The 63,456-nt window shown below is 56.3% G+C and overlaps 1 long non-coding RNA gene across 1 annotated transcript; it reads left to right on the top strand.

Moving 5' to 3' along the window:
- The first annotated feature begins 19,092 nt into the window (after window positions 1-19,092).
- LOC118024439 lies at window positions 19,093-52,907 on the top strand. Its single transcript, XR_004683103.1, has 3 exons — window positions 19,093-19,115; window positions 19,460-19,499; window positions 52,493-52,907. It is a non-coding gene; the product is annotated as an uncharacterized LOC118024439 (long non-coding RNA).
- The last annotated feature ends 10,549 nt before the right edge of the window (window positions 52,908-63,456 follow it).

Below are 63,456 nucleotides of genomic sequence, written 5' to 3' on the forward strand. Positions count from 1 at the left end.
TGTAGGGAGGGCCCCCCCGATAAGAAGCTGAGCTTCAGCAGAGCAGCGGGACCCCCCCAGGACCGACTCTGGGCAGTGGGTGGGGAGGAGTGAGGGGCATTCAGGCCGGACAAAGGGGGTTCACACCCTGACTGTCACCCCTGCACATCCTTATCTGGTAACTACACAAGGTGGCGGGTAGATTGGGCAAGGCCTTGGTGGGTTAGGTGGGGGCTCTGCACACATTAGCGAGGCACGGCAAGGAGGGGTTCCCATGGAGTTCTGCCCCCGCAGAGGGCTCCACGTCTCCCAGAAGGTGATGGCAGGAAGGGGCTCAGAGTCCAGGCACCCATCCCCCACTTCATACTCAGTTTCCTCATCTGTGAAATGGGGGTGATGCTTGGACCCGCCTCTTAGGGGCTCCCGGAGGGTGACTCAAGAACCGACTCGGCAAAGCGCTTGGATCGGCACTGAGTTCAGGGGGCTGCTCTGGGCCCCGATGTGTGGGTGGCAAACTGGTGAGGGAGGCTAGAGGGTTTGCTCGGGGCCTTGCAGCCCGATGTGGCAGGGCCTTGATTCAAGCCCCCCTTTTCTGGTTCTTGCTCTGGAGCCCCATCCAGAGCGCCGACCCAGCGGGTACCCTGCTCTCAGGCCCAGGGTTGGCTTTCGGAAGGCACCCCACCCCCGCCCCCAGGGCACCGGCAGGGGCATGATGGGCGATGGGCCTGCTGCACCTGCTTGCTCATTTCCCAGCCTCTGACACTCACCATTCAGCCAGCGGGTTGAGGTCGGGGCAACCCCACTGGCCCCCTCTCCGCTCCAGCAGCTACGTGTGCAGCTGGTGGCCTTCCTCCCGCTAATGAACCCCTTAGAGCTGGCAGCTATCAGCCAAAGCCCCTGTGAGTCGGCCCCAGGCCCCAGGGCCCTTTGGAAGGTTTGCTCTCCCCTCCCAGAGCCTGTGGCCACTCAGGCCACCTGCCCCGTTGACCTTTGGCCCCAGCTCGGGGCCACTGCACCTGCCCAGACTGATGTGTGTGGAGCTGGCAGAGTGAGTTCTTTATAAATGCCCTGTTGCCAGAGTGCACAGATTGTCCAGGCTTGGGATCACGTGTCCAGGGGCCACTCTGGACCTGTGTGGTCAGAGCAGCCCCTGGGCCCTGGGGGGGGGGAGCTGCACCTGGGCCCTAGCCTCTCCTCGGCTCCTGGGAGCACAGCATCGCCAGTCCAGCACAGGGAAACGTCTAGCATGTCCCTGCTCTACCTGCTTTCAGCCCCCTGCCCCCATGGCAGCTGAGCGTTCCCCTCCAGGTTGCAAAGCAGCCTCTCTCCCCCACCAGCTCCTAAAAGTTCTGCTCTTCCCCTTCCTCCATGAATCACCTCCCAGATGAGACTTAATTTGCAAACCGTCTGCTTCTCAGAACAGGAGAAGCTCTTTCTAGGTGACGGCCCCTCCCCTGCTGATACCTTTCCCATATGCCGCCGTGTTTTCGGGCAGGTGCCCTCGACCCAGGGGGCTGGGGACCCAAAACACCCTCCCTCCATACCGTAGCAGGTCCTGCCCAGCCGACTCCACTCAGGAAGGGTGCTGTGCCCACCCCGTCCCGCACTGTCCTCAACCCAGAGAGAGCACAGCCCCTGGGGTAGAGTCTGAAGATGCCAGGCTGTGTCTTCAGCTCACTCTGGGTATCAGGTTGGTGTCTCAGGGGAGAGGGAAGTGCAACCACAGAAAAACGGCATTTGGCGCACACGGCCGCCCTGCTCTCTCCACTCCCGTACACGCTTCAGGAAAGAGAATTTTGACATTTCTGGTTCTGAGCTAGTCTTGGAGGTAGAACTGCAAAGCCAGCTGTGGCCGCAGAAAGAGCTGCCCTCCCTCGAGCGCAGAGCCGGGAACGTGGGTCTTTGGGGCCACATCTGCTGGGACGGCGCGGCCGCTCCCCTGCCTCCCAGGGAGGCTGAGATGGTCTGATCAAGTTCAAGGTAATCCAGGCGGGAGTCCGGTATCGTCTCCCACAGCTCCGGAGCGCCACCCCTCGAAGGGTCTGCCCGGCTCTTGCTCCATACACCTGAGAAGCACCTGGAGCCCCGCCCTCCCCCGCCCCAGAGCCCGTGAGCCAGGGCTGGCCTCGCACACTCGTAACGGCAGCGCTGACGGCGGTCCGTGGCTACCCACCTGGCTTTTTTTCTGTGAGGCAGAGTCTTCCCTCTGCTCTCACCTCAGTACAGGAGGGATGAGTGGGCTGTGAGGTTCAGGGTCCGATTTCGGGGTCTCCCTCACGGAGGGAGTGCACTGCAGGCCGCTCCCCGGGCTTCGCCTTTGCCTGCAGGTGCAGCGCTCCCCGCACCAGGTCGGCTCTGACAGCCAGACCAGCCCGGCGCCAAGCCACCAAGCAAACGGAGGTTCTTCTGCATAATCTCCAAATGATATGGGTTCTCCTGAAAACGTAAAGAAGCCATCTTGGACTTAACGTTAAGGAACTGGAATCTATTTTCAGTAAGACGAGAAAACAGAGAGAAAAGAGAGGATTCAGAACTCTTCAATGTGAGAAGCTGAGAAGTGTGCCCTCCTCGCTTTTCTTTGCCCAAAACAATGGCCAGGGACAGTGAGGAGAACTCGGGTCTCTTTCCCTGACCCCAGGGGTTCTCTGGCTCTTCAGCCAACCCCTCGGCTGATGATAAACCAGCGGGCTCTGCTGGGGGTGCATGCAGCTCAGCCCTGGCTGCACTGCCTGATTCCACTGCCCCAGCTAGCTGGAGCCCTTGCTAGCTGGAGCGCCTTTCTGGGCCCTGGTTTGCAGGCTGGGGTGGCCACACTGGGGACCTTTAGGATTTCACTTGCCACGGGTGAGCTGAACATGACACCCTGCATGGGTTTCTCTGGAACTGGGCGCGCCTCCTGAGGCTCGGGGCTCCAGGGAGAAGCTGTGTGCAGCTCCCAAGGGCTGAGGGCTCACAGTGGACCATCAGCATCTCCGGAGGCCCCAGGACAGTCACTTCCCAGCGTCGTGGGGTGTTGCTGTGTTTTGGTTTCCTGATGACCCCCTCTCACAGTGGAAGGAGGCAAATCACCCCTCAGGCTGGAGGTGTGGCACTGGGCAGGTGGAGGGACGGAGCCATTGGTTCCCACATTTCTTCCCACCCCCCCCCCAGAACTTCTTTCTCTTTCTTAGGAGAAGAGGGGAGATGACACGGTGTCTTCCACCTAAAGACTTTCTCCTTCCCACAGCGATGGTTCTGCGATTTACATTAAGGGCTATAACGGGTCGGAGTAAATGGAGCAGGTTTGCAATTAGTTTTCAAAGTACTTATCTCATTAAAGTAAATGAATTATTGATTTAGTGACACTCATGCTTTTAGTGAGTGGCATGGTGCCACCCTCACTCTGGGCCTTGGCTCTGGGAGCCGGTGGCCGGCACAAGCAAACTTGCTTTGTGTAGGGATTTTTTTTTAATTTTAATATTTCCTTCTCATTATTTAGCTTTGTAATTAAAGTGGATTCACATGAGAAATGAAGGGTCGGTTTATGGGAATAGAAGCTCCAGAGACAAGAGTGCCTGCCTCCCTGCAGGGAAGGGCAGAGCTAATACGTCTCTGACCTCAACAGCTAATGAAGGTGGAGGAAGGTGGGGGGCACTCCTTGGAGGGGCGGGGTGGGTTAAAATGGACCCCCATTGCTGGTCCATCAGCAAACCCCCTTCCTCTGGACCATGGAAGTTCATGCGGGGGAAGGTAGCTTCCTAAAGAGACTGACCAAGAGTTTTTGGGGTGGCAGAGCCCCAGCCCCCCCAGGTTGGAAGAGCCCAGGGCAACAGCTGGAGGGCAGCTGAGCTCATCCTTGGCTCCAGCAGCAGAGGGTGCAGGAGCCCTGGCCCCAAACGGGATGAACGTGTCGAGCGTGGTTGGACCCAGGTGCCAACTCCAGCACAGAGGGTCTTCCCATCCCGGGCTCTCTGGGGAGGAGTGGGACGGGGCAGGGAGAAATGCAGGGACACTGTGGCGCCCCCAGGATGGAAACTCCCAGACCCAGAGGCCAAGCCAAGTGCTGGCTGCTGAGCTGCTGTGGCCCCCGCCCGTCCCGGTGCTGACTCGGCATCTTCCCGAGTCGTCCCCAGGAGATGCAACCGCCAGGGGAAGACAGAGCACCCCATTAAAGCTGCTGGCTTTTGCCGGCCTTGGCTCCTGGCTGCCTGTTGTTTTCATCCTCGGTTCAAATTAACATAGCCTTGCCCCTGAGTACAACTGCTGGCGACAGCGCTCTGGAGTGCAGGATGGGGGGACAGGGACTGTGCCCCTGAGAGGTCACATCCTCAAACAGCTATAGCAGGACGGATGCTGGCATGCCCGAGTGTCACTTGCCCTGGCATCTGTGTCCCGCCCCTGGCTGGGCGGGGCCTCCTCTGGGTGGGGACTGCTTTGGCAGAGTGCCCCGGGATCGAGTGACGCTCCTCACCTGCCACCACCAGCGGGCAGGGCTGTGAACCACGAGGAATCAGTCCTGGGTAGCCGCTGGCTTCCTCCAGACCGCAGGGCCCCTGCTCTCTGACATCAGGACACCTGAACCCCTTCTGGAATGTCACACCCTCCTGAACTTCAGCCTCACCCAGTGACTTCTAGGAGCCTCCCGGCCTGGGTGCTAAGGACCCACAGCCTCCTGGCCTGGGTGCTAGAGACCCGGAGCCTCCCGGCCTGGGTGCTAGGGACCCGCAGCCTCCTGGCCTGGGTGCTAGGGACCAAACAGTAAACTGGTCTTCCTTGCACAGCTGCATGCCCTAGCCCAACTATCTGGACCACTTCCTTTAGCCATTGATGACTCAGAAGTCCTGACACCAGCTGGGCAGAAGGCTCCTTCCCGAGCCTGGGCTGTGGGGAAAAAGGAAAGAGCTTGGGTTTGGGAATTCAGGTTGATCCACAAGTGGGCTCCTCGTGCAGGGTGTTCAACCTCTCTGAGCTTGGCTGACGATAAGCCCATCCCTCCCTCTCCCTGCCCCCCACCATCTGCGATAGCTGGGACAATTAAAGATGTATGCATTTGTAAACCTTCCGGGACAGGGCCTGGCACACAGTAGGTGCTCAGCAAACAGCCTGGAGCCTCCTGTGCTCGGCCACACTGCTGGGCTCCAGCAGCTGCCTCACCAGCTGGACACAAACTGCCCAGCCTATGGTCTGAAATCCCAGAGCAGCGAACCGGGGCCGTTGCTAACTGGTCCAAATGTGGCTTTTCAAATACGTATCTTTCCTTGTGATAAAAAAAAAATTTTTTTCAATTAATTAAAAATGTTGACATTGTGCCTGGACAACCCGCCAGAGAAAGTGGCTATAAATTAAACATTAAATCCTAAATGGCCCATAAAGAAATACTCGTTTCTGGTTCTGTATATTCTGGATATAAATAAAGAGAGGGCTTTTTTCATCTGGGAGGCAGACTTCTTTTTTTAACCTCAGCTGGATAATCTTTTAAGTGAATGTAATTAAAAGTTGAATTAATCTGTGTCTTCCCCCTGGCTTTGTCTGGGGTGGGGGAGGGGGAGGAGGGTAATTAGGGGAGGAGGAGGGGGCCCTGCTGGCTGTACCCCTTCTTTGGGAGAGGCCGGGAGGAGATCAGGAGGAGACCAGATGTCCTCCCCTCCTCCAGGATGTCCTCCCCTCCTCCGAGGTATCTGCCAGGTGCTACTAGGGCCGCCCAGGCTGCTGGTGTCAGGTTTCCTTGCGCCCCTCCCAAGTGGCACCCCCACAGTGGGGTCAGCAGCCTGGGGCTCCATCCAGAGAAGCAGGATGGAGAGCAACTTTGCTCTCCATCAACTTAGCAGAGCTCCGGGCTCCGAGAGTGTGCCACAGACGTGGGAGAAGGCTCAGGGTGGTGCCCCAGGAAGGGGATTTAGAAAACCCTCCTCCTCTGTGTGAGGGAGGAGCCCTGAGGAGGGGGCTGGAGGCCGTGAGGTTTTGAGACCTTCAGTTCCCTGTGGTGAATCTGTTCCTCTTGTGCCAGGTTGCTCAGCCGGGGAGGTCGGATGCATGTCCCCTTCTCTGTAAGCGGTAAAGCTTGTAAAGGCCAGAAGGGAGAGGGAAGACAGACAGACAAACCAACAGAGAGGTTGGCTGGAAACGGTAAACAGAGCCGGGATCATGTGCTTCTGGGGCCTTTCCCCTAAGAAGAGCGTATTAGTTTCCGGTTCCTGCTGTAACAAATGTGGTGACTTAAAGCAACACAGATGTGATGGCTCATGGTTCCAGAGGTCAGAAGTCTGAGCGGGTCTCACGGGGCTCAAGTCCAGGTGTCACGGGGCTCCTTCTGGAGGCTCTGGGGAGAGTCTGCCTGCTGGCCTTTTCCATCTCCGGAGGCACCGCATCCCTCCTCTGGCAAAGCCTGCAGCGGCCGGGTCTTTCCCACACTGAACCTCCTCGCTCTGAACCTGCCTCCCTCTTCCACATCTGAGGACCCCGTGATTACACTGGGTCCACTGGATAACCCAAGATAACCCTCCTATTCTAAGGTCAGCTGATTAGCAAACTTAACTTCATCTGCTACCATAATCCTCCTTTGTAACCTGACATGGATATAGGCCCCAGGGGCTAGGACGTAGACATCGGGGAGGGCGGGGGAGCATTGTTCTCGGACCACAGGGCTCCCCCTACCCCTACTGCAAACACAGCCTCCCCCAAAATGCATGCGAACCTGGGGCATCTCTTCAGTTCACGGGGCCTGAGGATCTGGTGATAGCTTCGTGCAGCTGTGTTCTCATCTTACGTTGCCTAAGATCAGACAATGCCCTGGGATTAAGGAGTGGGGTGAAGATACCCTAACTAGGGAGAACGGGAGGCAAGAAGCACAGAGGGCCAAAGGGCTGGGGTCCATGATGCTTTGAAAGTGGAAGCAATCCCGCGTGGTCCCATGGGGGGTTAGCCTGAGGCCAGAGGATGGACCGCTGCCTGGAGGGGGACAGTGCTACAGGCAGAAGGAAGGGCAGGTGCAGAGTCCCTGTGGGTGGAGCCCACATGGGAAGGGGGACAGGAGCAGCTGCAGGGCTGGAGCACACGGGACCTTATATGCCAGGCCGAGCCTCTCCAAGCAGCAATGGAAGTGTGTTAATGGGAAGGGGGGAGCATGATCTGATTCGCATCATGAAAATGTCTCCCTGGCTGTTAAGTGGAGAGCAGACTGGTGGGAGCCTGAGTGGGTGTAGGAGACCACTTGTCCACTTCCCACTCAGTCCAGGTGGGAAGTGTGTGCCTGAGCTGGGGAGATGGGAGGTGGCATGAGGTGGAGAGAAGTAGGTGAACTGCAGATGCGCTCTAGAGGTCAAACTGACAGAATCAGTGATGGGCTGCATGATGGGCATGAGGACTTGCCCACTTGGATGGGTGAGAGCTCCCTGTACCGAAATGGGAACCACTGACAGAGGCCCAGCTTTCTGGGAGGGCCCGGAGCCTTGGGCGTGTCAGGCTGGAGAAGTCTGGGAGATACTCCACAGGTGCCCTTTGAGCTCGCCTGATCCTGGGGGACCGTGGGGGGAGGTGCCCCATCAGGCCTCCCTAGCACACAGGTGGGGGCACGGCCAGAGCGCGGACGGAGTGGCATGGGGCCACGGCACAGGGTAAGAACAGAAGGGCCAGGACTGAGCCCATGGGAGCCAGGATATTGCATCACCCACTGGAGGAGGCTGGAGCTCCAAAGGGGATGGGTTAGGAAAGGCTGGAGTGGCAGGAGGGGGACCGGGTGTGGGTGTCCTGTGCAAGACAGGGGCTGCTCAGGGAGGAGGGAGGGTCCAGTCAACAGGCCCACGTCCTGCTGAGAAAGACAAGGCTGACCAAGGCCACCTGATAATTCTGTTGAATGAGTTTGTCGGTGGAGAGAAAGGGGTAGGCCTTTTCCAGCAGGGAAAGGAAAGATCCAGAAGCATGAATGAGTTTATCAGGGAACCACAAGAAGCTCTACTTGGCCCAAGGGCAAAGCCGTGAGAGGGAAGCTGGGGCATGTGGGGCTACAAGGCAGGTTGCCACCGGTTAAGGGTCTGGGCCCTCCCGACCTTCCTGAGCCAGCGGGCGGCTGCCGAGGTGTCCGATGTGGTCGGGTTTGTGACGCAGCGTTGAGGCCAGACTCACAGAAGGTTGGTGCAGAGGTGCTCGGAGGGAGGGTGGGTAGAAGCTAGGGGGGCAATTCGGGGAGGACACCAGGGAGGAGCAGAGAGAGCAAGTCTCTGAGCCTGGGGTACTGGATCTGCATCAGTTGGGCTGGAAACTTCCATGCAGGAGTCCGTGGAGGGTGGAGCCAGGGCGTGTGTTGCTTGGAAAGGAAGGGGCAAAGGGCGGGCAGCCCAGAGGCGCCGCTCGCTCACTCGAGAGGCTGAGCCAGCAGCTGGGGGACACGGAGAGCCAGGGAAGGGGGCGGCTGTCCAACGAGCCTTGCCAGGCATCCTCCCTGTGAACCTCAGCTCCACTCTAGTGTGTTTGTAAATCAGATGTCCTCCAGATCAGGCAGGGCTGTGAACCTCACCCCAGCATGTCTGTCTCAAAGTGAATATTTGTCCAGCGTGGACCAACCACGGAAGACGGTCTGCCCACACCTTGTCCTCATCAGCGGCCCCTCCCCAACAAAAGTCATTTTTGTAATTATTATTGAAAGTCCTGACCATGAGCCTCAGGGCCTCGGGAATGTCAGCATAAACACGTTCACAATTTATCATGTTTCCTGTCTCTGCAAAGACTTTGGGCGTGAGCAGAGGACAGCCACTATCTATTATTAAATAAACAGAACTGTCGATACAGGGCACAATCTGCAAATGAGCCGCTTGTCAATGTGGGTCAGTCGCAGGCAGATGCTCGCCAGGATGTGGGTAATAGGAGGCCATGTTCACTCTCCACTTCTGAGACCACTTCCAGCAGAAGACTCCAGAATTGGTAAGGCGAGCGGAGATGTGTTCATCCCGAAAGGGAGTCACTGAACAGGACTTTTTGAGGTGGCAGCGGCCGTTGGGGGTGGCAGTCTCTAAGCCGGGCAGTGCCCTAACTCTCTCCTCGCCCCCAGGGGAAGCACTCAGCTTCACCCCTGCAAGAGCCGAGATCCCGAGGGGGAGGCCAGCAGGTGCTTTAAAGGGACCCAGGATTTGTCTAATTGGGCACGGTAAGACACACAAACACAGGAGTGATGGTCAGGACAGAATTTTTCTATGCTCACTGCTCCCTGGGAGCAGGAGGTGCCCCTCCTGGGGAAGCACCAGGGTCGGTCAGGAGGCAGAGGGAGCAGGAAAGTGTGGGCAAGAGCCTTCACTGTGGTTTCCATGGGAAGGACCAGGGTGGGGGGGAGGCAGGCAGGCATAGGACTGTCTAGTTGAGTAATTGCAGCGGGCTCTGGAACAGGAGGACTGTCTCGTCTCGACTGGCCCTGGGGTGATGAGGGCAGGGGGAAAGCGTTCCCCAGTGCATAGAGGCTCTGGGTGTTGGTTTGCGTATTCAAGGCACACTCCTTGGCTAGTGGTCTGCTCTCTTTAGGAATTAGCCAGACCCCTTCAGGGTCAGGTAGGCCCCGAAGTCAAAGCATCAAGACGCAGAAGATAAAAGGCCTGGTTATGCAGTAGGGTTGGAGAACAGCCCAGGATGAGCCGGACAGAGGGGGTCAGTTAAGAGGGGGCTCTGCCTTCGTCACAGCACCTCCCCGTATAAACTCGCAGCCCCAGCACAAACGGGGGCATCGGACACCCAAGCACATCTTGGCTGCTGGTGCACAAGCAGGTGGCTGTGACTGCCGGGTGTCCAGGCTCCATGGCAGTTCCGGAAGTGGGTCTGCAGGGCTCAGGGGTCTCGGGAATCCTCGGTCAGCTGCAGGAAGAGGGAGGAGGCAGGTGATGTTGCTATTCCAGGGGAAGGGGCCTTGCCATGGCCCTGCAGGGGCAGGTCCCAGCTCACAGTCAACACCCACCAGCCTTTTCTAGCCTCATCCCCCAGAGAAAGTGACAGTGACGCCCCTACCACCCGAGGCCACCAGCCACTGCCAATGTGGCCACCCAGAGAAGCCCCAGCTTCCCCCATGCGCTCAGGGACAAAGACACCCGTCTGGCAGCCCTGGGGGGGGGTTTGGGATGATTTGCACCGAGTGCTTCCTAAACCACAGGAACACAGCACAGACTCGATAAATGAAAACCGCTCATCTTTGCTTTATACCTGTCACCTCCCGGGTAAACCCGCTAGTTTGGGGAGCACAGTTTAGCTCACACAGGTGGTGCCGCGCTCGTTTGGGTTTGGTTCTCCTTCCCAACAGAGGGGCACCTTGGAGCAAATGAAGCCCACCCAAGTCTCCAAACCCCCACCCTCCCAGGGTGTGAGGAGCTGCCGGCCTCTTCATCACTCTGGGGCCAGGAGGTTCGGGAGCCTCCTTGGAGTTTGTTGCCAACTTCCCTCCCTCCCCTGTGCCCCGGGGCTGGGGGCATGGAACAGCTGCACCCTTTCCTTCCTGTTGGGGGAAACCCAGCCCAGGTGGGCTGCAGGCTCAGGGAGCAGGTCCTGCCATTCTTGTCCGGGGATGGCCGGCCACCTCCTCCCCAGCAACGGGCCAGGCACCTGCTCTCCCTTAATCCTCACAAGGGTACTAAGGGGCTGGTAGTATCTTCACCCCCACTTTACAGGAGAGTAAACTGAGGCACTTGGAGGCTGAGTACTCTGAAGGTCTAACAAGCATGCCAGGCCTGGCCCTCTGCTGTGAGCACCCAGCACAGCCAGGGTCTTCCCTTCCCTGGGGGCTGCTGGAAAAAGCTGCAGGTCCCCCATCCCACGATTTTTCCCAAAATGGAAATCTCTGCGTCACTTTCCTCTATTTCTACAAGTGATTTCCTAGTTGTTGCGTTAAACTGGAACGGTACAGCCCTGTCCTCTGCGTCTCCCCGCATTACGGAAGCCACAAGGGGAGGTGCAGGAGGCAGACGGAGCTTCCCGATGTGGTCCCGGACGGGTCCCGGGCCTTCGGGCGCCCGCGGACTCTGCAGACAGCTTTCCTAACACCCAGCTCCCAGCGCTCTCAGCCCATTATCTACTTTTGTTTTCTAAGTAGGTTGATCAAGACCGATTTCTGAAAATCTTAGAGGAATGAACAGGTTGGTTTCTTAGGGGATTTGCTCAGGAAATGAGATTTTGCCCATCTCCCAGAGGAGAAAGGGCATGTCTAAATTATTGATAGAAAACATGCCTCCTCTAGGAAGCCAGCATACGGTCGTCTGTGAGCTGCGCGGCGCTGTCTGCCCCGCGCATTGTCTCAGTTCCCTGGCCTGTCTCCACCACCCTTCCCATCCCCCACTGGCGCTGCTCACAGACCCAACGGGGCAGCGCCACCCCCACGCGTCCCCCCCAGCGCTTCTGCCAAAGGGCCACGTTCTCCGTGCGGACCTGCCTCTCTCTGCGGAGAGGTCGTGCGTCTTCAGGTTTCTAAAGGTCACCTGCAGGGGATGTCGGATGGGTCTTGAGAACTGACTAGCATAGGAGACACCTTCCAACTATGGCTTTGAACCTAGCCCAGGCTGACTCAACGTACTCAAGAGCCAGCTTTTAAAGAAACAGAAGGGACAGGAGCCAAGACAGAGCAGCCAAGTGGAGACTGGACGGCCGCCCAGACATGGCCATCGCTGAACTCCATTTTAGCTGAGTGTTGTGGAGAACATGGCGTGCATGCCCAGCTCCGTGGGGAGCCGCTCAGCCCGGGCCTCTGCTGCCCCTTTGGTTTGCATTAGAAAGAAGAATAGCCTCCTCAGCATAATCAGACACCGGCATGCCAACGTGGCCAGGAAACCAGGCAACCAAAGGTGTGCAAGACCCACGGTCCGCGCACTCTCCAGGGGCGGGCACGGCATCCGTCTCGCGCATCGCCGTGCCCCTCCCGCCTGGACTCGATAGATAATCATTGAATGGGTAAACAGACTTGGAGACCGGGCAGCTGTGAGGTTGGGGGCGCTCTTCGGGAGGAGCGCGGCCCGGTGTGACATCAAGAACGACCGCGAGAACATGAGACCTCCATTGCTTGCCGCTTCCATCCCCATTGTGTGCTATGGACGGTTTTGTATCCATTTTCATAATGACATGAAATAAAATGGAAATGTGTCAGTAGATAAAAGTCAAGATCAGAGACCAGGAAAGATAGAACAGAAACAGACAGCTGTGGGGCTTTGAAATTCAACAAGTGAGGTTGGGCCACAGTTTTTGCTGTGGTTTTCTGAACTTGCAGGTGGCCAAACAGGAAACATGGGCAAATGTCTGATTCTCGCCCTCAAACGTGGCTTAAAACCCAAATGTTCATCGACAAATGAATGGATAAACAAACTGTGGTCCATCCACACACAGTGGAACATTACTCAGCCATAAAAAGGAAGGGCATCCACCCGGACACCTGCCTCAACATGGACGGGCCTCAAAAACCTTACAGTCCATGCAATCAGCCAGTCCCCAAAAGATAAAGACCCTGTGGCTCCATTTACAGAGGTCCCGGGGGTTGTCAGATTCACAGAGATCGACGGTAGAATAGAGGCTTCCAGGAGCTGAGAACAGGGAGTTCGTGTTTAATGGGGACAGAGTTTCAGCTTGGGATGATGACAATGTTCTGGAGGCAGATGGATGCACAGCCAATGAGAATGTACTTAATGAACTGAACTGTGCACTTAAATGGTTAAAATTATAAATTTTGTTACGTATATTTTACCACAGTAAAAAAAAAAAAAAAAAGAATTTCAAACAAACAAAAACCAAGTGAATTCAAAATACCCACTGGGGGACTATCTGTTCTCCTGAGGGCCTCCACACCGAAAGGTTTTTCTCAGGGTCTGGTCCTGCGACGCCAGCGTGGGCGCCCAGCTCACAGAGGAGAGCGCTGGAAAGACCCCTGTGGGAGAGGTGAGAGTCCCAGGGGTCGGCGGTGGGAGTCAGGTCACGGAGGGTCACGCAGGGGGAGGGACGTGCTACTAGGCCCCTGGACAAGTGCCGTGGCCACTGTAAGGCACACGGAGAAGGCCCCAAGAGGAACGACCCGGGCTGCCATGACAAGTCCCCACACACGGACTGGGGACTTCAAACCAGGAAACGTGATTCCCTCACAGGCCTGGGGGTCAGCGGCCTCCCCCTGGAGGCCCTAGGGGAGAATCCTTCCTTCCTCTTCCAGCTCCTGGTGGCCCAGGCGCTGCTGGGCTTGCGGCCGCATCCCTGCTTCCCACGCCTGTCCTCTGCCTGCTGGCTCTTAGAGGCACGCTCACTGCACTTAGGGCCCCCCTTAATCCAGGGCGACCTCGTTGTGACCTTTAAACAGCTACATCTGCAAAGACCCTGTTTCCCGATAAGTGCGTGCATTCCTACCAGGACACCTGGTATCTCGTCTGCACGCTTTTGGCCTCTTGGGTTTCTGCAGACGTGTCGAAACAACCCGGCGCTGGACAGGTCAACAGGGGTCCCCACCAAAGGCCCACCCCCCTGCTTCCCTTCCATGACTGGGGGGCCCTGAGAATGTCCACGTCCACAGCAGGGCCTCTGGACGGTGTCGGCCTTGGGGACCTCGGGGCTCAGTTTCTACACCAGGCCGACCCAGGAGCAGGAGGGTGATACTCAGCAGTGCTCATGGACACCTTGGATGCTGTCAGTGCCCCTTGGCTGCGGACGACCACCTGTCCTGTAGCCAGTGGGCTCACCTCCCTTCCCAGGTCTGTGCTGAGTTCAGCTAACTCACGGAAGCATCTTCCCCACGCCCCCCCACCGAGGGCACCGTGCCTGCAGACCCCCCCCCCAACAGGCCTCTTCTATGGCATGAGCTCCGGGCTGAGGCCGCACAGGGGCCACCAGGTTGGGCCTGGCATTCATCAGGACGTTACAAAGCCCAGTGCAGCCCGGAGAGCTAGCTGGCCACAGAAGGTCAGAGAAAAGCAGGGCCTGCGGAGCAAAGAGATAGGAGGGTTTGCACAGATGCTGAGGCCAGAGGCTCACGAATCCCACCAGGTGGGCTTTACCTGCCTTTGCTCACGTGCACGGGGTGAGTGTCAGCATAGCTATGATGACAGGGCCCGGGGTTTGTCCCTGCGGGCAGGAGGCGAGTAAAGCCCGGGGTGTGCCCTGCCCCCACTGGAGGGGCCTGGAGGGACCTAGGTGGGGCACTCTGGCAGGTGGGCCCTGAGCCCCACCAGGCTTCCTAGGCCGCTCCTAGCACAGAGCAAATGCAGTCCTGCCCTGCCGCCCGTGGAGGCCCATAGTGGAGGGTGGGGGGCCCTTCCCTCAGGCCTGAGTGGGCTGTGTGCCCAGAACCCAAGGCCGCCCCTGCAGCCAGGCTGATGGCCAGAACCTGCTAGAACTTCCCAGTCTCTCCCGCAGCAGCTTGAGGCCTCTGAGACGTGAGGTAGCTGGCCTCCCTTCCTCTCTCCTCTCCAAAGGTGAATTTCTTTTCAGAAGGGAAAAAAAACCTTTAAATTGAAGTGGCTGTGCCATCATGATCTCCATCATCAAAAGTCATGTTTAAGCCACCCACAGTTAATTTTTTATTTATAAAATTGCGCCCTTCACCTCCAATTCCCCTTAGAGAGAGCACAAAACAGGCCATTTAACAAAATCCCAGTTAAGACGACAGGAGCACCAGCAGGCGGGCAGACCTCGTACAGCCACCCCAAGTCCCCCAATGCAGCCCTGCCCCTCCCCCAGGGGGCAGGGCCACCACCTGGGTGGGCAGGGGGCCCCCAAGGCCCTTCCTGGTGCTGCCAAAGAAAATCTGCCTTGACTGTCCCCGAGAGCCGGCGCTCACAACTCGGGGAAACGCAGATGGAGCAAAGCCCAGCGTGGTCGCTGGCCCTCTGGGTGCCCCGGACTGACCGAGCGTGTCCCCCAAATGCCCAGGCCGACATCCTAACCCCCACTGTGATGGTGTTGGGGGGCCTTAGCTGAGGTGGTGAGGGCGGCGTCTGTGATGGGATTAAGGTCTTTGGAGGAGGAGACATGAGAGCTCGCTCTGTGCCCACCCTGTGAGGTCAGTGGGAAGACAGGAAGCGGGCTCTTCCCGGGACGCCCGTCTGCCGGCATCCTGACCTTGGGCCTTCTGCCTCCGGCCCCGTTCAAGCCATCCAGGCTGGGGCGCTTTGTTACGACAGCCCAGCAGATGAGGACCCTGTGTCTTCGCAGGAAGACTCCCTCTCCCTGCTCCAGACACCCGAGCCTCCTCCTGCAAAAATGGGTCTGTGGTCTCCGGCCGCGTGCCTACCCCTTGAGCATCTGCAAGCATTGCCCTACTGGACCTCACTGCAAGGAGAGGCTTCCTCTTCGCCCTAGGGCCACGCACCCATGGCTCACTCGTTTATTCTTGCCCGTGGAGCTGAGAAGGTGCACAGGATGCGTTGTCTGAATACCATTCGTGGGAAGTGCGGGAGGCTCAGAGCAGGATGAACATGTGATGACGGCCTCTTCTCTCCCCTGAACATCGGGGATGATAACGCCTACCTCTTGGGACTGATGTGGGGTTTGCCATGCACCCTCAGTGTCCGGCACATCAGAGTTGCTCAGTAAATCAGAGCCAAGACGGTGACGAGAGAGGCCCCTCAGCAAACAGGAGTCACAACCCGCCATGAACACTTGTTCTACTTTGTCCAGCCCTCTCCATTCCTGCCCACGGCGGGGTGAGTCCATGCCCAGCCGGGGTGCCACAGCGGCGGCTAGCGGGGAGCCGTCACGAGGGAAGGGTCTGTGCTACAAACTTAGGGGAGGTTTTCTGGCAAATTATTTCTGCCAAAACTGGTCTTACTCGTGGACACGTGTTCTTGGCATGATGAAGGCCAGACAGGCGGGCAGCAGTTTAATCTCTGGAGGACAGAACGTTTTATGGACAGAAGGAAGCAGGGTCACCGGGGTCCCCTGGGGCATCTGGATGGAGCTGAGTCGAGAGAGGAGCAAGTGCTGTTGAGGAGGAGATTTGCAGAGGAGAGCCCACGCGGGGTCGGCACGCAGGGGACTAGACCGAGGCCACGGGTTCGGCCGTGTGCTGGGAGCGGGTGGGCGCAGGCGTAAAGCAGAAGCAAGCAGGCAGGGAGATGGGGAGAGGGTCTCCATGGCGGGGGGGTGAGTCACATCTACAACGGGGATCCCCAGGAGCAAAGAGCACTTTAGAAGGACCCAATCCCTTCTTCAACAGTAGTGCAGTTCAGGTCCCTGGAGGCAGACACTCACTGTCTGGTTCCTTCATTCATTCAGCAAACACGCACTGCCCCCTCTGTGGGGCAGCCGCGTGCCAGGCTCCGCACTTGGGATGTGCCGTCAAGTGTGGGAGGCGGCCGAGCTGGACCAAGGGAGTTCCCACCCCTGCAGGTGGAGAGCAGCCCCCCTCTGCATGAGTCCGCGCCCACCGGGGACCCCAAGCTGAGTCACCGCCCTCTCCTGGCTCCACAGACTTTGCATGGAGGCTGTTGCGATGGGGGTGGGCTGGGTGAAGACCCTCTGCACTCAGTCGTTGCGCCTTGCTCTGTTTGGACTTCGCGAAGGCTCTTTCCACAAGCGCACTTGCGGAAGTCAGCACCCCTGGCCTAATGAGCTGTGTCCCTCTAGAAACCTGATCAGCCAGGCAAAAATCACCATAATTGATTATCCTGCTGAGCAGCGGAGAGCAGTGTTTGCTAACAGTGAGGCTGAGAATCGGCTCCGTATTTCCCAACCCACGAGCCTACCCTGGGGTGTCATCAGCAGGGCCCCAGGCGCCTCGCTCCCTCTCCATCCCTCGCCCCGAGTGCAGGTGGTGGGGCAGGGTCGGCGACATGATGGAGTAGAAGACGGTGGGACGCCAGTGTTCATACCAGAAATGCAAGGCAGGCCCCATCTGGGTCAGCCTGTCCTTGTCTGGCTCACACCTGGAGTGTGGCTGGGCCACAGCAGGAGAGGGTCCAAACGGGAGCTGCTTCCCTTCCACAGAATGAGGTGTGTGGGAGAACTCCTTTACCCCGGGGATTCTGTACCCCAACAGAGGACAAGGAGGGGCCAGGGAATCTCCTGGCCTGAAGCGCTGGGAAAACAGGCTGGACCCTCGTGGACCACAAATTGTGGAGGCATTAGGTTCAGCAGGCCCTCCAGATATCCCTCTGGTTCTGGATTTTTGGAAACACAGAGGCTCTTTGGAGATGAACACAGGTCCCAGCCTCTGAGTCTCCGGAGAGGGACCAAGCAGGTGTAACACTGGTATTGATACCAGATATTTTTGCTCTGACCAAATGAGGACGCTGGTGACAATGGGGGACATTTTGGGGAGCTCCAAGGCTGTTAGGGGTGGCTGGAGATCAGGGCAGGCGGGCAGGGATGGGGATGCCTTACCAGCTCTGACCTGCGCTGTTGCCTGGCTGGGGATTCCAGAGCGTCCCCAGCACGTGCAGGAGATTTGCAGGTTGGGCACAGAGCCTGGAGAACAGAGGATACGGAGGGGGATGTGGGAGTGGGAGGGAGGGACGCAGGGCAGGGCCAGGGCAGCGCTCTACCCCAAACCCCCAGACTGGCCTCGATAGAGCCTCCCGAAGGGCCGAGGAGCAGACTCGTCTCACCCAGCTCCTGAGCTGTGCACTCTGGGCTGTTTGCTCACCAGGGCTGGATGGATTGAATTAAATGGAACTAAATTGAATTGAATTGGGAGGAAAACTCACTTTAAGAAACCAAGAAAAAAGTCAACAATGAGAAAACCCCCAAATCAACTGAAAGCGGCGGTTGATGCGAGTTGATTGATTCAGTCCATCTCATTGTGTGACGGCGCCTTCTTCATCTGGCGGGGCCTTCCCCTCCCATCTGCCCCTCCTCACAGCCGCTCTGTGAGCCGCCCGTGGAAACGTGCCAGAAGTCGTTCTGGCCCTTTTGCCGGAGAGGGAAACTGCCGATCAACAAACAGGCTGCGGCGGGCCACCTCAATGAGGGCCTCCCCACCGCGTCGTAAAAGATCGCCGCGCGCCACGGCCCACAGCCCGCTCTGCTGCAGCCCGGGGGGTGAAGGGGGTGCAGGGGGGTGCAGGGGGGCCAGGGAGGGGAGATTGGGAAATGCAGTCACTGTGATTCGCACAAACTCCAACAGCGTTCAGGGCAGGCTCTACGCAGTTCAATGCTCCTTTGCTGCGGAGAAGGGTGCTGTCCACTAGGGGGTGACGGGGACCTGCCAGGGAGCCAGCTGTCCCTGCGACTGGGGGTGCCGCTGCTTAGCCAGATCCGTGCGTATTCTCATCTGAAAAAGGGGGACAGAAGTTGGCGCACGCTCCTTAGGGTTACAAGGGCCTAATGAGGCAATAGTTGTCAAGGGCCTGGTGCATAGAATGTGCAAAGCACATGACAGGGTCGACCTGCTCTTTATGGCCATGTTGATGGCAGTAATGACCGCATTGTTTCTCCATCTCACGAAGGAGGCCCACTCTGATTGCCTTTGGATTCCAGAGGCTTTTCGCTTGCTTTTATCCTGTTTATGATAAGTTTAAAACACATGCACACAGTGGGGAGAGGGGAAGAGGGAGGGGCTAATTAATGAGTGTGCGGTTTTCTTTTGGGGTGATGGAAAGTTCTAGAACCAGACGGTGGTTGCACAGCAACGTGACTGGACTTAATGCCACTGAATTGTACACTTGACAATGGTTCAAATGGTAAATTTTATAACTATTTTGCCACAATTAAAAAAGACGTGCACAATATGTGCACATAAAATTATGAAACATTAGGGGCGCCCAGCTGGCTCAGTTGGTGGAGCATGTGACTGACTCTTGATCTCGGGGTTGTGAGTTCGAGCCCCACGTTCGGCGTAGAGATTACTTAAAAATAAAAATCTTAAAAAAAAAAGTTCTGAAATGTTATTAACATAAATAAGGAAAATTTAAGTCCAGAAAAAAGCACATGATGCACACATGCCCACACGCACATACCCCTCATTTCTAGTCTCTGAAGGGCCCTCGGAGGAAAGGGCAGGAAATCATGTGTGTTTCGGATTAGAATTCTCTTACTTCTCTTTAAGCAACAGTAGCCCGTCCTTTTTTCTTCATGTTAAGCTTTGACTAATATTAAAATCGATCTACATGCCATGACCCCACACAGAGTGACCCCTGGGAGGCGGGAACAAATCCGTGCTGACTGACGGGGCAGGGCCCAGGTTGGGATTAAATGCCACCATTCATAGTCTGCAAGGTCTCCATGTGTGAGTAACCTCAGAACCAGGTGCGGTGGGGAAGAAGAAGAAGAAAGGGGTCACTCCGAGTTTGGGGCCAACAGAAGAGAGAGAGAAAACAGAATATCCCAATGACAGAGACGATGCGTTAGGAAAATCTGTTTTCCTTTGTCTTTGTTAAACGGAACGTGGGCTCCCGGCCACGCTCCAGGTGCAGACGTGGATGGGCTTCTCCGGCCAGTCTCCGCGGCTCCCGGGGAAGCAACGCTCCCTCCTCCTCCAGACCTGACTAGTCAGCAAGCAAATAGCAGCCAGCAACGAGATATGCGCGGTGGCGACACTGATTGTAATTCTCTCTCCTCTCTCTTCTTTTCTTAGAGAGCCCACAGTGCCTCGGGAAAAATTGGCTGAATAAAAGGTATAAAGACTTTCTCTTTTTTTTTTTCCTGAATAGTTTTTGACAGATGTGAGCATGTTGAACATATTGGGAGCTGCTGACAATGAATGCTGGGGGTTTCTGGGGCTTCCTGCTCGCTGCGGGGGTGGGGGGGGTGGCTTGGGGGCAGAGGATGGAGGGTTTGGCTTGTTTAGCGCCTCGTCGTCGATGACATCTCTCTTGTCCCCCAAAGCGCCGGCCCCAGCTGTGCGGGTAAGGCAGGACTGGGGGCCAGAGGAGCCAGGAGGGAAAGGAGAGGACAGGAATGTGTTCATGGGCGACATTGCTCAACAACTCCCACCAGCCAGAGAAGCAGTCCCTCCCCACCGAACCCCCCCACTCGGCACGCAGGTGCATGTCTCTTGGACTGTGAGGCCTTCAGAACCCAGTGTGGTGCGTGTCCCCACCTGGCCTGGTCTCCTCGGGGATGGGCTGCGGAATGGGCTCAGTTTCCCAGTGGTCACCCTCATGGGGGCACACTGGACCCTCCTGACCCCAGCCCTCGGTCCATGTGCTCCTCGCAGCCAAGCCTTCATCACCCGCCTGCCACCGATCCCCTCTGCAAATTCCTTTGCAAAATTTTACTTTGGGGGAAAATTTTATCGTAGAAGTAATGTATGTTTGTTGTGAACAAATGAGAAAATGCAGGTTTGCCGTGTATTTTTAACCCTGGGCCCCTAGCCGGCTTCCCTTCCCGGGCTCCCGGCTCTCAGGCCTTGTGCACAAGGACAACCAAGAGTTGTCCACAGATCAGAAGCGCAATGTGAAGCTGTCAGGCGGCAGAGTCTGATGTCCTCCTGAGCCAAACACTGGAGATTTCTTTTGGTGACCTCTTTTGTATTGTTTTTGCCCCAAGTACACCCATGCCTCAAAAGTGGGCATTGCCCAAATGTCTAGGGAGCTCTGTCCATGAAGTCGGTCACCGAGGGGCCACACGGGTTCGTGGAGGGGGCAGCTCTGGCTCCACTCACTGGTGGGATGGGGACAGCAAAGCAGCATGTCCTGTGCATGACAGGGTGCCCTGGGAGTGGCCGTTCGGTCTGTCAGTGTTCAATTCGGTTCTAAGTGGGAGGAGATGAAGAGAGGGTACCACATCAGCCTCACGTTCATCAAAACGGTCTGCCCTTACAAGGCAGCCTCCTTGATGTGCCATTTTGTAAAGAGTCTAATTTTCCGGGGAAGTGACCAAAGGAGGCCTCGGGTGAATCTGTTTGTAGGTTAAGGTCTCCACCCTCTAAGGGATGATGTGATTTGTCTGGCTTTTGAGCTCAGATTCTTGCACATTTGTTTTTTGAACGGCTTTACTGAGGTATGCACATACAATTAACTATGAGTATTATAGAGTGTGCAATTTGATAAGTTTTGACACATGTTTATGCCCATGACGTCATTGTTACGGTCCAGATATTGGACATATCCATCACCCCCAGAAGTTTCCTTGGGCCTTTCGTCTCTTCCTCTGCCCTCCAGGCCCCCTTCCAGACAAATGCTGATTTGCATCCTGTCGCTCTAGAATGGTTTGTATTCCCTGGAGTTCTAGACATTTAACATCATACCAGATGTACTCTTCTTTGTTGGTGGGCTTCTCTCACTAAGCATGTGTATTCTGAGACTCACCCAGGTCACGGTGTGCGTTCGTGCCTTTTTATTGCTGAGTGGTAGTCCGTGCTCCGAAGGCACCACAGGGTATTCCTCCATTCATCCCTGGAAGTATGCCAGGTCGTTTCCAGGTTTTGGTCATTACACATAAGGCTGCTGAGAGCATTGCTGCACAAATCTTTGTAGAGACATATGCCTTCTGTCTTGGGTAGAAATGGCTGGATTTTCTGGTGACCATAAAGTGAATGTCAAACTGTTTTCCAAAGTAGTTCTACCACGTCATACGCCTGCCAGCCACGTGTGGGGATTGCCGTTCTACATCCTCTCCAATACTCGGTGTTGTTGGCTGTGGGGATTTTCGCCATTATGATGGGCGTGGGGTGGTATCTCATTGTGGTCTAGTTTGCATTTCCCTGATGATGAGTGATGCTGAGCATCTTTTCACGGGTTGTTTGACGTCCATCATCTTTGATGAAGTGTCTGTTCAAACCATTGCCTGTTTTTTATTGGGTATTTGTCTTATTGTAGCATTTGGGGAGTGCTTTGTATATACTGAGTACAATTCCCTATAGGTACATGCTCTGCAGACATTTCCTCCTAATTCATCTATCTTTCCACTCTTGTAACAGTGTCTTTTAAAGAACTAATGTTTTAAATTTTGATAAATTCTAGTTTATCCATTTGTTCCTTATAGATCATACTTCTGATGTTGTATCTAAGAAATTTTAGCCTGATCCAAGGTCACAAAGATTTTCTTCTCCTGTACTTTTTTTAGACATTTTATGGGTATTAGATTTTGTATTTCAGTCTCTGGTTTATCTTGAGTTCCTTCTTGTGTATGGTACAAGGTATGGATTGAAGTTCATTTTTCTGAACTGAATCTGTGTGTTTTCAATTTTATTTATTAAAAAGACTATCCTCCTTTGAATTGCCTTTGCAAAAATCAGTTGTCATATATGTGTGGGCCCACTTTCGGTTCCATTGATCTATATATAGTCTATCTTGACATCCCACCCCACTCTCATGATTATCGTAACTTTATAACAAGTTTTGATATCAGGTCATTTTTTTTTAAGATTTTTATTTATTTATTTGATAGAGAGAGACACAGCGAGAAAGGGAACACAAGCAGGGGGAGTGGGAGAGGGAGAAGAAGGCCTCCCGCGGAGCAGGGAGCCCCATGTGGGGCTCAATCCCAGGACCCTGGGATTATGACCTGAGCCGAAGGCAGATGCTTAATGACTGAGCCACCCAGGCGCCCTGAAATCAGGTAATGTTAACCCTCCAGCTTTGTTCTTGTTTTTCAAAATTGTATTGGCTATTCTAGGCCCCGCAAATTTCCTTTTTTTAAAAGATTTTATTTATCTATTTGAGAGAGAGAGCAGAGTGGGAGAGAGAGCATGAGCGGAGGGAGAGGGGCAGAGGGAGAAGGAGAAGCAGGCTGCCCGCTGAGCAGGGAGCCCAGTGTGGGGTTCAGTCGCAGGACCCTGGGATCATGACCTGAGCTGAAGCCAGATGCTTAACTGACTGAGCCACCCAGATGCCCAGGCCCCTTAAATTTCCATATGAATTTTGGGATCAGCATGTGAATTGTAGGGGGAAAAAAAGCCTACTGGGATTTTGATCAGGACTACACTGAATCTATAGATCACTTGGGGGATCATTTATATCTTAATAATACTGAGTCTTCTGCCTTATAAACAAGTTATGCATCTCCATTTATTTAAGACTTCTTTAATTTCTCTCATCAGTAATGTGTACTTTTCAGCATATGGGTCTTGCACATCTTTTGTCAAACTTACCCTAAGTATTTTTATTTTTATGCCACTTTAAATGGTATTTTTCCTTCAATTTCTGATTGTTGCTAGTGTATAGAAATTTTTAAAAATTTTTGTATATAGATCTTGTACCCTGCATCTTTACCAAACTTACCTACTAGTTCTAGTAGCTTTTTTGTCGATTTCATCATATTTTCTACAGATGATCATGTTATTTGTGAACAAAGACGGTTTTCCTTTTTCCTCTCCAATCTGGATGTCTTTTATTCCTTTTTGTTGCCTTGTTCCACCGGCTAAAACCTCCAGTACACTGTTAAATAGAAGTGTTACGAGAGTAGATGTCCTTGTTTTGTTCCTGATAGTAAAGGGAAACTAATTCCTTGACCATTAATTACGATGTTAGCTGTAGGTTTTTCATAGATTCCTTTTCATCCCTAATGTAATGCCAGTGTGCTGAGAGTTTTTATTGGCTTTTATTAAGAATGGATGTTGAATTTTGTTAAAATCTTTTCCTGTGTCTATTGAAATGATCAGATGCTTTTTGTTTTTTAGTTTGTTAATTTGATGAATTAGATTGGTTGATTTTCGAACTTAAAGCAAGTCTATCACTCACTGGTTTTTTGTTGTTGTTGTTTTTCCTATTTTTCTTTATATGCTTTTTCCTTTTTTTTTTGGTCTTCTTTTGAATTTAGTTTTTAAAATTATTGTATTCCATTTTATTTCCATTCTTGACTTATTAGTTACAGCTCTTTGTTTTTTTATGTTGATGGTTGCTTTAGAGCTTATGGGGTTTTTAAGCTGGTTGCAGTCTACCTTCAAATGATGTTAATCCACTTCACATGCAGTATAATCATACTTCCATTTCTCCCTCCTGGCCTTATATACATATGTTATAAACCTCACAACACAATGTTATTTTTATTTGTTTGCTTAGATAGATAGTTGTATTTTAAAGAGATTTAAATAATAAGAAAAAAAATCTCCTATGTTATCCATATAGCTCCCATTTCTGGTGGTCTCTATTCCTTTTTGTGGATCCATATTTCCATCTGGTGTCATTTCCTTTCTATCCAAAGGACTCCCTTCAGTATTTCTTATAGTGCCAATCTACTGGTGATAAATTCTTGCAGTTTTTGTATGTCTGAAAAAGTCATTATTTCAACTTTGTTTTGGAAGACATTTTTGCAGGATGCAGAGGTCTGGGTTGACAGGTGCTTTTTCTTTCAGTGCTACAAAGGTTCAGGGCTTTTCTGGCTCCCATGGTTTCCAAGCCTGCTGTCATTCCCTTCTTTGTTCCTCTGTACAAAATGTGTCCTGTTTTCTGGTTCCTTCTAATATTTTCTTCTGCAATGTTTAATCTGCCATTAATTTCATCCAATATATATATTTTTTTACCTCAGACGTTGTAGTTTATATTTCTACAAGTTCAATTTGCACATTTTTTTATATCTTACATGTCTCTACTTAAGTTCTGGAACACGTGGAGTATAGTTATAATTGTGTTAATGTCCTTGTCTGCTAATTCTAACATGTGGGTCAGTTCTGGGTCAATTTCAAAGGATTGATTTTTCTCCTCATTTCTTGCATGCCTAGTAATGTTTGATTGGATGCTGGACATTGTAAATTCTACCTCGTCGGGTGCTGGTTACTTTTATTCCTATAAACATTCTTGAATTTTGTTCTGGGACACAGTTCAATTACTTGGATACAGTTTGATCCCCTTCTCTCATATCTTACTTCTAAGATTTGCTAGATAGATGGGCCTGAGCCATGGTTAGTCTGGGTCAAATAATCCCACTACCAAGGCAAGGCCCTCTGAGCACTCTACCTGTTGCTCCATGAACCGTGAAGGGTTCCAGTCAGTCAGGTGGGGACACGCACTTTTCCTGGCCCCGTGTGCATGAGCACCATTTCCCATAATCCTTTCATGTGGTCCTTTCCTGAGCGTCAGGGCTTTTCCTCCAGTGCATGGTGATCAGGACTCAGCTGAACACTCCTGGGACCCTCGGTGGTTCTCCAGGGTCTCCCTCCGTCCAGCTCTCTAGCTCTCTCTTGTCCAGCTCTCTGTTGTACAAGTCTAGCCATCTTGGTGTCCCCGGACTCTCAGCCCTGACTCTTCAGCTCAGGGAGCTCACCGGACTCGACTTGGGGTCCCTGCATCTTGGCCTGAAAGCTCTGCACACCGTGAGCCATGGGGGCTCCCCTCCATGGTTTCCTACCTCTCAGGGATCCCTGTGCTTCCTTGTCTGCTGTCCCGTGTCTTGAAACCATTCCTGAGTTGTTTGCTGTTGTGTCAGGTGGGAGAGAAAGTCAGTCCCTATTTCTCCATCTTGACTGGAAATGGAAGCTTCTTGCTGTTTAAACACGGATCCTGTCATGTACAGTGACCAGGAGGCCTGTCTGGAGACGCGCACGCACGTGCGCACACGCACACACATTTAGCTCCGAGGATGCACAAGTGCGTTCCTGGCTCTTGTCCCCATTCCCCTTTGCAGCTCTGGTAGGCCTGGGAACACACAGTCTGAGTACAGAGACAAATGCCATTGTTTTGTTTGTCTTGAGATTGGCCTCCTTCTCCTCAATGAGGAGGAATCTGCAGGAGCAGGAGCTTAGCTCTTGAAAGATGGTTACAAAGTGCAGAACCTCTTCTCAGGAATGTTTTGATGAATATGGAGCAGAATAGTACCTCAGTGGGGGGGAGGTCAGAAAACTGGAGCCCCCAGCAGCACCCCCGCCACCCCGCCTCGCTGTATAAACGCATCACAGCATACTGCAGACAGTGTCCTCCTTGCCCCAAGAGGCTTGGGGCCTTGGAGAAACCAAGCAGGGAGGAGGGCCCATTGAGGCCAAGGCCATTTGCTCTTCCGAATCCCCGTTCCTACACCCTCCTCTGCCAATCTAGGCATGGACAGAGACACACTCTTAACCTTCATCTGTCCCAGAACCTCAGACAGCCACCAGCACATCCAACACGTTGACCCTAACAGAAGGGCCCATTTTATAGATGGGAAAACTGAGGCTTAGGATGGGCAAATGATCTGCCCAGCCTCCCAATGCAAGTGGCTGTGGCAAGACCATAGCCCTGGCTATCCAGCGTTTCTTTTCATGCCGAGAATTTCCCTTGAGCAAAGTTGATGCTCCTGGTAAGAAAGCATGGTGTTCTTGAGCTTCGGTGTCTGAGCCTTTCTCATAGATGCCTCCACCAGCCACACCAAAGAAGCCAACTGACCAGCATGGGACACAGAGGACTCTACCCCTCCTGGCCCATGAGGGTTCTCCTCTCCTTCGAGAAAGCATTTCCATTGTCAGGGTCATTGCTGTCTAGTTTCATGGGACTACAAAGCTCCTAACTAATTGCAGAGCCTTTTTAGGAATATCTGATGTTTGGAGCTCTCGGATCTGTATGCTCACGTGTGTTTAGACTAGTGCATTAGTTAGGCTGCCATGGTGGAAAGAAAAGGGTAGGGGGAGTTGACCACAAAGAGTTCACCCAAGCCCATGGCCCTTTCTGACTCTGCTAAGACCAAAGCTACCGCATCAGCCACACGAGCACCACAACCCAGAAAGTCAGCTTCCAAATTCCCACGTTCTGTGTCACAGGAACTGGAAAGGGTCCCCGATGCCTCCCTTGGATTTCAGGATATATCCAGCTGGGTGGTTTTGTGCTACCCACAAAAGAAGCAGGACATTAAATATTTGAGAGGGGATTGGAGGGTAACAGAAAGCAGAGTCTGTGTACTCACGCGTGTTTGTGCGAAAGTATAAAAACCCCGAGTCTGTGTTTTCCCCAGGGTATTAATTACAGTTGGAAAGGAGGCTTGTCCGGGCGTGTTCCGCTTGGGCAGAGTAATTTATCATCCGGTTTCGGGAAGCGGGAGGCAGGTCACGGTGCAGAGAGCAAGACACACATCTCTCTCTCTCAGACTTCACAGCCGCCCCACCTCCTCCAGGGTGGACAGGTCTGCCCAAGGCACGTGCCCGGGGGAGCACGGGGAGAGCTCTCCAGGGGAGGGAAGGGAGATGGTGAGGCCCTGACATGATTCTCATAGGACAGAGCCATGATGGGAGAGGCCTGTGCAGGTCCAGGCACTTGGATACCTGTCCTCGATGGGGGGAAGGCCAGCCTGGCTGCCCACACCTGATGCCTTATGATCCGGTTGGCCCTCGCGGAGGCTGACGGAAGGGCAGGTGGTCTCTGGGGGGGAGGTCCCAAAAGAGGGCGGATTCTGTTCCTGTTGATGGCTAAGATCAGTGCCTGTGTCTGCTCACCACGCAGCAAAGTAGAGTCCCTGGCAACGTGGTGGTTATACTTCAGGGCGCTGCTGGCCTTGGCGAGATGGCCAGAGAGGAGAGATCAGCACAGAGGACCCGGCCACTCGTCCCTCTGCCTCTGGGTCCCTCCACCCTCCCGCGAGCAGCAGGGCCACCCCTGGGCCCCTCCAGCCGGTCAGGGTCTTGCCGGCACCTGGCTTCTCTCCTGAGCCGTCACACCCCAGCTCCTCCCTCCCACTGCTGCAGGCTGACACCGACACTAGAGCCTGGAGCGACCGGACATTCGCTTTAAGCAACTGAAAAATTGTTCTTCTGGGAAGTTTTACATTATATAATAAATATTTATCATTAAGCCAACTCCTTAAGTGGACTTCTCCACGCCACCCTCCGCCTCCACCCCAGTGGGCAGACTACGGGCAGGGCCCCGCCCCCGCCCCCGCCCCACATCCTCCTGTGAAGGGACAGGCCTGGTGCAGCACAGGGACCCGTCAGCGCACGTGCCGTGAGCACCTACTGTGCGCCAGGCGCTGTGCTCAGTGCTTGGGATACGCTGAACCAACCAGACCGAGGCTCCAGCAAGTAATCATTCCCCGCAGGGCGGCGGGGCGGCGGGGGGGTCCTTGGTTTCTGCCATCACTGAAGCCACCTCCAGCAAGTCTGTGGGAACAAAGGGAAAACCACTCAAAAGTGGAGGCCCGCCTCACCTCTGCAGAGTCTCTTGCCTTGCAGCTCCGTCTCGCAGGACTTACTCTGCTATTCCTCTGCTGGGACTAGGCCCGCAGCATGGGTGATCTCTGCCAAAACCAGCAGGAAATCTCCACGGCTCCCTTGCTGGGAGTCCAGCCTGCCAGCTCACTGACACTTGCCGATGAGCTGGCGGGGGAGGGAAGCAGGGGGACCCAGGAATGAGGGCAGGAGCGGAGTCTCTGCTGCAGAATTCTGCAGCTGCCCCGCCCAGGCCAGGCAAGAGGCCACTGCAGAATGCTGAGACGGGGTCCCTGAGGCCGGCTGGGCCCCAGCGCCTCCCCGACAACTTGGCAGAGTCTGAGTTTTTCCTTCTCCTGCTTCACAGTGCATATGCTCCCTTGCCTCCCCTTCCTCGATTTCCCCTGATTGGGTCTGTAATGCTGATCATTTCTCAAACACCCCTGTGCACCAGGCCCGTCACCTCGGCAACTCTGAAGCCCCGTCACCATCCTGAAAGGTAAATGTTGTTATCCTCACTTTGCCAAAAAGGAAACTGAGGCTCAGAGAGGTTGAGTAACTTGCTCAAAGCCACACAGTGAGTCAGCAGAGCTGGAATTGGAGCCCAGGTCTGAGTGATGCCAGATCCAGGGTCCCCCCGCCGCAGCATCAGTGAAGCCACACCACGTGTTATCCTGATCAAGGTCGGAAGGGTAGGAGAGGACTGCTAATCAGGCCAAGAAGTCATCCCCACTTCTCCGTGGGCACTGGCTCTGAAGAAATCTCCAGGGTGAGTGGAGGGGATCTTGAGGTGTTCCTCCTTAGACACCTGGCCCTCCCCGTCTTTTTAAGGAATGTGCTGCTGGAGGTGATGATGATGCTTTTAAAATCTAAATTGGACTGTGCCCCTCCTCTGCTCAAATCTTCCTATGGCTCCCCGTTCTCTTGGAGAAAGGCAAAGTCCTCACAATACCCTCCCATGTAAGACCTCATGTGATCTGGCGCCATCACTCCTCTGACCGCCTCTCCTACTGCTCCCCCTCATTCTCATGACTCCATCTCATGGGCCACCTTGCCCATTCTCTGAATAGCCAGGCACATCCCATGAAAGGGCCTCTGCCTTGGGCTCCCTCTCCCAGGAGAGACTTTTACTCCTCCAGATGGGCCTACAGATCACCTCTTTAATTAGGTCCAGCCTGACCATCCTCTCTTCTAATCAAGGACTGGATAACGTTATGGTTAGGTGCTTTCAGAGTTGTCTGAATGACTATCTCCAAAGAATGCTGGCTCCCAAGATGTCCTTAGTGGTATGCCACAAGGCTCTGCTCTCAACCCTATCCTAGTGATGATATTTATCGGTGATTTACGTGAGCATATCATAGGCATGATGGTCAGATTCTAGTCAATCTGGAGCTGAGAGGATTAAGCAATAGATTACTTGGTCTACTGGCTAGAAGAATAGTTGAAATTTAACTACACTTAATGAGAATTAATGTAAAATCTTGCTCTTGGGTCCAAAAATACTAAATGGATGGGTGTAAGAGAAGGAAGACTTAGAGGTTTTAATTGATGGTGAGTTTGGTATGATTGGGAGGACTGTCTTAGTCCACGGACTGGGGAGCCTGAAACAACAGACACGTGGTCCTTGCAGCTCCAGAGGCTGGAGTCCAAGACCAGGGGACTGGCACAGTCGGGTTCCGGTGAGGGCTCTCTCCTGGACCGTGGACGGTAGTTTTCACATCGTGCCCTCACGTGGCGGGAAGCTGAGGCAGGAAGCAAGCTCTCTTGTGACTCTGATTAGGGCGCTTATCCCATCACAGGGGCCCCACCCCCCATGGCCTCATCCAACTGTAATCACCTCCCAAAGCCCCCCTCCAAATACCAGTGCACAGAGGGAGGGGCTTCAACGTATGACTTTGCTGGGGGGACACGCTGAGTGCATCATGGTGACCAAGTAACTTATCATCGGAGCTGGGGGCCCTTCTCTTAATCATGGCGTAAACCAGGGGTGTCCCAGGCATGCTGGAGGGTGTGGTCACCCTAGGTATCGTGGGAGCCCTGAAAAGCCGATTTTATGCGGATTGCATGAGTAAAGGCACATTCCCAGATGATGGGAGGTAGAAGTTGGTCGGATGGAGCCTCCCTGGAACATTGGGTTCACCTTGGAGGTGGCTGCCATGAGCCAGGGGGACATTTCAGGGGTCATCCTCAGGGAGATGGCGTTAGGGATGAGGGCTGTTCACCCAGAGGAGGAAGCTTCGGGCAGCCTGATGGTGTGTCTCTGGTGTTTGAGGGCTAGCCTGCAGAGGACAAGGGAGGCCCTCAGGCCCTGGGGGGCAGATCTCGGGGGCTGCCCGAAGAAGAGCTTTCTAGGGAAGACAGCTGGCCCGCGATGGGTGGGCTGCCTGAATTCCTCCCCATGCTCAGAGTCTGCAGAGGCAGTTCCTGTGTCGGGAGGGGAGGGCCAGAGGACTCCTCAGGCTCTTCGTGGCAGGCAGGGCTCGCGGCCACCCTATGTCACTGCTCAGGAAGAAGAATCTGTAAGCACCGCTTTCAGTCAGGACACAGAGAGGTGTGAGGGAGGCTGAAGGCCAGCCTGCCTCCCCCGGCCCTCTCTGGCCCTCCCTGCTTCCTTCCGCTCTCCCCGCCCCCTTGCTCTGGCTCCTCTGGCCCCCTCTCCCGGGATGCCAGGTGGGTTTTTCCTTCCTAAATCCTCTCTCCTGCTGCTGAGTTATTGGAAGTGTTGTTTGCTTTATTGCCGTGCTGGAGGGGCGCTGCCGCAGAGCAGCTGAGCTCGGAATGGGTCCACGGTCCGGAGAGTCACGGTGGTCCTCAGAATCCCCTCCCCGGTCCCCTCGGTGGAGGGAGCTGCTCCCAGCCCCTTTCCTCTTGCTCCCCTCATCATTTATTTATAACCAGTGGCGTTCTGACCGGAGGATGCTGCGTCCATGCCGCCAGCCTGGAGGGCCGTGGATGGAATTTGTGGCAGATGTCAGGCCTGGCCCAGGGGTGGGGCCCCATCTCCACGTGCTGCGCTGGCACGTCCCCCGGCAGCTGACCAACCGAACAGCTCCAGGGCATGTGTGGGAGTGGCCCACCAACGGTGGGGGGGTCACGCCCATGTGTGTGCCACACTGGTACGTTTATGGGGGCAGGGTTGGCGTGTAGGTGTGTGTGCACATGGGTGCGCATGCGTGTGTGCGAGAGGGCCCCGTGCATCGGTGTGTGCGTGTGCAAGCAGCTCTGGGTGTATGTGGTGCCTGCGGGCCCACGTGTGCACACAGGTGTGGGTTTTTACAGCAGGCATCCTAGAGCTTAACTCAGCATGGGCCCTGTTCTCGAGATGTTGCCGTCTGAGCCCATCTTTCCAGAAAGGGAGATGGTGTGGCCACCCCAGAGTTTAGAGGATGCCAGGAGACATGTGGCTTATTTGGGGAAGCTTCTGGCAGCATCGTCAGGTTTCTGGGGACAGAGCAGCATGCAAGAAAGGGTGAGCAGTCAAAAGGGGGACAGGGGGGAAGAGGCTTCCCCACTCACTCTGCAGAGGTATGGTGCAAGGTCCCCCAAGCCCCCAGCCTGGAGCCCAGTGGATGCTGGGCTGGGAGACCCAGACCGCAGAGGTGACTGCTTTGTTCTCCCCACGAGGAGGCGCCCCCACCCCCACTAAAGGCAGCCTAGCCAGGCTGAGTAGCCTTTAGGTTCTCTACTCTGCCCCCTTTTTACCGGCACCTGCTGCGTGCCCAGCCCCAGGCTGGCTGCCCTGGCTAGACAGGGGCGTGGCAGAGGCCTTGATCTCCAGGAGCTGCCCATCTGCCCAGGACAGAGCAGCATGTCCGAGCACAGTGGCGAGGCCACGTGAGCAGGCTGGGTGCCATGGAAAGTAAGGACGGGTGCTCAAGACCATCTGTGGTGGGCCCTGTGGTCCCTGTGAGCTTTCTGAGCCCATAGCCCAGCTCCAGAGGGCTCTCTGGACAAACCCAGAGGAAATGTGAGCAGGTGCCAGGCCTGAGCTGCGTCCACAGGGTGGGGCTGCTCATCCACCTCGGCCAGGACCCAGAGAAGGACGCCCAGGGACGGGGGGTGGGCGTGGGGCACTGCTCCCTCGCCATCCCCGGAGTTCTGGCCTTTTGAAAAGCGCAGGTCACCAGACTCTTCCTCAAACCACAGGGAGGCAGGAGGCCCATCCAGCCCCAATGTCTTGTTCCTGGGTCACTCACTCCCCCAGGGTGCAAGGGTGCTTTTCTGCCTGTCATTTGGTCAATCTCATCTGATATTTGAAGCAGGCTAGGAGCAGTTAGAAACAAGGAACCTGAGGCTCAGAGCAGGGCTGTGAGTGGCAGAGCCGGGTTCGGTGGCCCTCGGACCTCCAGACCCTCTGGCCGGGTTCACTCTTGGCACAGGTCGGCTCCTAAGTGCTTGCGCCCCCAGGGGGCTGAGGAGATCGTTAGACCTGCTGTAAGTCAGGCAGTGGGTCCCCGGGGAGGGAAGCCTTCTCGGAGCTTCTCCTTTCCCATCCTCCAGTGTTTATAGCTTGGGAAGGGTTTTGGGAAACAGTTCTAGAGAGTGCAGTGTGAGCCCCTTCCCCATGCCCACCAGCATCCTGCCAACCCCAGAAGCTCAAATTTTCCTCCATCCTGGCGCCCCCCCTTAAGCTCACCCAGCCGGGGAGCCACAAGCTGGGTCTTGGAGGGGAGCCAGGGTGCTAAGCCAGAGGCTCCCCACCACCAAACTCCTCCTCTCCCTTCCCCGTTGGGCCTTCCTCCGGCCCAGCCAGGTCCCCTTCGGGTGGGGGTGATGGGGCATGGATGGGGTGGTCCCCACGGAGGCCACTCACGAACCTCCCTGTGCCCCCCACCTTTCCATGTCTGGCCTCAGCAGGGTGGGAGGCGCTTCTCGCTCAGGCCATAAGCCACTGTGCGGTCCAGAGAAGTGCTGAGCTGCCACTCCCAGCCTGAAGACACCAGCCCATGCCCGAGTGACAGGAGGCCTGCCGCCTATCACTCGCCAGTGTGGAGGACCCCCACCCCCACATGCAGCCTCTGGGCCTCGGTTTCCCTCACTGGAAGAGACCGTAAGAAGGGCTTCCTTTTTTCTCCTCCTTTTCATCCCTTTTAAGAGGGGGTGACAGCCTGGGTGGAGCAGCCTGGGTCCCGAGGTGGCCTGTGGCCCGCAGACAGCGCTGGCTGGAAGTGACAGGCAGCTGAGCAGGAATCCTGGAAGGCTGGATTCTCAGGCCGCACCCCCATCAGCACAGGGGTTGGAGGGGCAGCATGGAACCTGAGGCAGGGTAGATGCGGGCAGCCCCACCCCCCAGCACCCCTACCCTATGGCCCCCCTGCACCCCAACACACCTCTGCACTTCTGGGCTGGCCTCCTCTCTGCTCAGCCCTGCCAGGCACTCCCACTCTGCTCCTCCTCCCTCCCTGCTGCCTAGCAATCTTGGGCTGGGGGCTGGGGCTGGTCACACCCTCTGCCTCTGCCAGCTCCCACCTTCCCACCCTCTGAAGCCAGGAGGGACCTTCTGAGTTCCCAGACAGCGGCGCTTTCCCCTCTCCCAACCGTGAGACTTTTCTCCAACCTCAGGGCCGGTCGCCCTTCGGCACCCAGTGCCCTGCAGACCTATCAGGCTTGGGGAGTCAGTGCCCCACCCCCGAGGGAGCCTCCCCCCTGCATGGGGCGCTCGACTCTGACCCTAGGGCAGGCACAGAGCTGAACACCCTGAGAAATAAACCCAGAGAGGAGGGAGGGGAGAGGACTGGTGAGCAGAGCGACAGGGCAGCAGAGAGGAGAGCCGCACTTCTTAACCCAGCGGCAAGGGCCCGGGGAACAGAGCGCCAGAGTGCAGGCCAGGCCGCTGCCGCCGCCCCCAGGTGGGCCTCCACCCCGCCGCCTCCTCGATCCTGCCTGCCCTGGAGCCAAGGGTCCGAGATGATGTATTTTTGGGTATGTACCAAGCGGGGACCGCTGAGTTGTGTTCTTGGCTCCGGCAGACCTGGGGCTGAGATGCTGAGAAAGCGCAGAATGCCCCCCCACTCCCACGCCGGCAAGTGCCCCCTCCGCGCCTCTCCCCAGGACCCAGCCAGCAGGGTGTGGGGCTCAGGGGTGTCCCCACAGGCCAAGTGCTGCCTGTGGTGGGCAGGGGGTCCGAGTAGGGGGGGCTGGGTGGAGACCCCGAATGCCCTGCGTGGAGTGCACTATCTGTCCCCCTCTCCCTGCTACCCAGCCTGGCCCTTCCTAGAGTCCCCAGGGCAAACTTGGGGTGGCTCCCAAGACCCAGCACACCCAGCCCCGCATCTTATCTGCTCCCTTCCTCCCTCCCTTCCTCCCTGAGCTACAAAATCAGGGAGGAAAACTGGATCTTGGAAAGAATAATGGGGAACGTAAATGTGAGCCCCCAGCCAACAGCCCCAGTGCTCTGAAAGGGGGTGGGGGGACCCAGGACGCTAAGGGGCCCCCCTGGTGAGAGGAAGCCTCTGAGCCAGCACACCTTCTCCTTCCCCCGCCCTTGGCAAAGGAAATGACAGTACACAGGCCAGGGCGGGGGGTCTCAGCCAGCCCTGGGCAAGGAGCAGTGGGGAGGCAAGGCAGGAAGGGCCCCCACTGCAGGGTGAGGAGAAACACATCCTTCCAGTTAAGCTGGGCTGAACTGGAAGGAGAGGACTGGTGTGTGAGTGTGCGTGTGCGTGTGTGTGCACGCACAGCACATTTTTCCCACGATCTTTGGCCTCCAGGCTCCCATGGACGTGGTTTGGAAATCTGTGTGAATTTTGTGCTTTCCTTTGAGGGAGCACTTTTCCCCTGGGCCCAGCCCAGTGGCCCCAGCCTGAGCACTTCCCAGGCTATGGGCTTCCCCACATCTCAGTGCTTCTCCCTGGCCCTCAGCCTGTCCTGCGGCTTCCTCATCCAGGACCACAGCCTGTCCCGGGCTCCAGGGGAAGCGCTCAAGGGCCCAGGGGACCCCACTGGGAGGGACTGACCTGGGAACAGGTGTTGTGGGGTCCACCCTGGGCGGCTGGACCAGGGTTGGGCCGGGAGTCAGCAGGAGAGACCAGGCAGCCACAGAGAAGGGATCAGTGGCCCCTGGTAGCCAGGACGACTGTGATCAGGTTCCTGGCGGTAGTCACAGGCCAAGCTCTGCTGAGTCCTGCAGACCACTCCTAGTCCAGGCAGAATTGGGGCCAGGATGTGCCCAGAGGCTCCAGGTCTCCATCCTTTGCCAAGGCCGTTGGCTCTGCTGTAAATGCCCTGGCTGTCCCCGCCCCCCCCCCCCCCCCCGGTCCCCCGCCTCTGTCTGTTCTGCAAATTTCTCCTTCTTCAAGGCCAGCCTCAGGGGGCACTGCCCAGGGGACACATCCCAGCACATGCAGGCAGAACAGCGTCCTCTCTGCATCTCGACTCTAGGCGGTGGCACCAGCCTGGCATTTGTGAGCTGGCTCCTGGTCCCCCCTGTGGCCTGAGAGTCCCTTCGGAGCCTGGCAAGGGCAGGAGATGCTCCTGTGGGGCTGAGTGGGGGCAGAGTGGGCACTCTGCTTCTCACGGGGCTGCCGGCTCCTCTGGGGTCTTGCCTCCCAGAACCCCCTCCCTCTGCCAGTGCTGTCTGTCCTTGCCCACACTCCCTGGCAGGCCCTGGGGACGCATGGTCCCTCGCTGAATCTTTGAGGCTGTTTTAGGACAGGGGTGAAGCCTGCCCAGGAGAGCCTCCCCATCTCATCTTCCAGAGCCAGGCTCCACGTCCAGGCGGGGGGCTGATGCCCTAGAAAGAACGGTGGGTACAGGTGGCACGCACAGAATCTCCTCTCCTGGATCCACCTCCCCGAGCCATGCCCCCCACCCCAATTTGGGACACGGCATCCAAACTGCCAGCCCCCGAGTCAGCACCCCCCAGCCCCAGCCCCACACATTTCCTGGTGTCTGCGAGCTCCTCAGACTCAGCCGACTGAAGCTGCTCAGTTCTCTTCTGACCACTTTTTCCTTCTTTGTCCTACGGATCGCGGGAGGGCCCCCTGCACCAGCCAGCCCCATGGGCTATGCCATTTCCCTCTGCCCCCTTCCTCCCTGCCCTAGGCCCGGCCCCCAGCACCGGCAGCCAGGGTCATGCCCTCATGCCCTCCTGTCCCAGCGGGTCAAGTCTAACTTTCTTAGCCTGGAGCACAAAGTTATTTCTGATGGGGCCTGTTTAGTCCCAGCCTCAGCCCCTGCAGCTCCTTCACCTTCCCATGACCCCTGTGGTACAGGCGGGCTGAGCTGGCCCCCTCCTCAGGCATGTTCCTCCTAAAACACCCTACCATCAGTCCCCCCCCAATCTCTCCCCTCCATTAGCTGGCTCCTCCCTTCCCTTCAGGATAAGCCTGCTGGGAGGGAGACAGGAGGGGCTGTGGCATGGCAAGGGCCAGGCAGCTTAGATGTCACCGCCTCCAGGAAGCCTTCCTTGACTACCCCACAGCGAGGTGTTGTTCCTTCCTCTTTTCCTACCCCTATGCACTGGTGGGAGGGTGCTATCATTACCCATATACTCTGCCATCTCTCCTCCTCCAGCAGCCCCCTCCAGGGCCCTGACTGGGTCTTGCTCAGCCTTTTCTGATGCCCACATTGTGACTGCCACTTGCCAGGGGCTCCAGAAACCTTGTGCGCTAGAATGAATGAATGAGTACATTCCAAGGGGCAAGGTGGGGCCTCTGAAGGCCTTTCTAGCCTTCCCTCCCATGCATCCCCAGCTGGCCTTGAGCTGAGGGTCACTCAGCTGACCACACATCTTCCCATGCTCTGCACACCATGTTTCAAGGGGACATTGGAGGTATTGTTGCTCCCACTTTAAAGCTGAGAAAGTTGCAGCCCACAGTTCGTGGTGAAGGGAGACAGTGATGAGCTGGGACCAGGGCCTGGCCGTGGTAAAGCAGGGGGTGGGTGCAGAAGGGACCAGCCGTCCCTGGCCTATCCAGCCCAGCCATGGAGGGTGCTCCATGGTGAGTTTGCCACTGGTCCGTGAGAGAGGCCTGCCACCTGCTTTGGGGGCATCTCTGTCTTTGGACCGTCTGACCTGGGGACTCAGCTGGAGGAGGCCTGCCACTGAGGAAGGCATACAGAGGGGCCTGGGGTGGAAAGGGCCTGGCCTGGGTTCCAGCTCTGCTGCTCAGAGCTGTGTGACTTCAGGGAGTCACCAAACCTCTCTGAGCTCCAGGTACCTCGTCCGCAGAATAGATCCCGATGCCACTGTGCAGATGGATGAGAATCAGACACAGGTCACAATTCTGTGCCCGTCACAGCAGGAGAAGGGACAGGGTGCCCCGGGCTGGCGTGACCTTCTGTTGTTCTCACCCACTTGGGCTCTGCTCAAGGACTCATCTCCTCACCCAAAAGCTTCCTCTGGCTTCGCTGCTAAGGGACAGAGTCTACACCTGTTGTTGGGCCTGTGCTGTTGGTGGCCTGGGTCCACCTTCCTCCCCAACACCCTACAGGATGTGCAAGGAGGAAACGCAGGCTGACGGGGTGTCCAGCGTCCCTTAGCTGCCCCAGGCAGAGCCAGGACTGGAACCAGTTCTCCCCACAAAGGCTTTCCTGCCCTCACTGGCCTCGGAGCATGCACTCCTGCGGGGTCTCCCCTCCCACCCCTTCCCAGTCCACAGCTGACGTCCAACCCTCTGCACCCGGTGGGGCCCCCGTGAGGTCTTCCCTAAACCCTGACCGTCGATCCTCTCTTACGGTTGGCACCCCCAGACAGGGCACCGTGTGTGGGCAGGCGACGTGTCTGCACGGTTGTTCTAGCCGTGCCCGGCCCAGGGAGGAGCTTGGCAAACACTTGTGGGAGGGAGGGATGGAGGGATGGATGGAGAGAGGGAGGGAGGGATGGAGGAGGAAGGAAGGAGGGATGGAAGGGCTGGTGGTGGCACGTCTGTGAGTAGCAGCATACCCGCCATAGCTGAGCATGAGCAGGGATGCTTTCCAGAGCCGCCTCCTGCGTAAACCCCAGGCGTGGGGCCAGAGTGTGGTGTGACTTGGTGGTTGATGGGGCTGTGGCCCAGAGCAGACAGGGGACCCACGGCCAGACTGTCCTCCCACCATGGCTGGGCTCAGCTCAGAGGTGCACAAGGTTAGGGTGCGGGAACCGAAAGACCTCAGACAGATGGATGGTCAGACAGATGGCCTGGGGAGAAAGGCACAGGCCCAGGGTGTGTGAGCACCTGGGGGGGCGGCTGGCATTTGCCCCTGTGCAGGAAGAGGAGGAGTAGGGAACTGGTAGCGGGGCTCTGTCCTGCAGCCTTGGGTTGCTGGCGGGAGAGGCTGGGGGTGGGGGCGCCGGTGGGTGGCTTCGTAATTGGCTGGCAACAGGCAGAGATGCCAAAGCAAAACTCTCCAAATTAGCAGTAATTGCAGGAGAAATAAAGAGCAAACAGGGCGAGCTGAATGAGGTTTTCTATAAATATTATGTTTTTTAAAGTTTGCCCTGGAGTAATAGAAGCTGTTTAAACGCTAATATCCTGTCTGTGCATTTAAAAAGCCTTATAATGAGGATTTAGTGTCTTCTTTTCCTGAGGCTTGGGATCTGGGGGCCCCTGGGTCTCCAGCCTCCTCTCTCCTGGGCAGCTCAGGATGGGCACCCCCAGGAGTGTGCAAACCCCCCCTGCGCCGGACTGGATGCAGCCTCAGCACCCCCAGGCAGGTGCAGGTGCCCCACGGTGCCCGGGGCCTCCAGGAGCCCTGCACCCCCTGCCCTGCCTGGCTTGCTTTCCTTGCTCCTTTCCCCTCCTTTCCTCCTCCTTCCAGCCAGCGAGGCCAGGCCGCAGCAGGATTCTCTGGGTCTGAATCCCTTTGCTCAAGACTTGGCCGCCCCTGGCTCATTTTGTCAAGGCCGAGAGCCGCAGGGTCGCCTAGACCTGCCGGCCGCCTTTCCCCTCGGCCAGCAGGGGGGTAGCTTGTCTAACTAATGAGGAGATGGGCGCTCCTGGATGAGGCACCTACAGGATGATGTCCGGTTTGATTAGAACCATGAAGCCAAGTGTTCGTTCATGCCAGCAACAAGTGCACAGGCATTTTCAAGTGGTGAGGGAGAATAGGGTAGGAGACAGCCCCCTGCATCGCCGGAGAGGCCGCTCGGGCAGGGCCCAGACCTGGTTCGGAAAGCTCTGGCTAGGAGCCCCCAAGGGAGCTCCGCCTTAGGCCATCGGAGAAGAAATGCAGCCCCCTGGATTCCGTTTCTTCGCGTGCCTCTGGTCTGCTGGGGCTGCATGGGACACAGGCTGACCCTGGCCTTGTTCACGGAGGGGCTTCACGACATTGGTCCACCCAACAGCCCCTGGTGCCACTGTCAAGCGCAGAAACGGGTCTGGATGCCGTGGCATTTCCTGGGCTGGTGCGGGCGGCCCCCATGTGGAAGCTTCCCCCTCGTCCACAATTCCCAATCCAGGCAGGTGCAGACGGGCAGGAGGAGATGCCCGGGCTGGGGTGCTGGGCTGGCCACACAGTCCGATTGTGACCCCAGCAGCCCATCTGCCCCCCGGGGCACGAAGGTGCCCGGTGCTGCGTCTGCGGGGGGTGGGAGGCAGGAGGAGAGATCTCACTCACAGCCCATCAACACCTGTTGGCAGCGCCGGGTCCGCCGTGGATACAGTGTCCTGGGTGTGAGGCGCCTCCAGTGGGGTCAGCAGTCCTGGGGAAGGCTCAGTGCCCCTGCGCCCGGGGAAGGACTCAGCAAGCTTGCAAAACAGCAGCTCAGGAATAAATCAGGCAGGGCAGGAAGCTGTGCTCTGAGCCGTGCTGACCCCAGTCGCAGGCATGCCCACTGGCTGCAGGCTCCTGGGGAGGGACTGCGAGGCGAGGGCTGCTCGCCTTCTGCCATCATTTTGTCTGGCCCAGTTTGACGATCTCTATACACAGGGCCCTGGAAGGAGGCACAGGTAAATAATGTGGGACGGCCCGAACTGATGGGCGAAGACGAAGATGCTTGGGGTGGTTGAGTCCCAAGGCCTCTAGACCAGGAACTTGCTCCCTTCCCCACATCCTTCACTGTCCCTGGGAGATACAGGCAGGGAGATGCATCCCACCTACCTGCCCCCCCGCCCAGGCAGCCCTAATCTGGTCACAGGAGAAACGGGGGACTCTAACCCGTTTCCATTATTAAAGTGTTCCCGTCTGGAATGAGGCTGAGGTGACATCCACATCCAGGTCCCAAGGAAGTGGTGGGGAGCCGGGGACGGGGGGACCCACTCCTGTTTCTAACCCAGTCCCATCCTCACCCTTCCCAGCCCCCTAAGCTACTGAGAACTGGGGACTGCTAGAGACCTTTGTGGTTCCCACAGAGCCGAGAAGTAAAGACCACGATGGCGACCACGATGGCAGCCACGCTCCGCAGGGCTGGGTGGGCGGTGTCTGGATTTTCTGCTGAAAGAAGCAGGTTGCTCTGAAATCTAATCTCTGCAGCTAATGAAGAACGAGGCACGAGTGGGCAAGTGTGGGGCAGGGAGTGGGGTCCCTGGGGGCAGGAGGCAAGGCAGGGGTCCTCCAGGAAGGAGAAATTGGGAACAGAAGCCAGGCTGTAGGGGAGAAGGGAGGAGCATCTGGGGGGGCAGGGCACATCGGGGAAGAGTGGGGAGTGGGCTTCCTTGGGCGTGGACCCCTCCGCTGGGCCGAATGGCTACGAGGAGAGAGGGTGGGGACAAACCTCGGTCAGGCGCGAGAGGACTCCCACTCTAGCCTTGAGGAGGCGGGGGTGGCCAGGGAGTCTAGAGACTTGGATGTCTTCTCTGAGGATAGAGGACAGAGACCCTGCCCCCGCTCCCCACCCTGGCCCTGGTGTGGTTGAGGATCTTTGGTGTTTGTCAATTCCTAAAATGCAGCAGAACCCAAGCAGGGAGGGCTGCTGGCTGGTTGTCTTTGAAGGCACAGGGGACCGGAGCCTTGGGGGGTTTGGCGTGTCCAGGGCCTCCTGAGCCAGGCCAGGGAGCTCCCTGTCCTGCATCCCCATCCCCAGCTGTGAGCCTGGTACACCATGGGCGTCCTACACAGGTGCCGAGCGAGGGAACAAGCGGATGTCGGGGTTTCACAGAGCACTGGGCAAGCGCCATGGAGCATTTTCAAGGCGAGCCTGGCCATTGGAAGCTGCCCCTAGTTCTGGTGAAGGCGTTTGAGATGCCGGAGAGTGGGAAGTAAATCCTGGCAAGAGGGGGTCAGAAGTGGGGAGCAATCAGGGGATGGCCCTGCCGGAGGCTGAGAACTCACTTCAGGATGTCTGTGTCGGAAGGCCCCCAGGGACCGGACCCCAGGAACAGGGCACCTCCTGGCTGGGCAGGGCACAGGGGTCCTCCGGAGCTGCTGGTAGGGCCGGCAGGCCCCCTCACCCCCGTCCCCGGGGCCCCACGCCAGCGTTCACCCGGAACTGATCCATCTGCTCAGCCAAAACCACAGTTCTGTTCATTGTGATTTCAAAACTTAATTATGGAAAGATGTTGGGATTAAGGACCCCTCCATTTATCTTCCTCCAGCCGTTGCTTGTCGGCAGCTGGGATGTGGAGCGTCCCGCGCACCGTGCTGGAGGGGAGTGGGGAGATGCGGCCCGGGCTGGCTTTGGCAGGGTCAGAGTCTTTGTTCGGCCCTGTCCCTCCCACATGCCCAAAGCCACAGCCCCCACAGGACACAGACAGTACGGCCCCATTGCACATTTCACTCCACCTGTGGGGAAACCTCCTTCCTGGGACGCCTCCCATCCAGCCCTGCCGGCCCCGCCCCTGCTCCACCACACGAGGCATGTGGGCTGGTTTAAGACCACGGGGCCCGGGTAACCTCCAAAAGTCGGTGTCCAGAAGCCGAGGCTGCAGGCTGCTGCCTTTCTCCACCCCTGCACACCCGGCGGGGCACGAGATGCTCGGTGACAGGGCGGGTGGACGTTCACACATCACCTACCTCGGCCCCATCTTCCTGAAAGGCAACCTGGCAGATTGAAACAAGAGCAACCCAACCCTTTGACTCCATAATCCCACTCCGGGGACTGGATCCTCGGGAAATAACTCAAAGGAAGAAAAAAGCTCGAAGCACCAAGCTATTTATAGCCGCAGAAGCAGCCCCACTGGCTAGATCCTACCTGTCCGGCAGCCAGGTGTTAGTTACGTGAACTATACAGTAGCCGCTCGACAGGGATATTATGCAGCCTTTAAACCTGAAGCTCAGGAAAACTGGACACGGGGAAGGTGTCTTTGAAATATCATTAAGTGAAAAAGTAGGACACCTGATTACAACTAGGTAAAAATTATAATTACATAGAGATAAAGCTCAGATGAGGCCACAGAGAAATAGAGATGGTGGGCTAAGATGAAGAGGTTGGGGGGTCTAACTCTGAAAAAAAAATAGAGGAAATAAGTAAAAGTTAACAAAACAGTCTCCCTCCAAGTCCCCGGCCCCATGTGCTGTGGGGGTTATCTAAGCCGGGGAGGAGCTGCGTCCGTCTGTCCCGTCTGCCGCCAGGTTCTCTAAAGCACCCTCCTTGCATCCTGGAAATGCTGTCCTTATATGGGCAGCGTGAGCCCCGCACACACCACCTCTGGCTGAGTGTCCCCAGGCCGTGCCTTTATGGAGCAGAGGCAGCGCTGACCCTTGTGTGGGTCACTGGGAACACGAATGGGGCCAGTCCCCATGCTCACAGGTGCAAGGAGCCAACGCAAAGGGAGGAGGCCCACAGCTGGGTGGCCTGGGCAGAAGAAGGGAAAGACTGTGCAGACCGAGAGCAGCCCGAGCCGGGATGCAGGGTGATAGCTCACCTGGTGGCAGGGTGGGAGCAGGGCCAGAGAGAGCACGAGCAACCCCAAGCATGGGGACGTGGCCGGGGACAGTTCTCACTCAGGCTCCAGCAAGGGGCATCCCTCATCCGGGGCTACTCAATTCTGTTCGCCTGGGACCGACATTCCGTGAGAAGGCCAACAGCTGACTGTTTTTTCAGGCAAAGACGACACAGGGGAACCAGCCAGAAGCTGGAAATTGTCCAGAGAGAGGAGAAGTCAGCCGGTGGTTGGAAACCCCAACAGAAGGGAAGCCAGTGCCTCGATGCCCCCTGCCCCAGCCCAGTCCCTGAGTGCCGCTGAGCCCGAGGCTCCCCTCTGTTGGCAAGTGTCAGGACCTCTGGCTGTTGGCTGGGCTGCCCTTGACGGGTGAGGATGTGGTGGAGACGTTCGGGCGGGCAGATGGGGAACCGTGCTTTTCTGCGGTGGCCGTAACAAGGCTCTCCCTGGAGCTGCAGGACAGAGACCGGAGCGAGGCAGTGGGATGAGGACAGAGCGGGGACACGGAGCCCAGCCAGAGCGGCCGCGCCACCTCCCTCGGGCGGTTGTAGCCCATACTGTTTACAGAGAGAGGCAAGACGTTGATTAATCGCACAACTAAATAAATCATCATTTCCTTAATGCAGGGGCAAGACTGGCCAGATTGGAAGGAGCTGAAGTTGGAAAAGGAGAAGGAACAGGGAGAGAGAGAGAACACGCACATGGGGGTGCCTGGGGCCCCGGCGTGTGCTGAGAGGAGTTCCATGAAGGCAGATGCTCCCCTGAGGGCAGGACTGACACTGGACAGATGTCCCCCTACAAAGGGGGTGCCTGGCTCAGGACCTGGGCTGCAAGGGAGAGGCACCCAGGCAGGCCCGTGTGAAGAGCCCTTCTTCTAGAGCATCCTGCTCCTGGGGGACGTCTCGAGAAAAGCCAGGTCCCTTTGCCCCAGGGGCTGACCTCACAGTCCACTGGCCCAGGGTCCCAGCAATGGCCCGGTCACTGGGAATGGCCTGGGAAGCCTCCCAGCTGAGTTTGCAAGGCACACCGACCAGCTCCACTTGCTAGGGGTGAGTGTCTGGGAGGCACAGCACCCAGAGCCTCTGGCCTCAGCCCACAAGCGGGGGATGAACCGAGGGCCCTCTCAGGTCCAGCACTCATCTTAAATATACGTGGAGAAAGGTTTTCACTCTGCGTCTGTCACTGTGGGGTGGGAAGGAGCCGTGTAATTACCAGCCCCAAAGTGCAAGAAGATCACTAGTCACCGGTAATAATCATATTCATATTTTTTTTCTTAATTTAAAAAAACCTACTAATTATAATAGTAAGAAGTACTTTTAACCCTACAAATGTTTTTAAATAATTAATACCATTAGGGAGACTGAAGAACAAAAAGTCGTTATGGCTCTTTTTTCTTGAAGTGAAAAACTCTGGATTTCAAATCTTGGCTGCCTTAGTCTAGATCTTTCCCCCCAGAAGCAGAGCTTGAGATAAGGTGTTCTGTGCAGGAGACTTATTTTGGGAAGTGATCCGAAGGAAAGCGGGCTGGGAAAAGTGAAACGGTGGGGGTGGGGGGGGAGGCTGATCCAGGGTAGATGATTGAGTTGAGTGCAGGGGCAACAGGGCAGGGGGCTCAACCCCCATAGGATTTGGGGATGCACCTCCAAAGTGTCCACAGGAGGGGTGGAGGAAGGGAGTTGTAACCGCCGGCCCCCATAGCCCATTGGGAGGGTCGTACCACAGGGTGCGAACTCGCAAGTACCTCCAGGTCTGCTCCTGCATCCCTTCCTGCAGACATCGCACGTGGTCGGGGCCCGGGGGGAGGGGGGACAGAGATGCATCAGGCAAGGGGCCATCAGGGTACACCCGGGGAGCCCTGATTGCTGGAGCAAAAGCTGGGGCAGAAAGGGAAGCTGGGGGGAAGTGGGCTGGGGTGCAAGAAGCACATGAGTCCATCCACCTCTTGCACCCCCATGTCATATCCAGTCCATCACAGACCCTTCAAGGTGGCAGCCAGCCTCATTCACCCTTGGGAGTCAGTGCTCATCTCTCCTTTTGAGATGAGCCAGAGAAGCCTCACCACTTCTTATTCGCCGCAGTAGATACACCTCTAGCACCACTGGAATGTGTGAGCTGTGTCTTGGACCCGCTGCAGAGCCTCTCTGGCTCTGGGACCTCCTCAAAACTGGTAGCCTTTGGAGACCCTAATATATGCTGCCCCCAGGTCCAAAGAGGCCACTAAGTGCCTCCTTCTTGGTGGAAGGAGAATAGGACACAGCAACTTGCCTTTGCATAAACATCAAGGCGATGTTCCAGAATGTCCCGGACTCTAGGTACTTCATCGATGTGGCAGGCTATGGATCTTCCTAGAGTTCATTTCTCACCCCCAGACACACGTATGTCCTCCTGGGGCATTCGGGGTACTTACCTCTTCCTGCTCATCCGATCCAAACAGCATGGTGGGTGAGCATGGTGTTCTCTACAATGTCGAAATGACCGGACAGCATGATAACAAGCCACAGAATCATAACAGCCCTGTGGCAATACAGTACATGTGTGTTGCTGTGCTTTTTGTATAAAAGCAAAGAGGTTTTACCCCTCAGTGACCATGTCCCAAGTGATGCAGGCGGTGTTGGTCAGCTCCGGGGAGGAAGCATGCAGTCTGTTTGGAGGCGTGGGTACCTCCATGCTAGCCCACCATCCTCCACCATGATTCGTCTGCTCCCTAGGGGGGAACTTGACAGGGATATGCTAGGGACCTCCACCCTTGCTTCCTTCAAGTCTAATCTTGATTGCGGGTCTAGTCTCCACAGTTTTCCCATGCTGGGTGGGGTGTCCCCAGCGGTTGTCACAAGCCTGTTTGGCATCAGCAATGGGCTCCTCAGCAGTGTCTGATTTTGACCACCCAGCTCTAGAATCCCTTCCTGAAGGACTTCGTTAGCTCGGTTCCCCCAGAAACCAGGCCCTGGGAGAAGTGCTGACTGGCAGGGAGTGTACTGTGGGAAGCACACAGGAGTGAGGGGCACTGGGGATAATAAATAGGGAAAGAGGGAGTACCAATGCAAGGGCATTTCATTGAGCTGATCACCCCTGTGGGCAACCAGAGCAGTCCCAAGAGGGAGCTTAGGAAGAGCCAGGAGTGAATCGACCTGAGGGGTGGAAGAGGGAGCACTATCCTCTGGTCAAGGATTGCGCCACACAGCTTTCACCCCTCTCCACACTCCCAGGTTTGTCCATGCATCAGAATGGCTCCTGGTGGTGTCCCAAACGGCAGCAACGGAAGAGCCTGTGAGCAGAGAGTGGGCGATGGGCAATGTGCTGGGGGGTGGCGCTGTCAGAAAAGATGGGTGGGAGGTAGTGCGTGGGAGCTGTCTGATGCGTGGGCTCAAGTTGGGAGACCTTGGGCAGGTCCCCCGCCTGGGCCTCACTCTTCCTGTGTGTAGCACTGGATTATTAACCATTCTCCAGGGGGTGTGAGAATCACTGGAGATGGTGCTGGCAAAAGCTTTGTGAACTGTACAGCTCTGCCCTGGCGAAAGGGATTTGCTGTCATTGTGCAGGAAGCTGGCACCCTGGATGAAGCCCCCATGGTTTCCTGGGGCTGCCTCTCCTTCCAGTAGTGCTCTGATTCCCAGGCTTCCCCGCTTTCGATGGGACAAGAGGTCCCTGTAGATTAGACAGCAGGAGGCAGCACATCACACCTCAGATGCACCCTGGGGTTTGTGCTTCTCCCTCTGCAGTCCTCCCCCATCTGGCCCCTGCCCCACTCCACCCCCAGTGCCAGGAGGGAAGCCTTGTCAGTACCTCCGAGAGCACCCAGGGGACCGAGGGCATTCTCCCAGTAATGACTGCTGATGTTTCAGAGACGTGTGTCATTACCCCAGGCTTGTGACAGCTCAGTGAAGCAGGCAGGGGAGGACGAGACAGCCGCTGTTGAGAGGTGGTGGCGTTGGTTTGAAGCAGAGCATTTGCGTTGTCTGCTACAGGGGAGGAGGCGCAGAGGAGGTCTGAAAGTTGAAGAAAAGTTTTCAGCAAGTTTGCCCGAGTCTGCCCCGGGCTCTCCATCAGTCTCCCCCAGCCTCCAGGGGAGTCAGAAAGTGGGGGGGGGGAGGAGTAGGGGGGAAGGAAGCATGTTGCAAGGGGTGAGGGGGCAGGGATGCGAGCACAGCACTGGGGGAGCGTGGAGGGACAGGGGTTCCACCTCCGACATCTCCGGAGAGTGAGAGGAGTTTATGATTGCAAAAGTGTGATCGTCTTGCAGAAGCGTTGGAAGTGCTCTAAAATGATGGCAATCTCTGGAGAGGGTGGATGGAACTCACCAGTGCCCCCAGAGCCGGAAGAGCCCCCACGCCCACAGGCAGGTTCAGGACCAGGGACAGCGGCCTGGGCGTCTTGAGGAGCCTGTGTTTGTTTGGCTCACTATCCCCTGAAAACCCCACCTCTGCTCAGGGCGGGAAGCTCTGTTTCCTGTAGCCATCCCCAGTGCTGCAGGGAGCAAGATATCCCCCGGTTCCCCCACCTCTCCCACTCCATACACCTCCCCACATCCCCCTTGAAAGTATCCAGAATTCCCTCTCTCGGCCCCTTGACTTTGGAGCCAAAAAGGGCAGATCTATTCCAACTTGGCAAACAGGAGACAGTACCCCTTGGTGGAAGGAAGGGCTCCTTGTTCGGGCAACACTGTTTAGGGGCACCTCTGTTGCCCCACTTACAGCTGAATTGGGTCAAGATGGTTTTACGTGGCCCTTTTTGTTTTTCTTTTGTGGGAAGCGAGGTGATGTTTACAAGAAACTAGGAGAGGATGGGAGAGAGAAGTGGGGTCTTAGGAAGAACAGAGGTGTGGGAATGGATGGAGAAGGAGCTGAAGGCGGTGGAGAGCTGGAGGCTGGGATGGGCTCATCCTGAGGGACCCGGGACATGGCTGGCCCAGCTGCCCACTTCCAGAGATGCCCAAGGCTACGTGGGTTTCTTTTGCTTTGGCATCCCCCACATGGCCTCTGCACCTTGTCTCTGCATAAGGCAGCGGCTCGGGGGCTCAGACCCACTCTCGAGGTCAGTTTCTTGGGTTTTGTCTCCTTTCCCTCACAAAAATGTGCTCTCTGTGCAAAGTTCCCTTTTGTTTTTTTTATTGTTGAGTTGATGTATGGGTTTTTGCCAACCCAGCAAATCTTTCTTGGCTTCAGCGACTCCCTGTGGACACGCCCCGTGAAACCTCCTGGTCCAGCTCACTGCCCCTTCTCCAGTACAGCAAGAGCTAGATGGTGTAGAGTCATAGGGCTCTGCTCACTCACTGCCAGCCTCCTGGGGCCCCTCTGCCCCTCTTGGCTTTCTGCTGAGGCTGCCCCTAATGCTTATGCCCCACATCCTGTTGTGTCTCCATCTGTGGAGCTTGCGGCTTCTTCTTCTTATATTCACTCCCGGATTAGGGGGCAGCATTAGTGATGTGGCCGACCACCATACCTGCTGATTGATAAGGGAACTTTGGGTTTCCCCCTGGAACCTGATCTTTTGACCCACTGGGGTTGGCCAGGGCCAAGAGCACGTGTCCTGTGGGCTTGGCACTCTCCAGGGGCCCGCCGGTGCTCCTGTCCATTTCGAACACACTGACAGGTTGAGCCCAAACCGTGAGGCTGCTCTGTTTAGGACACATATGCTTTAGCCATTTGCCACCTCACCGAGCCTTGGGCAATAGTTAGGGTACTTTTCTCCCCATTTTACAGATAAGGAAACAGACTTGGAAAGCTTTAGAACAGGATTATCTGGTAGACCTTTCTAGAACCGTGGAAATGTTTGATATCTGCATTCGGTCCAGTAGCCACTAGCCACATGTGACTGCTGACCCCTTGAAATGTGCTGGTGCAATGGAAGAACTAGAGCTTCTCTTTGACTTCATTTTAATTGAGGCTTTGGAGACTTGCTTAGGAGCGTCTACTTACTTTCATAGCTGGGACTCAACCAGGCTGTTCTGAGTCACTTGTTCTCACCCAGAGATCACTGGCGCCTCAAAGTCCGCTGTTGGGTTCAGACACTCCAGATGCCTGGCCTTCACCTCTCCCTTGACTCTCACCTGGGCTAGTTTCCCTCTCCGGAGAGGAAAGGTCTGTAGCTCAGCATGGTGGGGCCACCAGGCGCACTCCTGCCCTGATTCTGATGCCCACCCTTGCTGGGGGGAGGGCAGAATAAGGGAGAGCTATAGGAGGGACCCGTCCCAGTGAGACAGCAGGTGTGAATCCCTCTGAGGGGCCTGGCCTGCTTCATACCAGCTTGCGGGAGAGGGGGTGCCCCCCCCCCCGAGTGGCTGGTGCTCGACTGCAGCAGTGATCAATAGCTTCCTTCTCTGACAGCCACTGGCCACCCTGCCTCTCCCTTCGGAGAAGACAGACTGAGCCGCTCAGACCTTATAGCACATCTTCCCGCCCTGTTACCGCAGTCGCACCCTCTCTGTGGGGTCTCACTCCACGGGGCCCAGGATCTTCCAGATCCGCTCCTCCTCTCCCTGGGCACTAGCTCTCCTTCACAGTCTCCCAGCTGGGCTCCAGATGATTCTCAGCTTCGTGTGCTCAGCATCTTTGTGCGAGTGGATTTGTATCTCAGCCCTGGACAGTGTAGAGAATGAGGCTTCAGATAGCTCAGAGGCATGGATGGGGCTGCTGGCTTCCCTGAAAATCACACCAGAGTGGCCAGAAGGCCGGACAATAGGCTGCAAGTGGGAGGGGGGTGCCTTAGCTTCTCTGAGCCTCAGTTTCCCCTGCTGTAACTGTCCATCTCACAGGGTTGCTTGGGGCGCGTTGAGGGGACATATGTGAATGAGCTTCATGGGCTGGAGTGCAGGACACAGATGTCACTGTGGCCTTGGTGCTGGAGCCCCTGAGAGCCGGGAGGACATCCGAGTCAACCTCCCCCCAGTACGGCTGTGTGGGTGGAGAGGAGGCAGGGCGTGGATGGGGCAGAAGCTCCCAGGAGGCAGCAGCCACTTAGGGAACTTCCCTTCTGGTCTGGTCCAGCGCAGAGAAGGACCAAGTGTGCCATTGCCGGACAGCTCACCCCACACTCTCCTGACACAGAGCAAGGCCCCCAGGTGGAGAAGTCAGCATGCTGGGAAAATCGAAAGCACATACCAGAGTCACGGGTACATGCTGTCTTGGTTGCCTTGTGTAGGGTCAAGACACGTCACCCCTCCCCATACCTGGAGATCTCTGTGTTGGGGGGCAAGGATGGGGAAGAGAGGGGACAGAAAGATAGATTCATTGTGTCTTCTCCTTCCCTCCCTGCTTTGCAAAGGGACATGGAGTGGCCATAAAGAGGGGTATCCAGTTAGATACAACCACCTTGGCCACCAAAACTCACAGTTCTAGAGGGAAGACAGGTCTCTCTGCCCCGGCGCATGGAAGATATGTCTATTGAAAGAGATATCTGTTCCTGGGTTGCCCTGGGGAGAAGAGAGCTTGAAATAGCACCGGTGGAGGAAGGCGTGGGGAATGAAGGAGAGACACACACAAAGACAGAAAGACAGAGGGAGAGACACAGAGAGATAAGCCCAGGGAGAGACAGAGAACAAAATGTGGACACCCCTCCAGGGAGGGCTGCACGCAGGTGCACACCTCATCTCTGCTTCTGCCTCTGCGGGAGAGAAAACACAGCTCATGGGATCCAGTGTGGCCCCCATTGCCCGCCTGTGCCCACCACCCGCGTAGGCAGAAGCCTGGAAGCAGAAATTAAGGTGTCTTCCATCCTCCTCCTGGGCTGAGCAGACATCAGGAGGGAGCCTTGGCATCCACCGCTTCGTTCTCAGCACATGTCGGTCCTCCCCAGGGGGTGGTCTGCGGCCCCGCCCACTTCTTCCTAGGGCACGCCCCTCACCACCAACCAGGGTGAGTTCTGAGAATGCAAACAAGTTTGAGCATAAGCCAGAACAAACAGTAATTAGGAAGGTAAATCCGATGCAAAAATAAGCATAATGCATTTCAAATTCAAATAAGAATATCTGTGGACTCTCTGCTCTTTCTGAATTATCAGTGGAACGTTCCACTCCATTTGCATAGATAATTTAGAGTTAACTGTACTTTCCATACCAAGGCCTGGGAGATGATCAGAGCAAATTCGGTCCATCTAGGTAGAGAGAAAGGAAACTCCTCTGGCCACTGCAGAGAGAAGGGGCCTAGAACAAAGCCCGGCTTTTGGAGGCACTCAGTAAATATTTGTTGCATTAATTAGCATGATTTATTGAGCATCTACTGTGTGCCAGCTCCTCTGTATACAGGATGTCTTTGAAGCCCCACAACCTTTGAGGGAGATATCGCTGTCCCATTTTTATAGATGCAGAAGGTAAAGCTCAAGATGTTGAGCTGCTTGCTCTGAGTCACATGGCTGGTCAGAACAGAAGTGGGCTTGCCTCCAGGTCGGGGTGGGTCCCAAGCCTGAGGGTGCACCACCTCCTGCTGGTGGAGGGTTCCAGAAGGGCTGAAGCTGCGTGTGTGATGGAAGGCAGGAGATAGGGGATTGCAGTTTTCCTACAAGCTCAGCTCTGCTTCTGTGCCTCCAGGAGAAGAGGGCAATGACCCAGACCCCACGGCTCTAGGGTCCCACTTTCCACCCTGGGACATTGTCTACTCTCTGTCTCAAGAGAAGGGCTCTGTTTCTTCTCCATCTGATGAAATGGAGAGAATGAGATGCACCCTCCTACCTCCTCCTCCCTGCCCTCTGGGGGCCTGGGGTGTAGAATGAGGCTGAGGGTATTCTGGGTGCCTGGGAACCGATCTGTCCAAAACACTGGGATGATGACGATAATTATTGCCATGCCCTGTATCACTGGAATGGAATTTCCAAGTCCTCTCATTCTACGCTGGAGAGGAAAATCAATGTGCTCTCCCAGGAGCCGAATGCAAACAAGGTGAGCCGCGTGGGAGCTCGCTGCTGGGATGCTTTCTCCCATTGCAGGTCGGGAGGCAGAAGTGCCAGCCATGAGCTAAGCCCCAAAGCTGAGCAGTGCATAGCCTGTTCATTTCCTTGTCCCATCCTGGGCAGGAAGGAGACCAAGAAGGAAAGCTACCGTTGGCTTCTGGGCTGGTGGGGCCGCCGTGGTGGGACATAACAATGACCCTGGTCCCAGACATCAGGACAGAGCAAACAGAGGGTCTAAATGGAGCAGACCCCATGGCTGGACAGCTGCGTTTGGGGCGGGGGAATCAGTGTGTGCTTCCTGCCAACACAGACTTGGGTCTTCTGGGCCCCACCCCAGGAGGAAGCCCAGCTCGCTGTTCCTTCTGCATCCTGCCATGGGCAGCCATTGTCACAGGCAGCGTGACAATAAGGAGAGGATGGAGCCAGGCTGAGTGTGAAGACCCCGTGCCCCCGAGCTCCAGACCAGTGCTGCGAGCTGCAAATACAGCGCAAACCACAGGTATCCCTGTGCCCCCTGCCAGTAGCCACGTTCAGAAAGTGAAAAGAAACCAGTGAGATTCATTTTAACAGTATATTTAACCTGCCATAGCCAAAATACTGCTGTTTCAATGAGTAGTCAGATACACAAATTATTTTTCATTCTTTTTCGTTGTTCCAAGTCTTTGAAATCCCACTTGTGTTTTGCGCTCGCGGGAGCTCAAGGTGACTGTGTTCGACAACGCCAGGTCCAGAGAAAACTCTTGAAGAACCCGGAGGTGATCTGCACCCAAATCCTGGCAGAAGTCCCTTACTCAGGACTAGAGTTTCCTTATTAGAAGCCCCCTTGGGCCATCTGGTGCCTGGGATCCTAAAGAGAAGCGAAGAGGAGAAAGTAGCTCACATCCCTTTCTGCCACAGGAGGTGTAGGAATGAAGGCTGAGCCATGTGGAATATGGACAAAGTTGGTGTCTTGAGAAAGTGATCTATCTGATTTTTCTCTTACCATTTTTTTTTTTGCAAGGAGAATTGATCCACCAGATGGAAAGAACACCAGATTTTTTCCAGTGCTACCTTCTGTCTCCATCTCAATGATCACTTTTGCTCTGCTGATGATGACAGTTTCTCCTTCATAGTCTCTCCCACCTTCTCCAGACCAGGCTGGGAGGCATCAGGGATGCCCACCCCAGCCCCGATCACCCACTTACCCCATTGGTGTCTGGCCACCTTCACGTGTGCCAGTTTAAGTGGTTCTCCTAAATTGCCTCCAGAGAGGCGGTGAACCAGCTACTCCGTCCTCCAGAGAAGAACCTGGCCAGCTCAAGCCTCCACTGACCCTCTCCACGGCATTTACTCTCAAAAATACAATTCCAGTACAGTAAAGATTCTAGTCTCCCGGCGTGGATTTCCAATTACCCACACTCGGCCAAGTGGCAGCCACTTCATTATAATTCTGTAATTGCCATATAGAATTCCTATAAATTTGCTGTTAATTTTTAACCACCGCATCCTTCTCTTAGAAAGTGTGACAATAATTTGAAAACCTATAGACGATATTTTTAAGTGGATAGAGGCAGAGTGGGGGGAATAAATCCAGCAGGGGCTAGGTCTAGAGGAAACCCTAATGGAACAGCAGTGGTGGTGAGCGTGAGAAGGCGAGTCTGGGGCTTCTTTCAACTTCCACGCAAACGTTTCTTCCTAATGTACGGCATGTTGGTGGCAGCAAGGATTGATCAGAGTCTGATCTGGGAAGATCCTGCTCTTAAATGAGAATGGCTTTGCACACGGGGTTCTCCGCTCACAGGCGCATTCCCTGCCCCCACTGGGAGGTAATTTACAAGCCCGGCTTCCGAGTATAATCTTCCCGCATTGTACTGCTCCACGGTGCCTCCCCGAATTGCAACACGGACCAGGTCTATAAAAGATGCTTTGGAGGAACAGAGGAAATGGCAGTCACACAGGCATCCCCCCCCCACCTCCTCCACCGCCCCCCCCCCACACCAAGCAAGTGAAGACCCAGGTGCTTAAGCAGAGAAATTAGCCTGCCTTTCAGGAGATGCTAATGAGGCAAGTTGTAAAGGGGATGAGGTTGAGCCAGAAAGGAAATTGTGGGGGCCCTGCAGAAGCCATGGGCACCAGAGACTAGCAGGGAGACTGGCCAGGTAGTCCTACCTAAGAGCAACCGGCTTCTCTTTGGGGTGGGGGTGGGGGTGGGGGTCTCAGGTGGTCAAAGAATGAGAAAGCCTACAGACAGACTGCACCTGTGAGAATGTGCAGGGTCTCAAAGGGGTTTCATCTGCCAGGGAGGATGTTTTCATGAAAGGTGCCGTCAGCAGGGCTAGCCATCGGCCACGTCCAGCAAAACAGTGAGGTCATTTACACCCATTGGTGCCTTGGATCAGGAAGGCAAGTAGGCAGTGCTGGACACCCTGGTCTGGCTGGAGCTGTCCCTGGTGCTGCAGATCCAAGTGCCAAGTCCTTCCAGCTCTCCTTCCCGCCTGCCAAGTCTGGTCCCTGTCCCCGCTCCTAGAAAAGGGGGATATTGGCTCCAGGCTGGGAGGGTTATCAGGCAGCAGCAGCGGTGAGAAATTGGGCCACAGAGCGATTTGAAGGTCCCAGCGTTTGATCTATTGCAGGGCTGGCTCCTTGCAGCTTTGCTGCCCCCGAGTTTGGTGACCTGAGAGAATTAAAGCTGCCTTAAATACAGTCTCTGTTGGCTGTATATTAATCAAGCAGGAATCAAAAGTCACAGCATCCTAGGGAAGTAAGAAAAGGCACAGACGGCCCCCCCTGTCCTAATGCAGCAACTCTCAGTGGGAGGAAAGCCTGGAGCTGCTAAGACAGCACACAGGCCCTCAACCGGCTGCCAGCCTTCCCCAAACCTCCTTGCCAGTGAATTCTCAGAAACCTTGTGTCTTGGCACTGGAGGGTTGTGTTGATGCCAAACAGTGCTGGACCCCACTGCCAGAGTAGATCAGGAACGAGGAGGGCTTCCCCCCCCCCGCCAGGTGTGGCAGGGAGCAGAAGGATGGAGGGCCACTAGGGGTGGGCTCCCCAGAATAAGCTCCCGCCCAAGGCCCCCACACCTCCCCCAGAGATGTTCCGCTTCCCCTGCTCTTGGCACCCTTTAGAGAGTCTGATGAGACAAGCAGCATCCACTGCCCCTTTCTCTGCTGCATTGTACTCACAGTGGGCAACAATTCTTACAACTTCTCGGAGCTGCCAGGCGCCACTGACACTAGCCAGGGTCCTGCCTACCCTTCCCTCCTCCCTGCCCTGGCTCCCTCCTCTCAAAGCCTGAGAAAGGACCCCATATTGGGCCCCCCTCATGCTGGAGCTGTGGGGAAGAGGGTCTGCATGTAAATATCCGTTCCTTCACTTCCTGACAGACAGGCCTGTCCTCACCCCTGTGAGTCCTGGGACAAGCTCAGCTCCCATGAGGCTTCCGTGTGAGAAACCTCCCAGCTGCCACCCCCCGCCCCACCTCCCACCACCTCATCACTCAGGTCCTGTCTGCAGCTTGGCACTGGCTGCCTGACACAGTGCACCCGCCTCCCCTGGGCCGTGCGCTTTGCCAGGACAGCGCTGCCTCTCTGGGCCTTTGCTGCCTTGGGCTCCTAATGAGCTTTTAATGAGCTGATGCTTTGGCTCTAAGGGGCACAAAGGGGCAGAGGAAGAGTGGAATGCCAGCCCCCTCACATTCTGCTTCCTGAGGCTTGAGGCTGTTTTTTTCTTCACTAGCTGAGTGCTAGGGCTGTGGCTAGAGGCAGATGCTCGATTCAGTCTTTCAGACTCGCTCAGAGTTTGGAAGGCCTGACTTTCACTGTCCTTGGGCCCAGGTGACTCCCTCTCTACAGGGCTGCCCTGCATCTGTCCTTTTGTGGCCTTTCCTCACCCAATGCTGAGGGAAGGAGCAATGGTTTCTCTGCTAAGTAAGATTTATTTTAACTGATGGCAAAGTGAAGAGGCCAACTATTTCAATTGCTGGCTTTAGAAAGAGGCAGGAAATCCAAGGATGGGTTCTCGCTGCCTCCCCCCTGGGCAGCTCAGCCCCCTCCATGGTGGATGTAAGAACAAACCTTGACCCCCTTCCCATGGCTGTCTGCTTAGGAGCCCTGCATGCCACGTTTCCTCAGTTCAATCCTAACTGAACTTGACACAAATTCATGCCGGTCACAGCCATGGGAGATCCCCAAACGGCCGCCCACGTCATGGGCATAGTCCTCCCTTTCCCACACCTGAAGCACGCAGTGCTGCCATTGGGCCCCCAAAGCACACAGCCTTGTTCTACAGGCTCTGCTGGGTGACCTGCCGCCCCTCCCGGGAGTTAAGAGGACGGGACAGTGGCTTCGGCTGCTGGTCCGAGCTCCCCCTTGGCCCTCCTTCAAGGCTTTTCCCCTTTGAAAAAAATTAAAGTGGAAAGGTTTGTTTGAGACACAAGGCAGAATCTCTTGACAGTCAGGGTGATAAAAATCTGAATGGGCTCCCCAGAGAGATGTCAGGGTCTCCCTCGGTTCAGTGCTTCAAGAAAAAGAATTAAAATAAAAAGACAGCGCCTGTCCCTGAAAGCTAGAAGGCAGGGGACTGGACAGTATGATCCCGAATTCCCTTCCAGCTCCACTGCCCGCGCCTGGAAGCCCTCTCTTTTCCCTTCCAGGAAAGGAGGGAGACCTGAGAGCAAGGAGCTGGCGCTGTCCCTGGTGCTGAAGGGCAGCAAAGGGGTGGGAGAGGCCGAGGGCAATTTTAGTGCAGAGCCTGGGTGGGCTGCAGGGAGCGGTGAGTTATGTAGGCTTTCCTCAGCCCCGCAACCTCTGCCAGTGATAAACGTAACGTGAGCCCTGCCCTGGCTCGCTTCAGTCATTTCTGCCCTGGGGACCCAGCCATCCAAGGGTATTCCATGGTGGGCAATCAGAGCTAGAATCTTCATCTTCACACAAATATACAGCCTTCTTGCGCCTCTCGGGACTCTTTCTTTTCTGTGGCCACTCGAGGTGTTGGCACAGGGTACCAAGTGGACACGTACAGATTTAGGTCGGACGGGAAGGCTCCCGGTGGTGGGCCAGGCTCAGAGTGTGGGATGAGGATATGTAGGAAATCAAGCGTCTCGTGGCAGAGCAGCTAGGAACCCCGTGGAAGGCCTTCCTCTGTCCAACAGCAACTTCTCTCCTTGGCTTGATCATAGGGTTCAGCAACCCTACTGAGTTCTCACGACCTCCTGCCTAATGAGAAAGAGGAAATTTGAGATAATTGCTGTGCAGACCGAGCAGCAGTGTGATTAGTAAATGCCCAAGCTATTGCAAATGGCGATTACATTAACAGATTGGTTTGGGGTTGATCCTGTTAGGAGAGAGAGCCAAGGGCTAATGATGGGGATGCTCACAGAATGGCACGAGCCAAGCACAGTTGTAGGAAGGAGGCAAGAGGCTCATGAGAATCCTCAAGCCAGAAGGCTTGATTTCCAGCCTAAACCTTGCCTCTGACTAGTTGTGTGACCTTGGGCCACCTCTGTGATCCTAGAAGTGCCATCACGTACCATGTGGGCCTCATCCTACCTTCCCTCGCCACCTTGTGAGGATCCAGGAAAATGAGACACGTTAAGGTGTGTTGGGAAAGTCGGGAAAGCACTGAGCAAATAAAAGGTATTGTTACGGTTGGCAATCAATAACGATAATAAATCACCATCTTTTTTTCCCCGTGGACACTCTCATTCCTGTGATGTTTAAGCAAACATTTCAGGTTCTTGAGGCTTCACATCAGAGATAGAAATACGAAGTCTAACTCCCCTTCCTCCTGTGGCTTCTGTGGCATTCTGGGGCCAGTACCCTGAATGGTGGCTTGGCCGTAGCTGACACCATAGAGCACAGATCTGTTTCTCCAGAGCTCTCTCGCCCGTTCCGTCTCCTTGCCAGGAGCTCATGGTCCAGATGCAGCAGGAGCCTGCAAAGAGCTTTCCAGGGCTGCAGCTGCCGAGGCCTCTTACCCACCAAGCCCCAAGCTAGAGCAGCACAGCACTGGCTGGTTTCAGATGTTCTTGTTACTCTGTGATGAGCTCTCTCCCCCTCTCCAGAAGAGGAGAAGGGAGAAGTCCTGGGGGCTCATTTAAAATAAATAAAGCTTGGCATCAGTGCTGAGTGGAAAGAGCAGAGTCGCACCGCACCCACAGCCCCTTCTCTTAGAGCCTTCCTCTGGCTCCCAGGCCCCGAGGGGAGGGGAACTTGCCAAAGAAAGATGTGCTTATAACTGCAACCCTGTGCAACTTCTGGCTTTGCCCATATATCTCGAGTGTGCCCTTTGCTTTCAGTCTCCCTGTATTTATTATGTTTAATTTTGCCGGGACATGGTTGTAAGTGAGGTGATGGACCCGAATGTGGCTGGCAAGCGCCTCTTAATTAAACAGATAAATAAACTTCCTTTGCACGTGGATTTCTACTTTTGCTGCAGTCTGCTGGAACCAGGGGGAACAGCACTGGTGGGTGTGGAGGGGGTGCCGCAGGGCTGGAAGGTGGGTGCTGGCCCCGGCAGCTGGACCGGGCCTGGCTTCCCCTCTGCACCGCCGAGTGCCCTGTGGCTCAGGGGTGGGAGGAGCCCACGGGTGGGGAGCACCCCCAGCGCCCCCTCCTCATAGGCCTGGCCGCAGAGGGGAGGCTGTGGCCGGTGTGAGTGGGCCCTCTGCTGGACGTGTCCAGTGTGGCCTCAACAGCCAGGGCAGCTCACTCCCATCCTGGCCTCTAGCAATCCTCTTCCTCAGAGGGGCTCCCTCTCCCCCACCAACTCTTCTGCCTTCTGGGTGAATTGGACACACGAGGATGAAGCAGAAATGGCCTCCCACTCCTAAAATAGGGAAGCTGTCACCTTTGGGAATCTAAGGGGCTCCCATATTTTATAGGGAGACAAGGACCTCCCTGTCCTCAACCTGACATTTCCCCAAGGGGGTCTGTTGGAGGCGCCCCCAGCACCTCGGGGCTTACCCCTGACTCCACTCCTGTTCCTGTAGCTGTGGAATTGGGGTGTGAATCCTCCTGGAAGAGAATTCAGTTGGTTGCGTGGTTGGGTGTCTGGTTAGTTCACCTGAAGGAGGTTTCTCGGGTCACCCCAGCCTCCCTCGTACCCACCCTGAGCCATGCCCATCCTAGCCTACCGTGCCATGGAGATGCCATGCACACTTCTGCCACTCCTGCCTCCTTGGTGCCCCCAGTGCTCATGCCCAAGCCTGTGCCCAACCCCCCGAAGTTGGGGCAGGGAGTTCTGGCTCTGCCAGAAGCATGGGGCATGCTGTCTCCATAGATCATGGCCCAGCTGCAACTGGAGACTGTGAGCTCACCCCTTGTCCTAGCACGCCTTTGCCAAGCTCCAGGCTGTCCTCCGCGCATAGGTGAAGGCTAGGACGCCAGCCTGGGCACTCAGAATGAGGAGAGGGGCAGGCCCGTGAGTAACTCAGCCCCCCACCCAACCTCCTCTGAAGGGACTGGGAGCTTTTTGTTTCCTGGGGGAATATACCCACGTGTGGCCTTGGGAATTTCCAAAGGATGGGGAGAGTGTCATAGGCAACAGCACATCAGATCATTTGACCACAGAACTGCCACCTTTTGTTAAAAACACAGGCCATCTTGAATACTTTTTGGCATACACTTTCCCAAAGAGACTCCATGTCCCCATTTCACAGAGGGACACACCAAAGAGACTGAGGATGTTTGCAAGGCTACTCAGGCCTGGGTCTCCCAGAGAGGGTGGGAAAGCCAGGCCCTGCCCTGCAGGGGGAGAGGGGGCAGCCCCTGCACCCAGGACGGCTTCCTCGGAAAGGTGACACGTGGTGTGGGGAGGGGGGCAAGAAGGAGCCAGGAGATCTCCAAAGCCTTGGAACCGTCCAGACCTTTTGAGGTGCCTCCTTGCCTGATATTTATAGTGGTGCCCAGGAGCGCAGAAATAATTACAGCTCAGTTCCTGCCTCCCTAACAAGGCCTTTCTCAGATTCAGGGCGAATGGGATATTTTTTTCCTTGGCTTTTTTTAAGTAGTGAATATTAACACTGGATTGACAGCCCTTCCCAGTACGCAGCCTCCCTTCACCCCAGAAGCGGGGGCAGCAGAGCCCCGGGCCCCCGGGCTTCCCCCACCCACCACTTGGGAGGCACCAGGGGCTCTGGAGGGCTGCAAGGGGCCCCAGGGGAACTGAAGAATGTTGTACCCCACTGTGTAGGCACTGGAGGTCCGCGGTGAGGAGGGCAAGGATGGCACAGACTCAGAAACAATCACAGCAGACGTGTTCTGTGCCACTGTGGTGCTCCCGGGAGCACCACTGGAGGAGTACAAGCCCCTCCTCTCCTTCTTCCTCCAGTCCGTGGAGTAGAGATGTCCTGACGCCCCAAGCAGTCAGGACCCCAGCCCCAGGGGCTTTTTGCAGCAGCTCTGCCCAGCCTTCTCAGGGCCCAGGCTGCTAAGCCCCACTGGCCGCTGTGGTCACCTCAGCACTGGGATCGGCCTTGGGGTGGGGGTGGGCGTGGGGGCAGGGACACCCGCACTCATCCCTGCCAGGTGCCCTTCCAGGCATTGGGGTGATGCTGTGCAACCCAGCCAGCAGGTTTCCCGCCCTCCTGACACTCAGCTCTTGAGAGGAAGACCCAATGGGTTACAGTGTTTGGCTATTCAGTGGCCTAACCCCCCAAAGACACCCCCTCCCCGTGGACAGAGGCCTCTCTCAATTTGTCAGTTAGTAATTGGCTCGAAGTGGAAGTCACGAGCCCATGGCACAGCATAAGAGGTGGGGGGCACACCGCCCCTGTCCTGAGAAATAAGCCAGACACACACGTTGTTCAAACCCTTCTTCTGGAGGTTTTTTTTTTTTTTTTAATTCTGTTTTGCTGTTCTCAGTCTCTCTGGAGCCCAGGTGTGATTAGCTGACTGATGGAGGCAGGTGTCTAGACATGCTCCCAGGGCCTGACACTCTCTGGAGGTGAGGCTTAAAGCCAGGTGGCTGGGCTGAAAGGCCCCACAGATGACCAGGGGCAAGGATGCTGGAAGCCATACCAACACTGAGCCTGGCATTGTTAGGGCCAATGACTGAGCTCAGGGGTCCCTCTAGGAAAGCTTCCCCAACCCCACCCTCCTGTCTAAGCTCACCCCAGATCTGAGCTCCCACTATCCTGGGCCATGATAGGTCTCAGCACAGTAGGCTGCAGTCTTGGTGTGTTGGCTTGCTTTCCCCACCAGACGGTGCACTCACTCCAGAGCAGAGCACTTGGTTTCTATAGCTCCAGCACCTGGTGTGGTATCTGTCTGCACGTAGTGGGTTCTCAGTAAGGAAAAGCAGGAGAGTCAACTCAAAGGGTGTCTTCTGTGGGCTGGACGATGTTTAGGACACTCTCAAATCCTCTTATAAGAGGGATAGAGCCTCCATCTCAGCAGATGCTTGGTAACAACGGCAAATTAACGAGTGAATGATTCACACGGAGCGTGGACTTAGAGCCCAGGGCTGGGGGTGAATGCTACACAGCTGCCCCAGATTCCCGAATGTCCTCTGGGGATGAAGCAGCCAGGGCGGCGACAGCAGAAGGGAGGGAAGGCTTCTGAAACAGGAGGGCAGAGCAGCAGGACTTGGGGGGCAGGCGGCCCACAGGGCCGCCCCTGTTCTTGGAGCCAGGACCACTCTGTGGCACCACCCTCCACAGGACAGCCCTCTCCCCTCTCAAATGCTACCCCTAGCCACGTGTTCCTCCCCCAGATGTGCCAGGCCTCAGCACAGGGCCACCCCACCACTGTCGCAGGCCGTCAGGGTTCCTCTTCTGGGAGATGAGTTAATAACTGTTCACAGCCCAAAGGCAGGGGACTGCCTCTGCAAGTCCATAGCCGAGCGTGCCACCCCTGAGGGGATCACAGAGAGGGGCTTCCGAAAAGGGTCAGCAAGTGCAGCTACCTGCTGCAGGACCAGCTCTCCCCACTGTGGTCTCTCCCTCAACCCTTGTCCCTTCTGCCATCTGCCTCCCTTCCAGACATTGCACCCCCTTTCCTTCTAAGGAAGATGAACTGCAGGCTGCTTTGAGAGACATGAGGTGCCTGACAGAGGGGCGTCCAAGGGACACACACCTGCCTGCCTTGTTCAAACTGAGCTTGTCCCTGAATAGTGCTTGGCAGAAGCCCATCCCCTGTCCATCCCTCTGATCCTCCTTGCTGCTTCCTCCTAAATGGCCCTCAGGGACATGCACGGCGGGGAGCACAATAAGACATCTCGGGCATCATCCGCCCAACCTCTCAGGGCAGGTGTGGCAACGGAAGCCCAGAGAGGACAAGCCACTTTCCTAAAATCACACAGCAAGTGAAGAGGCCTCCATGTGATGCTCAGCCTGGTGGTCTTCCCATTCCAAGGTGGTCCCAGCCCTCCCTCACTCCAGAGTGGGGCTGACTCTCAGAAGTGAAAGAAAGAGAATCACAGGTGCCTTAGGGAGGATAGGTGAGTCCAGAATTGGTACTGGATATTTGTGAGATTCTCCCCTTTCCTGGAGAAGCGTGCCTAAGTGGGGCAAGAAGTTAGGTATGTCCCCCAGCTGTCTCTACCTCTAAGGGTGGCAGGTAGCAGACTGTCCCTCAGAGCCTCACAGGCTCACCTGTGGCTTGTCCTGGTTAACTGAGCCTGGTCAGGGGCATGTGTCGAGTGTGAATGCGCTGCAGGCCGGTGGGGGTGTGTGTGGCTGGTGAAGCTGCAGGTACACACACATGCGCACACACACCTGTGTCAGGACCCGTGCCAAGCCGTGACCGGGCCCAGGGGTCGGTACGTGCGCACTCCTGCTGCATTGTGGGCACACACCAAGTCCAGCGTGTTTGGGTATGGCGACGGGAGGACGCATCGTGGCCAGGGCCCCTTGTCCCCGCCCCCTCCCCCTATTAAATATCCACAAGACCATGTGCCTGTGGCAGGCCTAAGGTGTAAATGGGGTCTGGGGGCCAAGGGGTGGGCAGGAGAAGCCCCCGGGGGCTCCAGCTGGGTTCCCAAGCTCTGGGCAGCGGAGAAGCGTTCCCCGGCTAGGAAGCCTCTGCGTAGATGCCCTCATTACATCACCGACATCCCCGCCACTGAGCCGGCCTCCCTTCTGAGAGGCGCCTCTCTGAACGCCAAGCAGGACGAAGCGCCTTCCGGTCGGGCCGCAGAGCCGGCAGAGCCTCTCCTCTCCGCAGCGGCCGGCGGACCGAGCGGGGCCGGAGGGAGATTCCAGACCCCATGCCCGGGGCAGCCGCTGGATGCGGGGAGGACGAGGGCCGCCGAGGGGCCCAGGGAATGGCGCCGGCGGGCGAGGGGTTAAGCGTGTGATCAGCTGTCGCGCCGTCGTTCGGATTCTCTTCCCTCGGTGCGGGGCTCTGTTTGATGTTGGAGTACGCCAGGGACTCCCCCTCCCAGCGCTACACACGCGCGCACACGCGCGCACTCACGCACACGCACCACTCTTCGCAGACAGGGCTCCGGTGGCTCCCAAGTGACGGGCGCCCACTCCCCCGCTGCCCTCACCCCTTCTCTGCGCACACAGCCTGCCGGGCCGTGCTCTCGCGCGCGATCTCCCCAGCATCCCCGCCCGGGCAGGGGAGCACCCGGCCGAGGCGCGCCGCTCGCCGTCCATGCCTCCCTCCTGAGGAGCGCCGCGAGGGGGAGGGGAGGGCCGAGGAGGAGGAGGAGGAGGAGGAGGAGACCGAGAGGGCGCCCGGGAGGCAGGGCGCGCGCACACACCGAGGGACGCGCGGAGGGTGCGAGCCGCGCAGCGAGCGCAGAGCTGCCTCCGGCCGCCGGGCGCCCCCCTGCCGCCCCATGCTGTGCTCCATGGCGAACTCGGGCTGCCTCCTGCTGTCCAACTCCGGCAGCATGCTCCCGCACTCCGTGCCCTGCCCGCCCGCCTTCCTCTACCTCCAACAGGTAAGCTGCCCCCGGCCCGGCGCGGCCCCCCGCCCGGCGCACGTGCGCCCCGCGCCGCCGCCCACCCCGCGCTCGGCCGCCTCCGCGCCGCCG

The sequence above is a fragment of the Mirounga leonina genome, unplaced genomic scaffold (assembly GCF_011800145.1).
Source record: "Mirounga leonina isolate KUSES-001 unplaced genomic scaffold, KU_Mleo_1.0 Mir_197, whole genome shotgun sequence".
Taxonomy (NCBI): Eukaryota; Metazoa; Chordata; class Mammalia; order Carnivora; family Phocidae; genus Mirounga; species Mirounga leonina.